This window comes from Rattus norvegicus, chromosome X (assembly GCF_036323735.1).
Source record: "Rattus norvegicus strain BN/NHsdMcwi chromosome X, GRCr8, whole genome shotgun sequence".
In the NCBI taxonomy this organism is placed as follows: Eukaryota; Metazoa; Chordata; class Mammalia; order Rodentia; family Muridae; genus Rattus; species Rattus norvegicus.
The window spans coordinates 30,733,495-30,805,583 of NC_086039.1; the positions used below are offsets into that span (position 1 = coordinate 30,733,495).

At 41.4% G+C, this 72,089-nt stretch overlaps 1 protein-coding gene and 2 long non-coding RNA genes across 7 annotated transcripts; 2 read left to right on the forward strand and 1 right to left on the reverse strand.

Moving 5' to 3' along the window:
- Positions 1-10,972: 10,972 nt before the first annotated feature.
- Positions 10,973-26,919, forward strand: LOC134484016 (uncharacterized). 5 transcript variants are annotated; one of them, XR_010061309.1, is made up of 5 exons: positions 10,973-11,584; positions 12,023-12,113; positions 12,688-12,806; positions 13,636-13,742; positions 21,367-26,919. It is a non-coding gene; the product is annotated as an uncharacterized LOC134484016 (long non-coding RNA). The 5 variants fall into 5 exon arrangements; XR_010061310.1 differs by having other exon boundaries at positions 12,691-12,806; XR_010061311.1 differs by lacking the exon at positions 12,688-12,806.
- Positions 26,920-28,116: 1,197 nt separating this feature from the next.
- Positions 28,117-30,118, forward strand: Tmsb4x (thymosin beta 4, X-linked). The gene is made up of 3 exons (NM_031136.2): positions 28,117-28,174; positions 29,176-29,290; positions 29,687-30,118. Exons 2-3 carry the CDS (start codon positions 29,191-29,193, stop codon positions 29,719-29,721), a joined length of 135 nt encoding a protein of 44 aa, NP_112398.1. The 5' UTR covers positions 28,117-28,174; positions 29,176-29,190; the 3' UTR covers positions 29,722-30,118.
- A 39,455-nt stretch (positions 30,119-69,573) lies between these two features.
- On the reverse strand, positions 69,574-71,940 carry LOC120099363 (uncharacterized). Its single transcript, XR_005498514.2, has 3 exons — positions 71,812-71,940; positions 70,788-70,903; positions 69,574-69,660 (listed from the first exon to the last, which is right to left on the reverse strand). It is a non-coding gene; the product is annotated as an uncharacterized LOC120099363 (long non-coding RNA).
- Positions 71,941-72,089: the final 149 nt, after the last annotated feature.

Here is a 72,089-nt window from a genome sequence, read left to right on the forward strand (position 1 = left end):
CCCCTATAAGTCCAGGTTAGTTGACTCTGAGTTTTCTTATGATGTCCTTGACCCTTCCAGCTCTACATTCCTTCCCCCTTTCTTTTGCAGGACTTAACATTTTCTTTCACCACTGTATTAATTTCTTCTACCCCTGAGAGTCTCTCTTCCATCTCTTGTATTCTGTTGGTGATGCTTGAGTGTGTAATCCTGTTCCCTTACCTAGATCTTTCTATCTCCATGATTCTTTTAGTTTGTGTTTTTTTATTGCCTCTATTTCTACTTTTGGGTATTGACCATTTTCATTCATTTCCTTCACTTGTTTGTGTTTTCCTGGGTTTCTTTTAAGGGATTTGTTCATTTTTCTCTGTAACTATCTCTATCATCTTCATAACATTGGATTTAAGGTATTTTTTTTCTGCTTCAGCTGTGTTAGAATATCCAAAGTTTTCTGAGGTAGGACAGACAGGCAATAGTGGTGCCATATTGCCCTGGGTGGTTTTGATTGTATCCTTACACTGGCCTATAGTCATGTGAGCCTGTGGTTCTTATAGGTTTACTTGGCCAATTTCTGAGTTTTTCTTTGTTGGATGGATGGTTTTTGGATGTCTTCCCCCTTGCTTTATGATTCTTCTCTGATCTTCTGCTCTGGATGCCTGATTTGCAAGTCTCTACGTCCAGTACTGTGTCTCTGTTAGAGTTTTGGTAGCCTGCATGACTTCTGAGGTTCTGGCATTCTGGTAACTGGTGTGACCTCTGGGCTTCTGGCTACAGGTATTGCCTCTGGGTTTCAGGTCCCTGGAGTTCCTGAGGCTGCTAATAGTGACATGGCCTCCAGTAGAGATGGAGTTTTCTTCTGGAGTTGTAGGCTAGCATATGGAACCCAGGTGAGGTAGTGCACTTGGGAACTGCTGGGCAATGTTTAAGAGTATTAGTGAGTGGTGTCTTATCTTAGGTTATTACTGCCTGCTTTGCCTCAGGTAGAAAGAGAGTCTTTTGCTGAGATCGTGCACACAGATATGTAGCTTAGGGCAAGGGGTCCTGTCAGAAAATGGGGTCCCTAGTACCTGTGTGGCCTCTGGTAGACCAGGAGTCTTCTACTTAGATTTCTGTTTGGAAAAAAATCTTCTGGAAAGATAAAAAGAGAAGCAACTTTCATATTAAGATAATTATTAATAAAATAATTTCATCTTGTTTCAGTATCACGCGAACAAAAGCCAAGTGTCTATTGGTATCTTCTATTCATTCTTCCAAACAAACCAAGTTTGACACTTCTCACTACATATACCAGTGTCCCTTTGGTCAATCTATAGCACCCTTTGTCCTGTATCAGTGTGAAGCATCTCATGAAATTTATAGAAGAACAGTGGGAGATTATGCAAATATAAAAACATAAGGCCTAAGAAGATAGCTCTTGTAATCCAGGGACTGGAAATTTAGGAAGAGGGCTTGATGGCTGGCCAGCCTATCACAATTAGGGGAGCCCTAGGGCTCAGTGAGAGACACTACTTCAAAATATCAAAGTTGTTTGCACACACTTTCACATATATGTGAAACTAACACACACACACACACACACACACACACACACACACATCAGAGCAAGGGGGGAGAAAGGAAGAGAAAGAAAGAAAATCCCTTTGAATATAAAGAAGAACCTTTAAAGCAAAGCACCATCTTTCCTTAAGTATAGCTTATATTATCTTGATAAGTACAACTTCAGTGAACCTTGTAGGATGAGATATTTTTAACACATGCATTCCTAAGACCTTTACCAAAATAGTATCTCATAACATTATTTAATATGGACAATCTCACTCAGAAGGGGAAACAAAATAGTCATTCATTGGGGGTAGATGGAAGAAGGGAACTGGATTGGAGAGGGGTTGAAGAGGGGAGCAGGGATTGGGATCAGGTAGGGGGAGAAGGAATGGGGAGAGGGCTGGGATTGAAAAATGGAAATCAAGGGGGGGTACCTCTGGGACTAGCTGGAGACCCAGGATAAGGAGGGTTCTGGGGAATCGATGGGAGTGACCATAGCCAGGACTTCTATTAGCAGGGTATACAGAAACTTAAATGGCTACCTCCTGTAGCCAGGCAGGGTTGAACCTTCAACAGATGAAATTAAGGTGGTACAGCCATCAGTCTGTAACACATCCTTGTTGTCACAACATTAACTTCATGTATGATAAAAGGCTTTTCTTATACTCCCTAATAGTTCTGGCAAAAATAAAAGTAACTGAACATCATTTCAGTAGTGTTACAGTTATAGATTGAATGGGAAATGTCCCCCATGGACCCATATGGTAAAGTTGTTGGTCTCCAGCTGATGGTCATGTTTTGGGAGGGAGTAGAACCTTCAGGACATGAGGCCTATATATTAAACATAGAACCATAGGGGTGGGGCTTATGACTTATAGTCTGACCCAGTTCTCTGCTTCCTGGCTGCTAACACGATATAACTAGATGCCTCATGCTCCAGCTGCCAGCCCATCCCCACTGCCACCACAAACACAACCTTTCCCCCACCAAGATAGACTACCATTCCCCCAAACTAGGAGTCACCACAAATCATTCTTCTCGTAAGTTACTTCTTTTTAGGCTTTTGCTCATAGAGATGAGAAACATAACCAATATGGGAAGTCAGGAAGGATCTCTATGTAGCATATGCTTTTTGGAAGCAGTCTGTTGACAAAGTCAAGAGTTAATGGAAGTTACAAATAGTTTTACTTTCTCCTTAGTAACTGTATTTATAAATAGAAGAGAATGGATGCAATCCATAATATAAATGTTTCTGAATCCTGTTGATTCCTCATTCAAGTTTCTGGTATGAGAAACTCAGACTTGAGATTTGTCGGTGAAGAAGTTGCCATTACTCTGATTTTTATCATTAATTTAAAAGCATACAGAACTTATATGTACTTTAAAGTTTTTCAAAAGTTACACAGGGTTCAACGATGAATTATAAATCTTTACATGGCCTATCTTTTACTTCCTGGGAGATCTCTCTGTATTACAACAAAGTATACAGGTTCAGTTGTTATAACAGAGATCCAATAATACAGTGGTTTACTTCTCTGTACCAACATATTGGTTACTTTTCTCATTGCTGTAACAAAGTACCTGACAAAAACATCTTAAAGAAAGAAGAATTTATTTTGGTTAATAATTTGAGGATATAGTTCATTGTGGCTAGAAAGATATGGTAGAAAGAACTTGGAGTATTTTGTTATATTGTGTCTGCAGGTAGGAAGGAGAGAGCAATGAATGATGACATTCAGCTCATTCTTTTTTAAATCAGTCCAGAATCTCCGGCCAGGATATGATGTCATACAGTTAAGGTGGGCCTTCCCCCCTCAACTAACCTAATCTAACTAATCCCCTATAGGTAAAACCAGAAGCTAACCTAATTCAGAAACTCTTTTATAGGAATTCCTGGAGATCTTACTTCTAGGCAATTTTAAATTCTGTCAAGCAGACAATCAACACTGAACCATCATATCCAACATGATTGACTCAATGAAGGTAGTTGAAGTCAACAGCCATTCTCTGCATGGATGTCCAAGTTTCCTTGTTCCTTGCTCTTGCTATACTGCTGTCTCCTAGGGAATAGCATTGTCTGCATGTGCCATGGTGTCTTACCACTACAATAAGATTCAATTCAAAATATTCTACACATTGTAGGAAGGGATCAAACTTTTAAAAAAAAATACAAAACTAGAGTCATTATGTCCAGACTCACTAGTGGCATGCTGTCTTGTTCTCTTTCATTGGTGAAGACTTAATTGACATCACTTAACTACTATGTCTGCTAGGAAATTTACCAAGTAATGTCATAATAACGGAAGAAAAGAAACACAGATTTAGCACACTGCTAGTAGTGTCTGCTACAACTTCTAGTTTTCAGTGCACATCCAAACCTTAATTGTTTCTTAAACCATAAACGGAAAAATAAAAGCAAGAATGTTGCTCCTTACATTTTGTACTGGTCTTACAATATTTCTCAAAAGTTTCTACAATGTATTTGCTTTCATTTTATGTGCATGAGTGTCTTGCTGGCATGTGTGTATGTGTACCATGTGGGTGCTAGGAATTAAACCCAAAACCTGTACCCTAGTAATACATGCTTAGAACCACCGAGCCATCTCTCTAGCCCCTTAAAGTGTCTACTTTTCAAAAAAATATATAGCATTTTTTTTAAAAGAACTATACCGTGAGGAATTTTTCCATTGTTTTACTGCTAAGCATTTGGATTGTTTCCAATATTTTGCCATTGGAAATAATCTTATACTACCTATCTCTTTGTGTTTATATGCACATATTGATAGAGTAAAATAGGGTTAGAACAATGATTTGTAAAGAATCATCTGAAGCACTGATCTGTGAATTGAGTATGCATGCTCTATCCTTGGGGATGACAGTGGGGTTTCAGCAGCAGATAATTCCCACAGCTCTTCTGGGCTTTACTCTAGCAGGGACTCAGGCTGGTAGCTCCAGCCCTGCATCGGGTTTCCCCATGGTCGCCCAAGCAGTCCACTAGGTCCTCTGTAACCTAAGAAGTGGCTGTCACACTTCCATGGCTCCTGTACTCTGCACAGCTGCAGAATGAGTACCACATGGATATTGCCAAGGCTAATTGCTTGTGCACTCTTGAGTGATGCTCGAATTGCATTTGAACATGCCTGAACCACAGCTGAAAACCAGAGTGCAGAGGCCAAGGTGGCCCTGGACAGTGAGCCTATTCTGCCCTTCAAGGCTTGCCCTTTAATATTACTGGGATGGGAGGGGCAACCTTAAGATCCTCTGAAATGCCTTTGTTTGGATGTATAACACCAGGCCCTAGTCATGATGATGCCCATAACTAGCCAGTTCCTTGACAATACTCTAATAGAACATTTAATTCTTTTACATGTATAGGCTCCAAATTTCCCATTTTCTACTCTACTTATCTTTAATTATAATTTTATTTACATACTAGGTCAGTCGTTTACCCACTCACCTTATAAATGATTGTATTTGTTACTTTTCTCTTTGCACTGACTAAATCACTAACAAGAAACAGCTTAGAGGAGGGAGGATTTACACTGGACTCTAAAACCATCCAAAGGTATAAAATTAAAGTAGCTGTATTGTAAGCCATGACTTAGGTAAGTTTTAGGCATTACCTTGAACCAGTCCTAAGAAAGTAGGTAAATACTCTTTAAATCATTCATTCTCAGGGTGCATTCATTCTCAGGGTGCTGAAGAGATGGCTCAGTGGTTAAGAGCACTGACTGCTCTTCCAGAGGTCCTGAGTTCAATTCCCATCAACCAAATGGTGGCTCATAACCATCTTTAATAGGATCCGATGCCCGCTTCTGGTGTGTCTGAAAGTTGACAACAGTGTACTCATACATAAAATAAATAAATAAATAAATAAATAAATAAATAAATAAATAAATAAATAAATATTTTAAAAAAGAAATCAAGGTTTTAAGACACACACTTAGGTTGCTCTGAGAACTCCTGGTTCAGCAATATGTTTAGATCTTCATTGTCAGCACCCTTGAACTTAAAGTTATAACCTCATCCACTATTTCCATGAAAACCAAAAGAAGCCACAAAAACACTCTCTTTATCTCAGGCCTTGAGATAAAGGAAGAGGGATTGGGAAACCCTCAAAACGTACTTAGCAATCCACTGTCTCCCTTCTTATTCTCAGGGGCTAGTAGGTTGTGTGTCTAGGCACCATAGAATGTCAACAGTCTTGGATGCTATAATGTTGATTCCACAAGACTCAGCATCTGGGCAAGAAGCACTTATATTTTTATCTGACTAGTGGGCAAATACTAGAAGTAAAAAACCTTGTAAAAGATCATAACCTTTCAGGTGTTCAGAATTATAGTTAAAGCCATGTTGAGAACTGATGCAGTTAATTATTAAGCTTTATTTAGGTTCTGCTTTGAGATGCTTAAAATGATAGACAGACACTCCCAAATCCTAGGAGTGGCACCCTCAAGGTCTCAAAGAAGATACAGACACAAGAAGAAAGGGCTCCACATGGATTGTGGTATGATAACCACTGAGAAACCACTGAAAAAGAGTCACCCGCTGCTGAGGCCTGGCCTGAACTATGGACAAACAGGAATACCGGACATGCCTTGAGTTAAGACAAAGCAAGGTCAGTTTCCCAAGTTCTCCTCTACAGGAAGTCTCTCAGATTTCCCAAGCATGGCATCAGAAGTTTCATCCTACCCTGGGACCTGTGTCCTCAATGAAGCCATCAGCATCACAGTAACCTAGTGAGGTGACTGGGTAATGGGTAAGCCTGTCATTTTAATTGACACATGGGCCGTTTAGATTACAATATATCCTCGGCTGTCTGAGGGGTTTGAAGCCAGTGATCAACAACCTGTGTCTCATGGTAGTGATTGGATAGGAAAAGCTTTGTAAAGTCTGAAGAATGTATTTAAAGGTCAGGAAGACATTCTGATGTGGGTAAATGCAAGTTATTAAGGATCTATCTTTTTGTAAACTTAAAAAGATTTTATATAAGCTTCAGTGAATCCACCTCCCACAGCCAAATGGAGTCAAGGTAAGTACTGTCAACTAGAAGTCTATTTCCACCCCCACCTGCCCATTCCTGAGGGTGGGATCTATTTCCCTTTCCTTGGCCCTGGAATCCCCACCCCTCCTACTACCACCAAGACCATGGGCCTAAGAGTTTCAAATATACACCCAAGAAAGTTTTTCTCCCTAAATTTATCTTCTGGCCCTAACACCCAGGTGTTCTCTCAGAACGTGCATCCAGGAAGCTCCAACACATTTACTCACAGGTGCTCTGCTCCAGCTTCACAGACAACTTCAACTGGGCCTACACACTCCTACCCAGAGATGGTCCTACAACCTGGACAGCAGTGAGCAAACAGCTCTTCCAGGACTTGACTAACAGTCCAGCTTTTTGTCCATACCCCATAACAATGACACCCCAAAGTCAGCAGGAAGTAGTCATGAATGATTCCATCACCCATTATTCATTTATAATTTAAAAAGGCTGGGATGTTTGATTTCAGACCCTGGTACATGGGACTGAGGTTCATATTTTACATATCAAAGCACACCTGACCTCCAGGTCTCCCAGTATCCCTCAGTCACTACTGGGCATGACCCTAACCCTGAACTTTCCAACGCAGGAGCTGGGATACCCTTCCCCCAGAGGTTCTTCCCTATATAATCCAGACATTTGGGTCTCTCTTGCTCCTTCTCTCTGTGCATGCATCCTTTCTCTCTTTCTCTACCCCCAGTCCCCTCTCTGAGGCAACTTCCCTGGCCTCCTTCCACAGGGCACTGAACTCACCCACCCTAGAGCAGCTTTGCAATAAACCTGTCTTGAATATACTCTAATCTGGCTTGAACTGGAACATTTCACAGCAAAGAAATCACCTATCCCTACACAATGCACATATACCATTTCAGGTTATATGCTCAAAGGAATCTAAGTGAGCATATGGCAAAGATACTCAAATATATATGTTTATTGCTGCACTGTCCACAATATCCAAAATGTGGCATCAGTCTGAAGTCCATCAACAGAGGCATGAAGAGGAAAAGGAGGTACATGTGCACAATAGATTTATCCTCTCATAAACAAAAGGAAACAATTTTATTTATGAGAAAGTGAATGGACATCATCATGTTAAGGGATATAAGCCAAATTCAGAAAGACAAATATACTATATTTTCTCTTACTAATGGAATGCATGCATATTTATTGAGGGGAAAGGTATGGAGAAAGGCAGGGACTTGAAGGAGAGAGGGGAAAGCAATACAGAATAATAGGTCAGAATGACAAATATTCCATATTCTTGTTCATATAGAGAATGTGTGTGTAATAAAGAAAACTCTTCTTCAGGGCAGCAGGCTTGGAAAACATTTGGTTGTCATATAGCTCTAATATGCACGGTGACACACTCCTCCTGTCCAAGAGAGCTAGATAATACACTTTCCTAAATATTTATCTGTGGATTAAAAATTGTTTTTGCTTGTAACGTATGTACTGAAACCAAGGGTTCCTCTTCCAAAATGCTGATTTAAAAACATAATGGAGACCCCCCCTTTAACCTGATAAGCCCTTGAAAGTGTTCCCAAGTGTATGGTGACAGTCACTATTCTGCCACGGATGCAGAATAAAATAGGGGAGAAAACCCTCAGGCCATATTCCTTGAGCCGTTTATATTTAGCTGAGCTGCATCTTGCTCAGCAAGTACTAGTTTTCTAGAGGGGACATTATTCCAATGATACAGGTGACAACAAGATGGAGCATACGTCAGAAGTCAAGACAAAGAAAAGGTAACCATGATAGATTCTTCTTTGATACAGGATGAAGAACATACCATTCATTTCAGTAACATCATCAGCCATAGACAAGCCTAGCACTTGACACAACTGAAAATAGACCTAACACTCGCTTCCATGGACTAGGTTATCTTTTTCTGGGACCGAGGAAGATATCTGGTGACTTACCAGGGAATATTGTACTTTCAATGGCATTAAATCCCTTGGGAATAACTAAAGCAACTACTTTCTGACCTTGAAAGAATTCCCACCTTCAAAACAGCAAAGCTGAGCCAATGGAAGTTGGCTAGCCTGGAGATAGTTTATACATTGAAGAACAACATGAGATATGTATATGCATATACCAGTATCATATGTACAAGCATCCGCCTGGAGATGGAGATGGCCAGCATTAACTGTCTAGTAAGTACAAATAAAAGGAGCTGGAGAGATGGCTCAGTGGTTAAGAGTACTTGCTGCTATTGAAGAGGACCAGGGTTCCATTCCTAGCATGCATATGCTACCTTGCAGTCATTTGTGACTCCACTGCAGTGGATTCGATGCCCTTTGAAGGCCCTAAGCACACACAAGTGGTGCATAGACATACATGCAGACAGAACACCTATACACATTAAACCAAATAACAAATGTGAAGAAGTACACGGGGTAGCAATAGTTTCTATTTCTACACAAATGTACTGTGCAGTGGCACGTATGTGTGTACACGTGTGCACATGAATGCAGAGGACAGAGGAAAGCCTCAGTTGTAGAAGTAGACAAGTTCAGGGTCATAAGCATTGGCATGTTGACTTTGGGGTGTTGAAAAGATATTATAAAGTGAGACTTTGTCCCAGTGGTACTGCGAAGACCTTGGATGGCATTATTCTTTATTGGAGATTAGAAGGAACTGTCCTCTGCATTTGGGGATTTTACACAGCATTTGAGTCTTGCTGCTGCATGCCTGTGGGGCCGTACCTTTTGCAGCTTATATATAATACATAGAAGGAAAACAGAGACTAACTTCTTAATGTGCAAGCATGAATCCGACAGCTATGTTTTGAGAGTTGCTGCCTTTTGCATTAAAACTTGTAAAAGCATGAGGCTATATGTCTCCACATAAGTGACTGCTTTAACTAGGGAAGAGAAAGTTGCTAGTGGTAGTGTGTGGATGCTTCTGCAGATGCAATTTCTATTATTCTGGATTGACCTTAGTGGATGTTGTATTCACATCCAGTCACGGGATTCCATTTGCGCTCACAGAAACCGTCACCCCGCAAAAACTGAGAATCTTATAAGCAGCGAATGACTTTGTAAAGGCCAAATCTACAGTGAAAAGTGTGGAGTGATAAAGCTCCCAGACTCAGGACTCAGTCAAGGGCATCCTCACATTCACCACATACCTGTATTTTCCCATGGATGACAGGGCTTTATAAAAATAAAAGGTCCTAGCTGAGTCAGAAGAGGCCTGTCTAGAATACACAAAGACCTACCTTCCATCTGCTACACAAAAACTAGATGTGGCACAGACTAATCATCCTAGAGCATAGCATCGAGAGAGAGCAGGGGTTAGAAGCAGGAGGGTCAAGAGCTCAAGGTCATCTTCAGAGTAAGTTAAAGGCCATCCAAACAAAAAGATTCAGATGGCCATGGACCAGAGACAAGGTACACTGCCATCAGATCAGAGTGTCTCCCTCTCTGGCTACCCCATTTGATATATTGGGAGGAGCTCAATTTGCCTACAGCGACTAAGGGAAAATGTGGAGCAACAGCCTAAGGTATTCAGGCTTTGTTTATCAAAGGGACCTTGCACTCTTACAAATCGATACCAAGCACTGCCAGCAGATGGCAGTAAAGGTTCGTCTAGTGCTCTAGCTTTGGGCTAGTCAGGCACTCAGGGTGTGGTATCTTCATTGTTGATTCTGAAACCTGGCCCCTCACCTGCCTGAAATCTGCCAGAAAATCTGGTTAAAGGCCAAATTCCCACTGAATCAGAGAGCACTTCTAAACAGGGCAGTGTTTGGGAACCTCGCCCTACACAGTCAGATAAGCAGTCTACAGGGATTCAATTCAGACTTTAAGGAGTAAATTCAAGTGCAAATTTTCTATTGGCTCCTGGTGATGTCATTTGCTGTGGCTGCGAAGCTGGGAGAACGGGTTTTCTAAGTGTGGGGAATCTTTGTTCTCTGCAACACCCACCTGGAACCCCGGAGCTTCACTGTGCAGCCAGGGCCCCCAAAGTAACTGGATATAGTACACTGCTCTGCTCCAGCACACCCAGAATGCCTAAGAAACGATGGAAGTGCATTGCAGCGTTTAGATAAATTCACTGTGCAGTAATGGCTCTCATCTTGGCTCCACGGAACTCAATCTCTAAGCCAAGTCAGGCTTTGTGGAGCTTTAAGTCACTCACTCGATACCAGTTCTGCCCCCAAGTTCTCAGTTCTAGTGGCCAGGTTCTGGGATGGAAGGAGTTCTTAAAAGGCCCAGAGTAGTTCCAGGCCTTCTCTATTGGCTCCTGAGTTCCTAACCGTCTCACCACTTTAGATTGTTTCCATCTCGGGCACATTTAAAATAATATGCAAACTTTAACAAGGAATAGAAGCCCCATTGCTATACAATATCAAGCAAAGTCCATTTCTGCTCCCTCCTGAACTGCCACGATTAACATTGTTCCCAAAAGGTCAACTTGATATTTGCTTTGTCCCTTTCTGAAAGAAGCACTTGTATCTGCTTGTCTTCAAATACCTGCAGGTCATCTAAGAGGAAGTCCGCGGTGTTTTTCCTTTTGGAGGACCTGGTCATTTGTTTACATACAATCTCTTTAAACCTTCACGGCTGCCGGTGGAGGGTGGAGAATTCATGATTGTTCATGCACTTCCTGGGCTTCACGCTCCATTTAGGACAGGTCAGCAGTGACCCAGGTGAGCCTGGTCAAGTGCCAGTTCCACTGGTCACAGTGAGAGTGCCATTTCGCCTCCACCACTCTAATGTGGTAGCGGCAGTTGAACTTGCTGTTAAGTCCTACAGTCCTCTTGGGTAGTTAGACTAACTATAGCCTTCAGAGGTAGCCAGTGGTGGAAGAGTGGGTAATGGCTGTAAGGGTGTGGCAGAGGGAGCCTAAAGCTAGTTGACCATACACGGAGCTGACAACACTGCCAGGCCACCCACTCAAAAGCTGGGTGAGTTTATTTACAGAGCTTGTCACTGCCTCGAAGCTTCACTTTGGTCACCTCTACTATCAAGGGAGAAAAACCATTCCTCGGGCTTTTCTTAAAGGAGGGTTAAACCTGAGGTGCGTTGAGAAATGATCAGTGACTGACTTGTGGGGTGGGGAGAGGCCCTTGGGTAGTGCTTGCCAATTTCCTCAGCTCACGTGCCCCTGCCTGAAGGAATAGTCTTTTCTTGTCCTATCTAGGCTTTTGCTGCCTTCTTTGGCTCCCAAACCTGGCTTTCAGCACTCTTCCTGTGATTGCGACTCTCTGAACACTTTTCAGTCTTTCCCCTAATCCCGGAGGATAAAATGAATACCTTTTAGGTCCTTTTTTCCCCCATCTCTCTCCACCCTCGCACTTCCTTCTTCTCAAGCTCACAGCAAAATTACTAGATTTGGAATGTATGCTTATGGGATAAATGAAGGGGTGACTGGAAGCTGACATTAGCAACAGTAAGGCGGGGCCTCGGGTGCCGACCTCTTAAAGCCGCAGAGCAATAAAGCATCGTGTTTTGATAGTGCCTGCAGCAGCCCCTCCTGCAATGCATCCTGGGATCTGCAGGGAAAAGCAAGACATTCTGGCAGAATCAGCCCTCCCCTCAGAGACCGGGTATGCCTCTGTTTTTTTAGCATTTTCCTGGGGGAATGAAGAAGTTGATGTAGGAATCCGAGGAGCCACAGACTCGGCTGCAGGCATCTTGGTTTCTGGAAAGCTCCTACCTGCATTTGGCCCTTTAGACTAGTTGCTTACCTACTTTTCTCATTTAGCCATTGTGAAAGAACCTGTGCTCAGCTTCCTTCTAAGACATATGGAAAAGAAACAATAGATGTTTAAGTAAGCTTTTTAGTCCTGCCACATAATACAGGCCAGCAGTTGTGCCCACGTGCTAAGAAGGGGCAGGGCCACTGGGAAAGTTCACATTCTCATGGGAAGTGAAAGTGAGTCACATTGCTGTTTCTGTCATGTGACAGCTGTGGGACAGAATCAACTCACTGAGCCTCTGCTTCCTGCTGATAGGGTGACAAGCCTGGTAGCTTATACCTGTAAACTCTACCATCTGGGAGGCTGAAGCTTGTCGGAATTATAAACCGAGAACCCTGTCAAATAAATCGAAACAGTCAAACAGGGGTGATAAGAGATTTTTCTTTACTAACCACTTCCAATGTGACTGGTCCTGTTCTAGCAGCGCCCCTCAGCCAGAAACCCCAGAATTTCAAAATGGCAGCTGCAGCTTTGTCCGTGTCAAATGGTACCGGAGCTTCTTTGCATCTTTGCTGTGGGTCATAAATGCAGCCTTTGGAGGTTGGTTTGTAAATTATCTTCGCATTTTTTTTATTTGTTTTGCTTACTTGACCTCCATTAGTTTTCTGGAGAGAATCTCTTTATGTTGCCCAAGCTGTCCTTGGACACATAATACTCCTAACTGTCACAAGTGCTAAAAATACAGGTTGGCGTGCAGCGCATGTCCAGTGAGGGTTGGATATTTCATTCTTGAACACATTCTAAATAAGTTCTCTGATACACATTTGGAAATATTCTCTATTCCTTAACTTTTCATTTTCTTACCAATGCTTTTGTTAGGAGCAAAGGCAATTGATTTTGAAATTGAACTTGTCAATGCTTTCTTTTTGGGGGTATGACTTCAGTGACACATGTATGAAATACTCGCTAGCAGGATGGGGTGTTATATGCCTGTTATCCCAGTATTTACAAGGCTGAGTCAGGGAGATCACCAGTTCCAGGCTAATCTAGGCTTAATAGAGCAACTCTGTGTCCAAAAGAAATAAATTGTTCTAACCCCTCCCACCAGAGACAGAATTATTTTCTCTTCTGTTCACTTCTACAAATTTTGTGGTTTTTTGTTTGTGTCTGCAATGAAGTTTTAATATTTTTATTCTTAAAAATGTTATACATGTATAAAATGAAATATCACATTTAGGCCCATTCCCCCACTCCAAATTTCCCCCCATCCTCCTCAATTGCTCTCCCTACCAACATCATATATTTTTAAATAACTTTCCAAGTCCAGATAGTGTTGCCTACACGTATGGGTCTGGGGCATCCACTAGTGTATGGGAAACAAACCTCCTTGTGACCACACCCTAAAAATGAATGAATCTCCCTCCCACAGCAACTGTCCACTGCAATAGCTCCTCGGGAAGAAATAGGACCTCGAGATCATCTACCCCATCTATGACAGAATTTTGTCTAGCCTCGTGTTGTACAGATCTTGTGCAGGTAAGCACAGCTGCTCTGAGCTCATGAATGCACTTACCCTGTCACTCCCAGAGGGAAATATTTCACGGCACCCCTCCATGTCTTCTGACTCTTACATTCTTTCTGCCCCCTCTTCCTTGATGTTTGATGTTGGAGCTTATTTCTTATGTGATATGAGATATGGATTTAAGTTATGAATATTTATATACCTTGAATTTCCTGAAAAATATTAAACTAATACATAGCATCAGTTTTTTTTTTAAAGAATATCAAGATAGTGTGAACTTAATGGTATACCAAACCTAGAACCCTCCTAAGCATGAGCCCTAAGCCACTGTTATGGCACAGTTAGGAAGCCATTCCTGAGCAGAAAGAGCACATGTACCCTAGAAGTCTGGCTCCAGATTGCTACGTTAATATTTGTGACATATGGCTGCTTGGGGAAACATTTGGGAAGTTGAAAGTAGGGTTATGCATCCCTGGACTGAAGAAAAATGCAGAAATGGAAATATGTAGAGGAATTAGCAGGGGGGAACTCTGACCCTCCTGGCTGAAGTATTGCTTACTTAGAGGAAGTAGAAGCGCTGCAGATAGAACTGGCTTCAACCAGCAGCACCAGAACTTCTTCTTTGTCCTTCTCCTGGGGGCAAGAAGTGCTGGCAAGTTCAGAAGCAGGGAGTGGCCTAGGCACGAGTCATGGATGTAGCGCTAGGGGGCAGTGTGGAGCAGATCTAGTTAGAGCAAAGGCTCCTTGGAGTCAGTTGTTAAAAAGCCTCCCAGGGGCCGATATAGAAAGCAAGCACAGTAGAGGCAGGACAATGACACGAAAATGACTTTGTTCTCTTTCTGGATAGAGCCGATTGGGGAGGGAAGAACATTTATCATGCATACTACTGGCTTGCATTTTTGTTTGGTAGGACATTAAGCCTTTCTGGGGGTACCACCCACGACATACAGGTTATGCCTTTGAGATAGCAATGTCAGTCCCAATCTCCAGGAAGTAAAAAGTCTTTGGGAAGAAAACAATAAATAAATAAATAAATAAATAAATAAATAAATAAATAAATAACATACAAACAAACCAAAATAAAGCAACCTCCCCTCCAAAACATACCAAAACAAAGCAAACAATACATGCACACACATATCACATACAACACCAATTAAAGTTCCTTAGAGGAACAGATGTTAGTGGTCATAAACTCAGCCATTTCTCAATTTGGTTTCCCCCTACACAAATAATCCCCTTTTGATTTTTAGAGGCATAGTCAGCTCTCTGCTTCTGTTCCTTGCATATAATTATGTCACATAATAACAGTAACAATGGAAAATGCTGATGCAAACAAACAGTGCGATTAAGAAAAACAAAATCAGAGAGAAAATAAACTTTGCAGATAGCTCCAAGATATCTCTCTCAAGCTAGCTAGCTAGAGCAGAAACACAGCTGCCAGGGTTCAAGTCCCAGTCCCCATTTACCAGTGTATGATTTGGGGCACGTCGGCAGCAAGCTTCCTTCATAAAGCATGGGTAATCTCAATCATCATGCCATCTGCTTCTGAAGGTAAGACAAGAGATTTTTTGATTAGCCTCTAGCATACAGTAAGCAGAATATAAATATCAGTACATTGACCTTGAATGACAGTTACATTCAACAGTATCTCATTTAAAAATATCACATGACTATCGTGTGTGTGTGTGTGTGTGTGTGTGTGTGTGTGTGTGTTCCAAGATGGATGAAATATACAGTGAACACCAGGTTGGGGGAAACCTTATGACTGCCTTAGAAGCCTAGAAAGAAGAGCCCCGTGCTGCTGCCACTGGGACTAACAAACAGGATCTCTGGCACAATATGGGGAACCTGAGGCCAAAGGGAGCAGGAGCTCCATGCCTAGACCTGTTTTTGGAAGAAATTCTCTAAATTAATGAGTTGGCTCTTCATAATTCAGGGGTCCTGCAAGCCCAGTTCAGTTAGATGCTTTGTTTTCAAAAAGCATCATTGATGTGAGCTGATGTTGCTATTCCAAAAGACACAAACCTGTGTTAAGACTTGACCTACCACTGAGGAGACACAGTCCACTACGAGGGACAAAACAAATGGACACAAATGGCAACAACTAGAACAGCTATCACCACAGAAGACTTGTGTTGGCGAGTGAGGACATCATCATGGTTCTTCATGTTCATTGAGAACACACAAAATGGATGTGTTTTGTTTTATGTTATTAAATCTCAATCAAATTGACTATAAGAGATAAGACAGAAAGGAAGTGAATTGCCCTGTTAGCACATTGCCTGCCACATAGTGGGCTCTTGGGAATACTTTGATACATGAACCATTCAGTCAGACAGCAAGGCTAAGGCTGTGCACGGTGCTTGGAACTCATAGGCTTCCTTTCATCCTCCATGTTGTCCAACAGCACAAGGCAGGGAAGCAGAAGGAACCCGGAAGTATGGGTCAGAGGTTGGGAGATGAGATCGTACCTCTGCCCTGGGGTCTCACTTTTTTTCCAGTCTCCCCCTTCCTCCACCACCACAGGTATCCTTCCTTACATCACCCTTCTTCAGCACCCCATTGGAACTCACTGGGGGAGACCTAGAAGAAGTCTGTGGAAACTACCTTCTACAGACACGGCTAGCTGAGCAGGCTGGCTAAGAGATGAGGAAACCAAGAAAACCGCAGCCCCTTGTCTGCAGGGGCACCAGCACAGAAGCCTTTTGCTGAGCCTAGGACCTATTTCTGGCCTCACTGTTTGTCCTCTTACAAATCACGTACCATGTGCCTTACCTCCTTGCTCAAAGGTGAGATGCTGGCTGCCTAGTGACATCCTTCCATGGCTTTCTGGGGCATGGGACAAGAATGAGTTCACAGAAACAAATGAACGCAAAAGGAACAAAATCGGGCACTTGGATGAATGAGCTCTTGTGTAATGATGCTGCAGCCTGGCCACCTGTGCTTCTAAGTCAAGAAAACCCTCACAGAGTATTCAGACACATACATACACACCTTCCCCACCTCAATGAAAACAGAAAGCAGTCCACCAAAATGTAATGTTCTGCACCATATTACAGGAAGTAATCTAAGGAGTAGCTGGTGAAATGAGGATGGTCTTAATGGGGTCTAGATGGGTAACAGTAAGTGTGAAAGGTACATTCTAGAACAGAGTCTGATGCATGGTGGCCCAAGGGTTCATTTACTTTAGGATTGTTCAGAGCCACAGGTATCACAAGAACTGTCTGCCTGCCCTTTAAGAGCACAAGTTCCTTTACTTGCAAATAAGCAGGAAGTCCCCCTCCTTGGGTTGGGCCTCTGGGCGGTGCCTTTCACTTCCTTCCAAAGGTGTTTTCCTCCTAAACCCCAAGCACCAGGGTCACATTCTGTTACTTTCACAGGCCTACCCAACTGCCCTTGGCTGGACTTCGTGGAAAGTTTCTCGATCAAGAAAAATAAATACTATTTTTTTAAATGCATGAAAGGTGAAGATAAAACATAAAAATAATATTTTACACCAATATAAAAGTAATACTAAGTGTTTCTGGTACAAGTGCTAAGTTTTATAAGTGAAATCTCCACTCCTTTTTCCCAGGATCATATTGTTGGTCATTCTTGAAATTCTCTTGTGGAGAGCTGGTGAGCAGTATTCAGTGAGCAAAGGTGCTTGGTGACAAGCCTGGCGGCCTGACTTTGGAACCCCAAGACCTGTCAACATGGTGGAAGTGAGGAACTGACTCCTGGAAGTACTTGTCCTCTGGCCTCCATATGTAGTACATATGCTCAATATACTCACATGCTCACACTTAAACACACACACACACACACACACACACACACACACACACACACTCACACACCTATATCCAAGTGAGCCTTCTGTGTCAGTGTTTATGTGAGCACTGTGTGTGTGTGTGTATGTATGTGTGTAACATAGTAGTAGTTAGTAGTAGTAGTAGTAGTTGTTAGTAGCAGTAGTAGTAGTAGTAGTAGTAGTAGTAGCAGTAGTAGTAGTAGTTAGTAGTAGTAGTAGTAGTTGTTAGTGGCAGTAGTAGTAGTAGTAGTAGTAGTAGTAGCAGCAGTAGTAGTAGTAGCAGTAGTAGTAGTAGTAGTTGTTAGTGGCAGTAGTAGTAGTAGTAGTAGTAGTAGTAGTAGCAGCAGTAGTAGTAGTAGCAGTAGTAGTAGTAGTAGTAGTTGTTAGTGGCAGTAGTAGTAGTAGTAGTAGTAGTAGTAGCAGTAGTAGTAGTAGCAGTAGTAGTAGTAGTAGTTGTTAGTGGCAGCAGTAGTAGTAGTAGTAGTAGTAGTAGTAGTAGTAGTAGTAGTAGTAGCAGTAGTAGTAGTAGTTAGTAGTAGTAGCAGTAGTTGTTAGTGGCAGTAGTAGCAGTAGTAGTAGTAGCAGTAGCAGTAGTAGTAGTAGTAGTAGTCATAGGAACTCCTACATATATGGAAGCTAGAGGTTTATGGTTGGGTCACTTCCTCTCTACTTGATTCCTACAGGCAGAGTCTCTCTGAACCTGGAGCTTTCTTACTAGCTAGACTGGTTGTCCAGCAAACTTCCTGTCTCTACCCACCACCCACCCCCAGTAGTAATCAGGATAGTCCAAAGGCCCTGGCTCCCACCAGTTTTCCAAATTGGTTCTAATTCTTCTTAGCTATGATTTCCCAAAATACTAAGCTAGCAGAGTAGAGGGGAAATTTCAAGCTGAGTCTCTCCAGCTAAAACTAATGTTGCCGGATATGAGTTCGATGCCAGGTTACTGGAAGACCCCTTGAATGTGTAAACACTGCAGGTGGGAACAAAAGGAAAACAAAGGAAGAGCATCTCCAACCTCCTCCCTTTGCTCTTTTGTATGGCTACAGTAAATGGAATGAACCTATGGCTTTGTGACTTGCTATGCTGGGAAGCATTCTCCCACCAAGTAGAGGGAGTATATCTGCAGGCCCCGTGGTCTACTTTTAAGATAAACAAGACCATTTTGTGCCCAGCAAACAGGTTAATTCCAGCTGTTGCGTTCAGTCTCTTCTAAAGAAGTCCTCAACAGCCCAATTACTTTAGAATTTCTTTAGGGGGAAAAACCTTATTAGAGTAGTTATCATGGGTGTACTTCGTAAATAAATATTTTCGGAGTGCTTTTTGACATTTCACCTTTGAAAGTTTTCCCTTTTGGAGAATCCTGGGATGTCAGATTATAGCAGGGTTCCTTATAAGGTGTTATCCAGGGGTTTGGGGTGGGTGGGGTGCCTTCACTCCCATGCACAATCTCATTGGTATTGGTGCATGGTGGGAGAATATTTCACCACCATGGAGATTATAACAAAAACTCCCATAATTCCCAAACACCATGTAGGAAATAGGGAAATTAAAAGTCTTGGGGCTGGAGAGATGTATCAGTTGTGTTAAGAGCATTTTTTTGCTTTTGCAGAGGATCCAGGCTCAGTTCTCAGCATACATGGTGGCTCACATTTATCCTTAACTCCAATCCTAGATGGTCTGACACCCTTTTCTGACCTCTTCCAGCACCAGGCACCAGGCACCCATGGAATACACTACATACATGCAGGCAAAACACCCGTATTCATAAAACAAAAAAGAGATAAATCTTTATAAAAGATTAAAAAGCACGTCTCAAGCTATTGTAGCTTTCTGTGAAGAAATTCAACAATAACACCTTCATACAGTGATCAATGTTATTTTTTAATATTTCCAGTAACAAAATAAACGAGTCACTCTACTTCTGGTTGTAGACAACAAGAAGGTCAAAGCATCCTTCATGCCTGCGTTATTTTTGCCCTCAAAGAAAACACACAAATTTAATCACGAGGAAACATCTATTAAACATAAATCAAAAGAAATTCCATACAACAGCTGTCCTATTGTCAAAAATATTAATGTCATGGAACACCAAGAGAGCCCAAGGAAGTTCTATATTAAAACATATCAACAGGATATAGCAATTAAATGTTTGCATGATCCTGAATTGGAATCTGGATGAGACAGAAACTGTTAGAAGGACATTATCAGACAAAACTTGAATATGTCTGTAGATTAGATCACAGTATTGTAGCACAAATAATTTCCTGGCGCACATAATTTTACCAGTGTCCATGCTGTGGAATGCCTTTATTGTTAGTCAATGTGCATCTAGGGATGTGAGGTGGGGTGGTAAATGATTTCATATTCACAGCTTCTTTGGAAATGGTTTTAAAAATAATACATAGGTAAGTAGGTAAATAAAATGGCTGGCAAAGGAAAGCAGTAAAATATTAAAACTTGGATGTCTGTCCGAGGCAAAGAACATGCAGTCATTAATTATCATTGAAGTTTTTCTATACGTTTGAAATTATTCCAAATGATTTTTTTTACATAGTCTGGTAATTCCAAACATGGTTTGTGCTACAAACAAATAACAAACTAGGCCTAATTACCAAAGGAAGACAAACCAGTAAAACTGCAGAAACCAGAGGCAAAGAAGCCAAGCAACAGAGATGGCTCAGTGGGTAAAGGCACTGCCACCAAGCTTGAGGACCTGATTCTGATCCCTGGGGTTCAAGTGGTGGAAGGAGAGAATTAACCTTGCAGGTTTCCCTCTGACTTCCACACATACACTGGTGTGTGTGCATACAGACATACCCTAAATATATGTAAAACAATAAAAATGCATAAGTTCTATCTTAACAAAAAGTACTTCTCACCTATTTTCATGACCTAACCCCTTTCCTGGTGGTTTTAACACTCTTGTGCACAAGAGTGATAATTCAGTGTGTATTTTTTTTCAATTCTCTCTCACTACAAAATTTAAATTTCTTTCATCCAACTGATTTACATCCACTACCCAGTAGGCAGGTAATGATCTTTACCCAGCTCAATCCCCAATGGTTGTTTCTCTCTCTGGAAGTCAAAGCCAGAGAAACCTATACCCGGAAGGTCCTCTCTGGGTTGCCTCCCTTTTAATACTCTTGTTGTGGTGGTGGTGGTGGTGGTTGCTTTGGAAAATTGGATATAGCATTTTTTTGTGTATAACCTTTTTTATATATACATTATATAACAATGAACCATTTTGAAGTAGATGGCTCTCATTAAGTATACTTGTGTTGGACAAAAATTACTTCTACCTAGTTTTAAACCATTTTTATTGCTCCCACAGTAAGCCTTGAATCCATTACAAGGTCATTTTCCATTCTTCTCAACTCTTAGATCCTGTTAACTACTGATACACTTATTGCTTCTGGGTTTTTAGAGACTGGATGATTAATATAAACAGAATCATACAATATGTGGTCTTTGTAACTAACTTTTTTCCACATTGCATAATATTTTCAGGTTTGGCTATGTTATAGTAGGCTTCAATACTGTATATCCTTTTGGGTAATGCTGGAAATTGAACTCTAGGCCTTGCTACTAGAATGAGCTATATCGCTAGCCCTTCATTTATTTATTTGAGACAGTCTCACTCACTATACAGCCCATAGTGGCCCCTTGAAATCAGTATGTAATCAAGACCGATCTGTCTTTACCTGGGATTATACTTGGAATATATGGTAATTCAGTGCTTAATCTGAAGACTAAGGTTAATCTTAAATCTTTAGTTGAATCTGAGGTGGAATTCAGGAATTAATGTGTCTGTTGATTTCAATTGTCCCTATCATCCTTCCCAGTTCAGATCATGTGGACCTGGCTGTAGATTGCACATTCTGGTAAGTAACTCAAGTAGCCTCTTTTTGTACTTTCCTTTACAATGAGTAGGGCTCCGATGTATAATTTCTACTTTAGATGCAAAGACAAATGCCACAATAGAGTATGATACCTCCCCTAGGAACAGGTATCAGAGAGACTCAGTGATCGGAGTACAGAGGCTAGGAAAGGCTTGCTTTCTCACTGACCATACATGTCTGTCAATGTCTGCACACACGTAAGCTGAGAGCTGCGGGTCACCCTTAGACAGGAAAAAGAAAACAGCCAAAAGGAAGAGAACTTGTGTCTACGCACTAAAAAACCCTAGGGACAGGTAATGGCTGGTCTAGGTCATCAGCTTCAAGCGTCATGAGGCTAAATTGAATCTTTAAATAGAGGGGAGAGGCTAAGACATTCTGTGCACACAGGTTAGCTGTTACAATAGCACAGAATGGGTGGAAGGTGAGGAGCCCAAAAACCTTCCAAAAAAGGCAATCTGAACTGCAAAGCAGGACGAGACAACCCAAGAACCTCCCTTGAAACCACTGGAGGTCCTGTAAGGAAGTTCCTTTCTCATAGGCATTAAAAGACCAGGATTTTCTGGAGTGGGGGTAGGGTGTGTGTGTGTGTGTGTGTGTGTGTGTGTGTGTGTGTGTGTGTCTGTGTGTGTCTGTGTCTGTGTCTGTGTCTGTGTCTGTGTCTGTGTCTGTGTGTCTGCATACATGTTGGCATGTGAGATGTGAGGGTACATGTTCATGCACACATGTTCTATGCTATGCACAAATGTGACTCAGCCCCAGGTAACCAAGGCTGAACCTCAACTGAAGAGGAAAATAAAAAGGTGACAAGAATGATGAAGTAAGGACACAAACACAGAGTAACTTCTAAAGTTCTGACCGCCAAGTCAATGTGTGCTTGGACTTCACATTGTGTTTAATTTAAGAAGCCCATTTTTGTGCTTGTGCTTTCAAACATGTTTTCTACTTTCCTAAATAATCTTTTCCCATATCGCCACCACTCGTGGCTGTGAACCAACAAGAACAGGATGTTTCTGCAGCTGGGCAGCATGGGTGGCTGTGGCCAGGTCACTGTAGGCAAAAAGAAAGAGGAGATGAACACCGGGCTCATCCTAGATATAGGAGAACAAGGTCGTGAGTGGCACTGGAGACACACAGGAATCTACAAGCTGAAAGATTGGCTTCATAACACAGGGAACTCTGTAAAGAAGGAACTTGTGGAGCCTCTACATGAGATCATGAAGCATTTCAAGATGGCAGCAGTATACTACTGTTCGTCAGGGTTTGCTGAGTGCAGGGTCCAATCTAACACAGGCCACAAACCCAGAAACCCAGCCCCAAACAAGCTAATGCTTTGGACAGCATTCTTCTGAAATATGAAGCAGCTATCTGCTGCTTGAACTTGCTTTCCTCGTCATAAAGCCAGAGTGCTACCTTTTGCTAGGAATATGGAAATTATATCCCCCCCACCAGTGTGAGTGAGTGTGTGTGTGTGTGTGTGTGTGTGTGTGTGTGTAAGTATGTGCTGTCATTCTTTAGACATTATCTACCTCGTTTTACATTTTGGTTGTTGTTATTGATTTTTGTTTTTTGAGCAGGGTCTGTCACTGGCCTGGAAATTGTAACATAGGGTAACCTGGTTGGCTAGCGCATACCAGGGATCTGCCTGCCTCTACCTCTCCTATGTTGGGATTTTATTCGTAAGCACCACCACACCTATCTTTTTATGTGGGCTTTGGGAATTGAACTCAGGTCCTCATGCTTGCAAGGAAAGCACATGGCTGAATGCATCAGCCCTGGGAATATGAATATATATATATATAATACATACATGTGTGTGTGTGTGTGTGTGTGTGTGTGTACATATATACATATTTCACAGAAAAGGTTTAACAGGACTGAGGATAAAGTTTAGTGGTAGAGTTGCTGCCTAGGACTTTTTAAGGCACAGGGTTGGAATCATAGCAGGAAAAAAATAAAACAACCACAACATCAACAAGTTGAAACCAAGTTTTCACACCCATAGCTGAGCATGGCCTATAATGCCTCCAATCCCAATGGCTAGAATCACAAGCGTATGATACCACTGGTAGCTTATAGTAACTATAATTTAATAACTTAATTATTTAAACTTCAAGTATGACTGTGAACCAGACATGTGTCTGTGATCCAGGGAATCCAGAAGTCAGAAGAGGGGGTCAGATCCCTGGGGACAGCAGTTATAATTGAGTCACCATGTGGGCACTAGGAATCAAACCCAGGCCTTCTGGAAAAGCAGCCAGTGCTCTTAGCTACTGAGCTATCTCTCCAACCCAGATATCTATATTCCGAAGTGTTGTTTTTTATTTGTTTTGAGGTACTGAGGACTAAACCCAGGACTTTGTACATGCTAAGTATATGTCCTACGGATGGGCTCCTCCTGAGCCCTATACAAAAGCCTTAAGCACAGTAAGTTGGAGGATTTATAGACCTAAGATACAACTATATATCTTTATTTCTAGCCTGTCTACAAAGCCAGTCTGAAGACCTTAGCATGCTAGAGAAACCTAGCATTTAAATGAGGCCATTTCTAAGGCAACTGCTCTAAGTCCCGACCACATTACTGGGGTTGCTGTATGATCTTAGCTTAGTGGGTTAGTTAATTTCTCTATACCTCCTCCATCTACAAAGTGAGGGAAATAACAGGCTTCCTTAGCAGGTCTTCTGGGATACAGCAGGGAGAACTCCCAGTATACAGCAGACAGTCAGAAAATGCAGGCTCTTAACACTGCTGTTATTATGGCCATGCTCACAAGCAGTCTCATTCTCCAGCCTGTTACCTACCTTCCTTTCAACAACATTTCCTGCCACTCTCTTTCCTCCCATGCAAGTCCCTTGCCAAACCAAAATTACTACTCACTGCCCTCTGCAAGACTCAAAAGATTCTACATTTTTCAACCGGCTGCCCTGGCTATTTGGAGACTGAGTAACCACTTGGAGGGGATGTTGTAGAGGCAAACTCAAGCTGCAGAAATTCCTTCGGATCAATGAAGGGGACAGGGCAATTAGCAATGCTGCACATGCCTGGGGTGGAGGGGGTGGGGTGTGGGGAGCTCTTGGTTTCCTCTGTGCACACCGGTTTTCTTCTACTCATTTTTTTCTCACACTGGCCGAGGGAGCCCTTTGTTCCATCGTACTGGAGCCACAATGTGGAGCTGCCATGGGTGAGAATGCTAGACAATGCTAGAGAAAGATCTCTTTCAGCGAACCTAGTGGCGGGAGTCGAAGGAAGGACATAGACTTATAACAGAGGAATGTTTACTTTAGCTTAAATTTTCTGAGCCTCAGTTTCTTTTGGAGTAAAATGAGGAAGTCAGAAACCAGTGCTTAGGATGAGAATTGAATCCTATTTTATATGCAAAGGCTTCAGTGAGGTACAAAAGCTAGCAAGGACTTGATTTTGAAGATCCCTTCCCTCCTTTGTCCTTTCATCTTCTGTTACCAAGGGACTCTAGGCTGTTCACGGGGATTAAGCTTCTCCCTGTACAAGGGGGGAGGGGTAACTGTAAAGGAGGGTTTGAAGGGAAGGTGGCAATTGGAGGAACCCCAGGGGAGTGTGGGCTGCATGCAGGTGGAGCAGATGGTCCTGAACTCGGATAAAAAAGAGTGGGATTTGAACAAGCAAAGAGCTGAGAGCCCTCTACCTTCCCTGTCCCCAGGCTCCTCCTCTTTTTCCTTCTTATTACTGCTCTGGCCAAAACTAAAAAGTTAAAGATCATAGGACCATTTTCATGAGCTCAGACTTCTATGGGCTGTCACTCCATCATTGGAAATGGACACGACTTTGGCCCAGGCCCACACTGGAAAGCAAAAGAAAACAAAGCGCCTGCTCATGCCACTTCCTGGTTCTGTGGGGCATGAGCTTCGACAGGGAGGGGCCACTTTGTTGGGTTTCTCCCAGGGTGCCATGGCCTGTGAGCTGAGAGAGGCAAGGCGGTTGTGAGGTGGGCTCTTCGCTTGCCTTTCACTGAAAGGCCCCAAGAACAGAATCCACCATGCAGCTGAAGGGACCAGGGCCTCTGAAAGCAACCTTTTTTTTTTTTTTTTTTTTTTTTTGCCTCTTCACATCCTTGTCTTTGTCACTTAATTGGAATTGAAAACTCCCACCTCAGTGGTTTTTGTGCCCAGTATATGCTAATCTACTTATAAATGCTTCCTTCCCTGAAGCAGCAATTATCCCTGACATCTGGAATATTAATGCTAAGTAGATTCAACTGTCTGAGATGTAAACCGGTTATTGGAGTCATCTGTTAAGGAACTGATTTCAAGTACTGAGACTCAACTGAAGCAGTGTGATCGTGGTTAATTGAGCAAATACTATCTTCTAGGTGTCAAGAAATATACTGGTTTATTACCCAGGCTGGCCACAAACTCCACTCTGGATGACCTTGAATTCCTAATCCTCTTGTCTCTGCATCCTGAGTGCTTGCATTGCAAGCATGTCGTACTATTTTATGTCACACTAGAGATGGAACGTAGGCCTTGGTGTAGTCTAGGCACGTGCTCTGCCAAGTGCCACAAAATACCTAATTTTTGCTAATAATTCATTAGAGAAATAATATATTCACATATTAATTATGTAGAAATATACAAAGAAATATATACATTTCCCTTTATAGAGACACAATGACAAATTACTTGAGGTTTTTGCTAATGGCAAATGCGAAAACATTTATTCTTTTCTTCTCAACTTTCTATTTTAAATAAGAACAGGGCAAAATGCTCGCTTTTGGAAGTTTGGTCCCAAGAACTTGATCTTTCCACAATTCCTACCACTACTTAACACCAATTGTCCACTTTCCAGAGAGGAGTTAAACGAATAATGGACAAGAGAAGCCCAACACTTTGACAGTCCCTTTTATTTGCATTTCATTCTATCTCTATCACCCTCAGTTCCCCGGGCAAGTTGCTTCCTCTCTTACAGCCTGCCTGTTCTTTTTCAGTCAGCAGCTAAAATAATCTGCCTGCTACATTGTTATGAAAGTAGAAAACTCTAGATGTTTACAGAGTCCACTCTTCAATCTCCTCTGGCCGCATAACTTCTGTAAAGGCTCATCTTTCCTAAGGCAAACAGGCAACCAGGGTCAAGGCTATGGCATTCCTTTGACGTAGGAAGACACAGAGGCAGGGACAGCTGAGTGAAGGGACATGGAATCCAATGACCCACCAAAATGGTGTCAGTGTAACTGCAGAGGCCAAGCAGAAGAGGTCAGGAATGCATCCCGCAAGATCCGTTCTGTGTTTCAACAATGCAGTAAACTCCCTTCTAGTGAACACGGGGAGAGAGGGGATGTGTTACCCGAGAGGTGACATCTAATGCACGCTCAAACAGGTCCAGGGCCCATGCAAAGGGCAGAAAGGCGGTCTCCCAAGTAGAGCATTAACTGGGAAACCACATGGGTCACCTGCTCCTGCCTACCCCCATCTCCTTCCTCCTAAGTAAAAAGAGAAGTAGATGAAGAAATGGGGAAGTCCAAGCTGCCCCAGCAGTACCAGTTTAGGGTCCTTATAACACTTGACTCACTGCCAGAGAGGCAAAGCCTCTGTCATAAAAAATGCTTAGCAAAGGCTTTCTGGAAACATCCCTCCAGAGCACAGAAAAGGAGAAGAAATGTTTTATAGTTCTCGATGTCTCCGAAATAATCCCAAGGATGCTTTTTAATATCCTACGTAGCTTCTTCCTATCACCTACCACTTGCAGGCACAAGCTTGGTACCTGCAATTACTTTTTAGTAGCAAGTAGGTCCCTGGTACTCGCCGACTCAGGTGCCATTTTGAAACCAGCACCTCTCTACCTGAATCGTCCACATGTGTTGCTGAAAACCTTTCCCTCAAAACCTAGCTCGCACTTCTGTTTCAATCCTGATAGTAAAGCTAAAGGATCTTGTGATCTTCGGGAATCCGTGGCTTTCATTAGAAATCACTTTTAATTGATGAAAATAAAACAGAAATGAACTTCCTTATTGTCAGTCAACAGCAAAAGTTGAATTTGATTTAATTTTTAAGGGGCAGGCTGTGCTCTCCATAAAGCTCCCAATTAGCTTACACCTAGCAAATGTTAGTTAACTCGATTGCTCACAGAAATTACAGCAAACAATATAGATGCTGCAATGCTAAAACTTTTCTTTTAAAAATCCACCCAGGGTTCCTTTATCACCCTCTCATATTAAGGGGGAAGACAAGCGAGGGAGACAAAGAGGGCCGGGTGGGGCGGGCGAATGCGGTCCACTGGTCTGAAAGCTGAGTCATAGGAATCAGACCCCACCAGCCCTTGTACGCGGGACACCGCACCCTATGATGCGGGCGTTGGCTGCAGACAAAGCCGGTTTCTAAGTAAAAAAATGTCTGTCCCCTTAGGTGCCACTCGGGACCTTAGTTATCACGCATTAATCCTTAAGAACAGGTTTGGGCGGCTATTGCAAAAGTTCAGGATAATAAAATAGACGTCAAATGGGGGAAGGGGCATTTTGAAGGCGTTTGTTCCGTTTCTAGTTCCGCCATCGATGTGGTTCAAGGGCCCTGGTGGATGGGGATGTGGGGGTTGGGGAGGGGGGGGGTCCGACAGGCCTCTGAACGCCCTTCCGGAGACGCGGCGTGAAGGAGTTAAGCGGGACAGCGGGTGACATCACCTCATTTGCATATGAGCGCGCATAAAACGGCGCTCGCCGCGCCCCTCCCGACAGTCGGCAGCGGCCTCTGAGCAGATCGTCTCTCCTTGTTCGCCCAGCTCGCTCAGGTGAGCCCCAGGGCCCCTTCCTTCTATCCTTCCCTGCCTCTCCGGCGGAGGCGCTTGCCTCATCCTTAAAGCGAAGTCCAAGGGGTACTTCCAGGCAAGGTTGTTTCGGGGGACCGGGGCAGGGGGTATCTGAGTAACGGGAAGGGAAATCGATGATAAGAAAAAGCCCCCCCCCAAAAAAAATCGGGCATTCTGCTGCGCAGCTTAGAGGGGAATTGGTTTTTTCTCCTCGACCCTCTCTCCGAAGTGTTTTCCTTTACTTAACTGGCTGTAATTAATCAGAAATAGAAAGATCCTTTGTTCAAACGCTCTGCATTCCCCTTAAACGCCTGATGGCTTCGAGGGCTGTTATCTGTGGCAGGTTTAACCTACCCGGCCGGCCTTTAGCGTGAAAATTGGGAAGCCCTTGCAGAGGAATGTATGCAAAGGCGGTCAAATGGCCCCTGCATGCAGATCAAGATGCGTTTGCGAGAAGTGGGGAGGCAGCTTTGTGTGCCGAGGCTGCATTGTTGGGCAGGAGGAGGAGAGGAAGCGAGTAGGGCGGTGGTCGGCAGCTGGCGGCGTCAGCTCCCTCGCCTTTGTGAGGAGGAGAAAGCTGGACCGCCTGGTATCTTTTGGGGAGCCAGCCCCGTTTTGCGACCTTGGCTCTATTTTAAGAGATTTTACTAGACTTTTTCCTCTTAAACTGGAAGTGGCTTCGTTCTATCCCAATTTTAATTTTTCAACACTACAATGTTAAGATTCCGCAATGATGAATTTTATTCTACGGAAATACCTTTGAGTATTTCCACCTTCACTCTTTGATTCTTCACTTTGAGAATATTAAGGGGGAAGATTTTTTTTTCCTATAGAAAGACTAAGGTCTTTAGCGAGGAGTCAACAAGGCAATAGGATTTTAGGCTTTGGGGTTTCGGGCGCGCGCGTTTGGGGTGCTTTCAGAACTGGGAGAGGCGAGGGTGGGTTCCTCTTTCTTAGCTTTGGTCTTCGTTTTGTACCTGCAGCTCCTTCCAGCAACCATGTCTGACAAACCCGATATGGCTGAGATCGAGAAATTCGATAAGTCGAAGTTGAAGAAGACAGAAACACAAGAGAAAAATCCTCTGCCTTCAAAAGAAAGTAAGCTGTTCGCCCTCGCCCATTTTCAGAGCCGGCTGGGCGGGAGCAGAGCGGGAGCTGCAGTCGGGAGGAGGAAGGGAGGGGCCGCGGGGAGGATGGGGGGTTCGGGGGAGGAGCCGACAGTTGATGATGATGAATATGGCCTGCAAAGGTTAATTAAAAACTGTTTTGCAGCCAACAAGCGCCGGGCTTCAGTGATTTAATAATGGAATATTTATTATTCTGTTATGCAAATACATTTATTGGGTAACTGCTTTGGTTGAGTATGTCTTGCTCAGCGTGGCTACTATGTATCCTTCTAGAAATTTTATAAGATGAAAAGAGATTTTTTTTAAATGAACATCGTGTCATTTTAGACGGTGCTCTAAGCCTCCATCTTTTTTTTTTCTTCCACAGCAATTGAACAAGAGAAGCAAGCTGGCGAATCGTAATGAGGCGAGCGCCGCCAATATGCACTGTACATTCCACGAGCATTGCCTTCTTATTTTACTTCTTTTAGCTGTTTAACTTCGTAAGATGCAAAGAGGTTGGATCAAGTTTAAATGACTGTGCTGCCCCTTTCACATCAAAGAATCAGAACTACTGACCAGGAAGGCCTCCCCCCGCCTCTCCCGCCCACCTGCTGGCCTGGCTGGCAGAGAGGGAAAAGAACTTGCATGTTGGTGAAGGAAAAAGCTGGGTGGGAGATGGTGGAATTGAGAGTAAAATAAAGATGTCTTGCAGGATATAAAATGCAGTTTAATCAGAGTGCCATTTTTTTTTGTTCAAACGATTTTAATTATTGGAATGCACAATTTTTTTAATATGCAAATAAAGTTTTAAAACCTGGCTGGCATGTCTGTTTGGTGTCTGGAAAGGGGTAGTTACATGGGTGATAAACCTTTGCAAAGCTGCCTGCCTCTTGGTCACTGGGACATAGAAGTGACAAACTACTTTGGCATCACAGCGCTGGGTTAGTCAAGGTATATGAAATACCTTGTCTATAGCAAAAGATTGGGAGGTCTCATGCAGATGGTGAATTCCTAATGGATTACATGAAAGATTTAATGAAAATATCTGAAGTTGGTATAGCTGCCACTGTTGGAAGAAGGGGACTGTGGAATGAAAGGGCGGGGGCAGGGCATGAAGGGCCAGCCTGAGGAACTTAAATGTAGTTAAAACCTTTTATGAGTTTTGGTAAGCCAACATTGAATGTATTGCATATCACTCAAAACAAAAGTTGGTGGTGCTTCGGAACATTAGCATTAGGTATCAAAATGAACTTGGCTAACCAACTATCTGGTATTGAATGAGCGGAATTTAGGGCAACCCTGAAAGGTAAAAATAAAGATCACATTTTAGTATTTGCTTTAGAAAGGAATTTAGAGTTTGTCCTCGTCTAGTGGCCAGTTTGCAAATCAAGCTCAATATTTAAACTCAGCTTTATAAAAGTCAAGTTTACCCTTAAATGATGATTTGAAGTTGCTGAAATCCTAATAAGGAACGCTTGGGCTTAAAGGACAAATGCAGGACAGGTGAAACCTGGGCCAGAAAACCATCGGCTGACCCAAAAGGCTTGAGTCCTCCCTAATCTTCAGTCATCAGAACTATGTATTTAATTGGTGGGTACAAGCAAAGCCCTTGTTCTGGCCAGGCCACAGTGTGTAGAATTAGAAGGAAAACAAGCTATCAATTTTAAACAATAAAATGAAGGTACTTGAAGCTCCTTGATGGATGGCCCTGTTCTGCACGAAGCTTGCCGATCTATTAAGCCAAATACAACAATATTTCAAGGTCACTAGCTCACTTACTGTCTCAGCACGGCTAAAACACACAAAGCAATGTCCCCAGGAGGAACTTTTCTTCTAAAAACGAGCTTGTGAAAATACCGGTTCGTAGGGTGGGTTGGGCATTACTAAACCCAGTTGATTTCCTTTGCTCAACACTTCCTTTGAGAAATGCACATGAAACCACGGACCTGTGGTTTAGACAATCAAGGAGACCATCAGTGAACGGGTCTTTATTTGCCTATCAGGGGTAGGATGCATGGACGTGTCGGCCACAGCTCATTCATCCTGTGGAGAGGAGACTGAGACAAAGGTTCTGGAGGTAGCAGTCCTCTAGCCTTAACATTTCTTTGCTCACCTACAAGGCCATTTAATGAAACTGTTCAAACCACAAAGAGAAAACAGACACATGCAAATTCTCGCTGTGTGCATTTCCTAAAGGATGAAAGATGGAAAAAAATTAGAAACGAAATCCACAAAATTCCAGGGTTCCTCAATTTAAAAAAGGATAGGGAAAGGGATGGTTCGGAAAGGTCCATGATGGAAAATATGGCCTTTCTGTCCCAGGGAGACCAAGACAAAATGTAGTGAGGACAAAAAGGCAGAGTTAGAAATCTAGGCCTGGGCTTATAGCTCTATTGGCTGAGTGCTTACCTAACAGGCATGAAGCCTGAGGTTTGATTCCTAGCATTGCATTAAACCTGGCATGGTGGTGGAGGCAGGAGGATCTTTCAAGGCCACTGTCAGCTGCACAGGGGATTTGAGGCCCAACTAGGGTACAAAGAACCCTTTCTCAAAGTAACAAAAATGAAAGGAACTTAAAAATGACTGAATGCTGCTGGCTCCTTAGTGTGAGAAATGGGTGCAAAGTCAAAAACAATTGCCCACATCATGAGATACTGGAATTTGGGTAAAATGCTACTTGAATAGAAGAGAGTCCTTTGCCGCTGTTTTGTTGTCGTTGTTGTGATCATGGTGGGCTATTCTTACTGTTATGATTTTTTAACTCTTTATTTGATGAAGCTTTCTGTATTCAGGAGAGACTCTTTCAGACAGGCTGAAGGTATTTAAGAATCAGCTTGGGAGTTTATGTTTCTGCTATCCGAGCAGAGCACTTACGGTTGCAGGTGTTTGCAGAGATGTTGAAGGAGAAAAGAAATGTATCATTAGTACTAGAGAAAGGATGTTTCAATTAGAGACTCTTGTTACCACAACTTTGACTAGTCTCCTCCCAGCAGGAATCAGGCCAAAGGACCTTGCGTACTCTCCAGGCAAACTGAACCTGGTGGTGCATGCATGCAATCCAGGACTTGGTAGGCTAAGACATGGGGATCAACCTAAGTTCCAGGGCATTTTGGGTGACATAAAAAAAAACTGTCTCTAAAACAAAATGGAGTAAAAACAGGCCACGGAGTTTTGCAGTTCTGTAAACTTTAAACCCAATCAAAATGAATAAAACAGAACTAGAAAAGAAGAAGCTCACTGAAAGACCCATGGATAGGAGCTGTTTTCAAATCTCACCAAAATTTCAACTATTTTAACTGTGCATGTTCCAGTCCTTCTAGTAGATGGACGTTTAAAATTACTTTTCGGGAGAACAACACACTTGTTGGTGGTGTGTGCAAAAGGACTGAGCAAGTGTAGAAGTAGAAGGCACGTGGGCAGACGGTCTGACACGCACACAGCCTCTCAGCGTTGTTACCAGGCTTCTTTCAGCCCTTCTAGGAGCCTCTAGGTTTTGTTGCCTATGCACGCATTGAAGAATCTGTTTATTTCTCCCAGAGAAGCATAATTCCTCAAGACACAAAAAGGAGTTTGTTTCTTTTTTTTTCTATTTCTAAAAATATGAGTGCTATTCATGCTTACTAGAAAGAATACTGCATTTTGGAAACTGTGTTACAGCCAAAAAAATAAATTAAAAAAAAATCGTGAGTCTTCCTTAGCTCAAAATGTACGTTTAAACATTTTCAATAATATAGAGAGCACCAAATGTTTCATTTTCCACAGCAGCCCTCACGGGCCTAGTGTGAAAATAAGAAAAGCAGAGTAAGTACTTTCTTTGCCCTCACCCCACTATGTTCAGTTTTATACTGTGTTATTTGTAAAATTTTAAGAGTTATTTGTAAATTATCTCTTCATGACCAGCTTACATTGTAGTCTAACAGAAATAAACACACCATTTAGGGACTTATCTATATTTTATTGGTGTATAAAGAAAAAGGACACAATTTCAAGCTTAAAATACACATGTAGAAAGAACTGAAACTTGAACTCATCGGTTTATAGTTCCTTGGGCATTTGCAGTCTTCTCTAGACACATTGACGTGTGGGTCCTGCTCTCCTCAATTGTGTGCACTGGGCTGAGCATGCTACTTTCATTGGTTGTGTATTGTGTATTCTTTCCTGTTTAAATGTCTCATGTAGTAAGGGAAACATTAGGTAGAGCTTTGCTCCTTAATTGATGGAGACTTCATGCAACGTGCTTGCTTACGAGTACTTTTGAACATGTGATTAATAGTCTAGATAGCACTATTATATGTGTGCTTTTTTTTTAGAAAAAATCATCGTTTAATTTAAAGAACACCATCAGAATATATCTGCAAGACTGCATTGTCAGTTCCTCCAGAAGAAGAGGAGGAGGAGGAGGGGAAGGAGGAGGGGGAGGAGGAAGAGGAAGAGGAGGAGGAGGGAGAGGAGGAGGAGGGGGAGGAGGAGGAGGAGGGGGAGGAGGAGGGGGAGGAGGAGGAGGAGGAGGGGGAGGAGGAGGAGGAGGAGAAAGAATAAAAAAAGAAAAGCACCATGGAAATCATGTTTATTAGAAGGCCAGAGAAAAATAATGATGAGATTTAGCTTAAAAAATTCTAAGATTCTTGAAGGGCAACTTACTTCAGAGTGGAAGAAACCTAAGGTCATTTTAAATATCGTATATGTAGGCTTCTTTCATTGAATATCATGTACATTTAAAGGGACTGTTATACAAAATTTCTTTCTTTTCCTTTTCTACTTTTTTCCTTCTTTTCTTTCTTTTATATTTTTTGATAAGGTCAATTATTTGTTTCTGCCAACTCTAACTCCTTCAAGTTGCCAGACAAAAAGTATTGGAATATTTTATTTAGTTTATTTACATGTCTCTTCTCGGATTTCTCTAATGCACACAGTTTCTTCTATACTTTCCAACACTATTTAAATATTAGCCGTAAACATTTCATCTCCTGTGAAACTCTGTCATTTCTTTTTTTTACTTACATTTTCTGATCCAGGCTGTGCTGGTAAGTTCCATGATCTCCTCGGTGGCATTTTATTTTGTTTTGTTTTGAGACCAATGTCTCACTATTTAGTTTAGGTTAGCCAAGATCTCTCTGCTTCAGCCTCCCCAGAACTGAGATTTGAAACATCACCATGCCTGACCCTTTAAAATATCTCCCAAAAGGACATATTTAGAAAGCTTTGAATACTAACTTGCCAATGACTTTGGTTAAGCTGATTTGAGTCTGTAACTACAGCCAGCAACATCTTCCCCACACTAAGCCAGAGTGATGCATCATTACTTTATTCTAACAATATTTACTGATATCATGTCGAGTAGTTTATTTGCCTCAGACTCATAGGTAAAAAGCCGTAGTCCCTGTCCTTGTGTATCCTCCATTAATTAGAAGATACTGTTTTCATTTAAGTTTGAGTGGAGAAAGCAAAGCCATTGCTCCCTTGAATTTCCATGTTTCAGGGGTTGAGGCAGAAATATTAGGGGTTCTAGGCCATCCTGAGCTATATAATGAGTTTAAAACCAGCCTGAGATAACACGAGACGCTGTCCTAAATAAGTAAATAAATAACAGACTGGTAAGATGGCTCAATAAGAGAATGTGGACAAGGGTAAAGAAAAGGAGCCTGTCATCAAGTCTGACCACATGTGATCCATTCCCCAAGCCACATATGGTAGAAGAAAAGAACTGACTCTTGCAAGTTGTCCTCTGATCTTCATTTTTGTGCTACAAACAAACAATCAAACAAACAAAGATTAACCCTGAAGTCCAGTCAGGCTAGCCAAAACAGCAAAACAGGAAGGTCAGTGGGAGACCCTGTCTTTAAAGATAATGTGGTGGGGAAGCCATTGAAGAAAGATATATGGATATCAGTCTATGTTGTCTGCACAGGCTAGCTTGAGTAAAGACACCTTCTCCACACCCATACACCACACACACACACACATACACACACACACACACACACACACACACACACACACACACACACACTATGGTGAGTTTTCCAGAAAAGTACTTCTTATTGCTAAGTCCTTCCTCTGTTTATGTCTTCTTTTAAACTTAACTGTAAAATAGTTGGAGGCAGAAAACATCACCGAGAAGCAGGGAAGATGATACAAGCCTACAGTCTCAGTGCTCTGCAGGTAGAGACAGAAAGATCAGCACAAATTTTAGGTCAGCCTGATCTATATATATCAAGTTGCAGACCAACCAAGGCTATATAGCAAGACATTCTGGCTATATAGCAAGACATTCTGAAAGAGAGAGAGAGAGAGAGAGAGAGAGAGAGAGAGAGAGAGAGAGAGAAAGAGAGAGAGAAAGAGAGAGAGAAAGAGAGAGAGAGAGAGAGAGAGAGAGAGAGAGAGAGAGAGAGAGAGCGCAATGTTTGAAAAACCCTCAGGGAATTTAGCAAGATCATGAGTGCTCAAAGCTATCCATAAGTACAATACCTGATTGGCTGAGGAATAGGTCATATTTATTTAGTAGGATTCCACTGCTTCAAGTATCAATGGAGAGGGTCAAGTTATGTTCATAATCTATTCAAAGCAGCAGGAACCATTCCTGTCACATTATTGTCAAACCACAGGAAATGATGCTTTTCCTCATTACCACATTCAGCTCTGTAAGTGGCTGATAGCCTTGCCTGCACAGTCTTTCTGATAGTGTTTTCTCAATTTAGAAACAAAAATATTTCACAAGATTAATGTTTGTGTGTGTGTGTGTGTGTGTGTGTGTGTGTGTGTGTGTGTAATGCCAGATACCATGGGATTGTTTCTATTTAAAAGAGCAGCTTGCTTGGAGGTCAGAAAGAGTTCTTTTTTTCTTTACAAACATTCATTGAGCACCTACTGTGGACTCAACTCTTTCCTGATTGCTGGGAACACAATAATGCCCAATCTGGGCTGCTCCAGGCAGACTCCAGGTGAATGGGCAGTCCCTGAACACCATAAGTCAAGTGTGTTCATTCAACAACTATTCCCTCTGCTCCTATTTTTGTTCAGTAAAATCCTGGACTGGGAGATGAATTGGAACTGGATTGGGAACAGCTACAACACCTGATGAAGGAGTTTGAAAATCACTCTTAGGCAAACGGGAGATGGCAGAGTTGAATTCAGAGTCCTCATGAAGCAGCTTGTAGCACTCTGTTCTGCTACGTAGGCATAAAGGAAGGTTGGGCAAGAAGAAACAGTCCATACTTGTCATCCCAAAAGCCGATTAAGATCCCCTTGTTACAGTAAGCTGGCACCAGGAGGTAATAAATCTTACTACGATTGGGATTTCTTCGAGGCTGTGTGAGCTTGTACTATGTCTAAATTCTAAACACTTTTCTGTGTTCATTTGCTACTGATTTTAGACTGATGTGAACAGAAAAGCAATAGCTTTGAATATTTAAGATTAGATCATTGTGGGGGGGGGCATTTCTAAGAATTGCAGTCTATCAGACCAGCCAAGAGCTGGTCTTCAATCACACATTAAGCTCCTGAATCTGCTACAACAATAATCACATTCTTCAGAGCCCAAAACAATAGAAATGAGGTTGGAAGGAGACTATTCATCTACCTTGCACAAAGCTCTGGCTTAGATCCCCCAGCATGGCATAGATCAGGTATGGTGGTCCTCACATAAGAATTCCAGCACTTTGATGGTAAGGACAGGAGGTTCCAAAGTTCAAAGCTATCCCCAGGTATACAGCAAGTTCAAGGCCAGCCTGGGCTACAGGAGACCTATCTCAAAAACATGAAAACAAAACAAAAAGCAAAATACAAAAAAAAAAAAAAACCCAAAACAAAATAAAAAGCAACAGCAAACAAATGACAATAATAGAAATGAATGGTGCTCCCAGGCCTGGAGACAAAAAGCTTAACATCAAGGGCTTGGCTGTGCCACACTCCTTTCAAAGGTTTTCAGGGAATAGGATTTATTGTGTCTTAGTTCCACATGGATCTAGATTTTCCTTAGTTCTGGCTGCACATTTCCAATCCTTGTATCTATTTATATAGCTTTCTCTGCCACCTCCCATTTCTTATAAGGGTACTGCGTTGGATTTGGGGCTCACCTTGGTCATGCAGTATGATCTTATCTCCAAACCCTAAATGTATTTGTAAAACCCTTGCTCCAAGTAATTAAACATGCTCACCTTTCAAGGATTTGGTATGCTTTTGGGGGGGATAGAGGGCTGTTCAACTCACTCTGATTCATGACGAGTAAGTCAAGTCATCACAGTGTGATTGAACTGTTTAGCGATATTATGGGCAGGGTCATTTTACTAAATACATGGGTCTATGGAAGGACAGACAGAAATTGAAGGGTTGTTAAACTGCATTACTTACTTTCCTCTTTATGTGACAAAATAGCCAATTAAAAACAACTTGAAGAAGGAGAGTTTTATTTTGGTTCATGGCTGAAAGAGAGACAGTCCATCATGGTGGGTGAGGAATGGCAGTGAAGGTCTTTGGTGGTGGGAGTGTGAAGCTACTGGTCATTATATCGTGGCAGAACCAGGAAGCAAAGGGATCAGACTATATCCAGACCCCAACTACAACTTTCAAAGCTGGCCCCTGGTGAACCACTTCCTCCAGTTCAACTCTATTTCCTAAAGGCACTATAACTTCTTAAAATAGAGTTGTCAACTGGAAATCAGTATTTTAAGAAAAACTTGTGTGGACCATTTTACATGCAAACCGTTACACATTTTAAATGACAAACCACTCTATCATTCAAGGGCTAATATAGAAAACTGGTAGGAACTGTCATGGAATGAATACTGTTTCATAAATAAACATTTCCTAGTAGGATTTTCTTAAAAGTGAAGGTATGTTACAGGGTTTCTGTTGCACGATCTGCTGACAGATGATGGTGGAGACCCTAGGCTCATCAAATTAAGATCAATCTAAACTATAAGAAGTAGAGGAAAAATGAGAGCTCTAGTTTGTGAAAGAACAGTTATAATAACTAACCTGAACTTGTGATTTCAACAAATGTTGGTAGCTTAAATTCAAATGTGAAAGAACTCTGTGAGTTCATGTATGTGAAACATACACACTTTAAGCTGTGTGTGTGTGTGTGTGTGTGTGTGTGTGTGTTGTACATTTTTGTAATGTTTCATTGGCTGTCTATAGGTTCTGTGCTAAATGTGTATGTAAGAATACATGCATATGTCAAGAATGGACACAGCTTTGGTATGAGGAGGCAAGACGCCTTTCAACTCAAAGTTCAAATGTGCTGTAAAGAGACCCAGTATAAAAAAGATAAAACAAACAAGATGAACTCAATAGAATCAACATATTGGCACCTACTGCTTTGCTCCTTCATCCTCTAAGGAGTTGTTCTCTGAAGCAGACCATGAAGTTTCCCAGTACAGAGATGGCTATCCAAAAGGAAGTCAGTTTAAGTCTGAATCCCAGGTTTCAGTGAATGAATTCTTCAGGTTGGAAGGATGCAAAGGTGAAAAGGATCTAACATAGATATTAGGAGTCATGTGCCCCACAGAAGAATGGAGAGTTCCTGGACCTCATAATGAGACCCTGACTCAAAAAAATGTACATAAGGGACTGGAGAAGGAGCTCAATGAAGAGCACTTGCTGTTCTTTCAGTGGACTGGAGTTTCGTTCCCGGTATCCATATAAGAAGACACATAACTACCTGCAACTCCAGCTCCAGGGGATTCAGTGCATCCTTCTGGCCCCTGCGAGGACCTCCTCCACCCCCAGTACACACACAAATGGATTCTGGACAGCTGGAAGTCTCCTTCTCCTACATCTGGAAGCTCACAACCAAGTACTGCACCATCACTGTACATGAGAATTTCTGAGACATTTTCCTTGGCATGGCCAGTTCCCACTTGCTGCCATGACTTCCATCCCAGGTGTGTCCGGGGAAGATCCACTAGGGTGAGAATGCATTAGTGCTTTAAGTCATAAGACCAGGTGAAGCAGAAGTGTGAGGGGCCCACGCTTAGCTAAGAGAAGCTGCTGAATAGCCCGCTGGCTGCCATTTTAACCTCTACTCCATGGTTTATCAGGCCACACTCTAAAGTGTGATTTTCAAATTTCAGGCCTGGTCATAGGAAATCAAATCAAGTTAATTGAGTTGATTCTTACCAGCATCAAAAATATGATATAAAACAAAACAAAACCAGCAAACAAACAACAATAACAGGAAAAACAAGACAAATAAATCACTACAAAGTAATAGAACAAGGGTTAGCAGATTCTGCTCTGAGGAGCTGTAAATTTCTGTGAATTATTTATGTGTGAGAGAGTAAGGATATATATGCCTATGCAGGTTGACATGCGATGTAAAATGTTTCTCAGTGTGAGTTACAGCCACATTTGTCTCGACTCCCATTTCTCAGCCTTTACCTTGATCAAAACCTCATTTTCTTTTTTTCTCTCTGTCTGACTTAGATTCCTAATCAATTACTTTACACTGACTTTGAACCCATTCTGCCCACACACACTCTGGTAAAGCTTCACACCCTAGTTCTGAATCTACTCCACTAGCCTATTTTCCCACCTTCAGCTACACTTTCAACCACTGGCAGATAAAATGGGACACTTTCCTAAACAACTGCCTCTAAACTTGTTGCTTATTCCTTGTCTTTTGGGGATAGGGTAAGGTATGTGTATCATTAGTTCCATGGGATTTCCGTTTTTCATTTACTAAGGAGAGGAAAGGGGGCCACAAAGCAGGGGCTTTCTGTGTGAACTGAAGGAAATAAGTACATCACAGATGCTCAATATATGGTCTTTGATCGCAACCCTCTTAGTTCTCAAATAAACACAATGTGATTTCTCCCCTCACTTGAGCTCTTGCGGGCTTTTGACCACACTGACTGCACCTTCCGTTCTGAATCCCTCATCTCTCTTCCCACCTGTTAGCCTCAATTCCTCTGTTCTGCTTCCATCAATTTCTGTGACTGCCTTTTCTGTCTCACAGCCCTGACTCCAAGGTTAATGCTCTGGTGCTAGACTTGACACTACAAAGTGGAAGACAGTCTTTTCATTTCAGAATATATATACCAGAAAGCCTTCGAGTTACTGGTTTTATTAAGTTTCACAAATAATTGGAGGGGCTGGAGAGATGTCTGAATGGTTAAGAGTACTTGCTCCTCTTGCAGAGGATAGGAATTTAGTTCCCAGTACCCACCTGATTAGTCACAACCACCTGTAACCCCCATTCCAAAGGACTCAATCCTCTCTTCTGACCTCTAAGGGTACTGCTTATATCCAGTGCACACACATATATGCCAATAATACATTCATACACATATAATAAAATTAAATTTAAAAACAAATAATTGAAAATTTCCAAGATTAGTCAAAAGAATGCACTATATCCTTCAACCCCAATTACTGGTTACAAACATTTTCGTGCATTTCATCACATTTTCTCTCTCCCCTTTTCTCCCTTGAATTCTATTAAACCATTGCCATCTGTGTGCCAATAAAGACATTCTCTTCTGTACTGTGGTGCAATGGTCAAAGGCAAGGATTTGTAGCACCAGTACAATGACACGAGCATCTTGATACAAAGTCCAGTGTTCAGCTTTGCCACTTCTCTTTTCCTGCATAGCTCTTTTCCTCTTCCTCATCTAGGATCTAGTGTGGGATCATGCACTGCATTTGCTTATAATGTCTTCTTCATTTGGAATCATCCCTTAGCTATTGTTTGTTTTTCAAGACACGTGGGTTTTTGTTGTTGTTGTTGTTGTTGTTGTTGTTGTTGTTGTTGTTGTTGTTGTTGTTGATTTAGTTTTTAAAGATGTGGACCGAATAGCTGAGAAAAGTCCTCTTGGTTTAGATTTGCCAGTGTTTTCTGATAACCAAGTTAGGGAATTGTGGATAGGAAGCACAGTAAAGGAGATGTGTCCTTTGTAGACTCACACCAGAAGGCATGGGGTGTCAGTTTGTTCTATGTGCTGGTAATACATTAAGTTCACTTGTTTAAGTGGTTGCCACAAGATCTCTTCACTTATAAGCCTGTCTTTTGGTGCTTCGTAACCCTGTGAGAAGATTTGAGATTCACATTTGTTCCTCTTTCATAACTTACCAAATAGCCTTGTATTTACTGAAGAATCTTGTGAGAATCTAGTGGTGTGGCATCAGCTGAATGCCTAACTATCTTTTGCACAATGAGACTTTCTTCTGGGGGAGATGTTACAAATGTTATCTACTCACCCCCAGATAGACCAAAAGTACAGATACCACCAAAATCCAACTTGGTGAACCAATGAGTTTGGTTGTCACTAAGGATGTCTCAGCAAGGATGACAGCCCACAAATGCTGGAAACCAAAGCACATTGCATGAAGTTAGCAGCTTAATAGGCCTGAGAGTGTCCTTTCCAAGGGACTCATTTGGTACCTCTGTCAGGCAGCGGGTCTGCTCTCGGTCTTCTGTGCATCTTGGCTTTTCTGAGAGTCAGTTTTGTTGTTTGGCTTGTCTGAGAGTGACTCTCAGCAGTCTTTATTGCTTACTCTTAAAAACGAGGGGGGGGTCTAATGAATCCGATCTCTTTCAAAGACTTCCTGAACCTGGTTTGAACTGTTTGCCTTCTGCTTTAAGAAGCTTCCCAGCAGGATTGGCTATTTCAATCTAGGAGGAGATTAAAAACATGCTTTTGTTTGAAGCATAGTACAAACTGGTAATCCCAGCTCTTGGGTGGCAGGAGGGTAACTGACAAGTTTATGGTCTGCTTGAGCTAAAATAGTGAGTTCAAGACTAGCTTTGCCTAGTTAGCTCTATCTTGTCTCAAGGTAAAATGAAACAGAAAACAATGAAAACCGAAATGCAGATGAGTATGTGTAAATCACGTTCACATTCAGCTCATGGTAGACCCTTAACATTTATTTCCATAACCACAAATACTAGTCAGCTTCCATTATCTGGCAGAGAATTTGCATGTCATGACTACTGCAAGGGCCCAAAGCGATATGGGTAGGCAGAAACAGAGCCTTTCAGGTTCCTGCTAGACCAGGGATTTTGCATTGTGAAGAAAATGTAAGCAGCACCAGAAGAGCTGGAGGCCGGTTCTGCTGCTGAAACACAGGAAGAAGATGCTTATTTCAGAGACTCAAGAAGTTCCTTTGGAATTGCAATCTTGGCTTCTAACAAGTCAAATATTTCAGTAAGCCTTAAGCAAACACCACCTGTTCTCCTGGTCAAGCGCACTTTCGCGGCTGGAGGGCAGGAGGGCGAATACAAAGGTAGAGAGCTTCAAGGATGCCTGGCCCTGTTCCATTTTCTCCCTGGAAAAAATGTCTTCACCCAAGCACTGCTGTTTGCTTATAACAATTGTGCCTTATATTATCTACATCCTGGGGCTAGTGCTAACACAGCGCTATGTAACTTGACAATGAGTCAACCCCAGCTCAGTTTAAAGACATTTTCATTAGGGATTTATTATAGAAACCAGGAAAAAGCCAACTATTTCAATCAGACTTGTTCTCCAAGCCTCCATATGTAAGAATAAATAATGGCAAAAATATAAGACACATTGATTTCCTGAGACAGAGTTTAAGCCCTCTTCTCTCTTCCCTATTTCAGAAATAACCACTTAATTTCAAAAGACATGTTGACCCATAGTACATGTGGATGCCTCCTACAGGGAAGTCCAGTGAATGCTTCGGCCTCAGTCAACTTGAGGTACATACTTCCTTTTACCCAGTTTATGGGTCAAGTAGTTAAGCCGTATACACACACTCATTAGATTTGCTTCGGCTAATGCTAACCTCTGATGTGTGGTCACTAAAGTATGACATTATTTTTCAGGAACTTGGAGGTTATTTTTCAAGTATCTGAAACTAGTTAAACACCAACATTTCATTTCTCAGGGCAAGTGTCTGACCAGTGACCTTTGGAGGGCAGGGAGCTAAAAAGTACACCCTCAGGTCATACCACCAGCTCCATTTTCTGCACATGTGGCTTCTTACTACACACGGGCAGACCACCAATGACTTCACTTTCCCCAGCCTCACGTCCATGCCCTACAACTCAGAACACTCTATTTCTTTATCCCATAATCACCTGCAAACCCTACCATCAGGATAAACTCTAATAAATCAACTCTTCATGGATCAATTCTTTCTTTTGTGTGAAACTTAACTGTCCCAGTGATTGACACATTGCAAGCTGAGCAGATTTCCCTTTGCTTGGTAATGTCTTGAAAAGCAAAGTGCTATGAACTTCTCATTTTATTGGCATTCTTTGATTTCCCTGGGGAACACATTTTTTACTCTCTTGTTTAGCCTTTAATAAATGCAGAAACATATATACATGTATACATATATATTCCTCATGCCATTGACAGTTTGTAATTTTTAAACTTTAAAATTTTCATTTTAAGAATAATTCATGTTTGTTTATTTACAATAAACCCACCACTATAGAATAAGCTATAGGAAAAGGGAAAAGTGTTAACCTTCAAAACATTTCCCAGTCGCAGCTACTGCAAATTGTTTTCTGTGAATCAAGATGCTTTCTAATAAGCATGTTAGTAGCAAGAACCACTGAGAACTTTTTTTTTTTTAGAAATGTAAGCACTAGTTAATAAAGGTGAGTCATTGCTAAAAACTTAAGTTCTATATGCTTATAATGAAACGTATTGTATGGTTTCTGGGAGGGAAGCTCAGTTGGTAGAATGCTTGCTTAGCATAAACAAAGCCTTGGGTTCAGTCTCTAGCACCACATAAAATGGGCACTGTGGTGCATGTCTCTTCTCCCAGCACTGAAGTGGAGAAATCAGAAATTCAAGGTCATTCTCAGTTCCAAGACAGGGTTGGGGCCAGTCTGGGCTGTGAGACCTTATCTTAAAAAAAAAGAAAGAAAAAAATACAGAATACATTATATGGAAAATGAAGGTAATAGATACACCAAACACACCAGTGTCTAAATCATTTCATTGCTTTTTACCTCTTTTTATGCTCTTGCCATTGCTTTCACAACTATTTGCTTTATATGATGAAAATGCTATAAAATGGTGACTGCTGATCACCACTTCCAAATTCTTTCTGAGAACTTCACATTTCTATTGAAACAAAAATATAAACTTCCATCCCCCACCCCAAATTATGTCTTGATGATGTTTAAAAAACACAACAAAATAGTAACACATTTTTTCCAATTTATTGAAAATTATCATTCTAATGAATAGCATTGCCTAGGTAAAAATTAGCCATTGCTCATGAATATGAAATTATTTTTCTTTTCTTATAGAAATGCTCCAGTAGGCAAGACTTGTCTTTCTCACCCTGAAAAAATGTCCTCTCTGAGGCAGACAAATAATGTATATCAACATTCTCTACTGAGGATGGAAGGACTCATTCCTTGGCATATACTCCAGTGGACTGCATTTGGTATCTCACTTCCAGAGAATGAGCTATGGAAACTGAATGGGAAAATAATAAACTTATGGTAGAGAAACTTAGGATATACCTCCTTAACTAAATGATTAAAGGCACCAATACTAGGGATATGGAGATGTTAGGTAGCCTTTGATGAGTTTTGACAAGAAGGCCTATTCATTTTTTCCAATGCCTATCTCTTCAGTTCGATGAAAACCAGGAAATGGCTCAGCTGGTAAAGTGCATGGAATGAAAGCATAAGCCCGCAAGTTCGGATCTCTAAGATGAAGGTTAAAAAAGACAAAAATACAAACAAACAAACAAACAAACAAACAAAACAGGCACACTGGCACACACCCGAAATCCCAGTGGTGGAGTGGTAGAGATTCCTGGGACTTGCTGGCCAGCCAGTTCTGCCAAATTGATCATCTGCAGATTACTTGAATGCTTACATAACAAGGAGGAGGAAGAAGAAGACTCGGAGGAGGAGGAAGAGAAAACCATTTACACAGGCTAAATTGACAGGCTGTTTATAAAAAATACTGACCACTATTCCGATAATTCACCTGGTCACGAAAAAGACAGAAAGACAAACAACAACAACAACAACAACAACAATAACAACAACAACAAAGTAAAATAGAACTGTCACAGACCAGAGGAGACTAAGCCGAAGGATGACTGTGTGCGATGTGGCATCCTAGCAATTCTGGAATGGGAGTTTTTGATGGGTTGTATATGCTCTGCCCTGGGAGTGGCACGATTAGAAGGTGTGACCCTGTTGAAGTAGGTGTGTCACTGTGGGTATGGGTTTTAAAACCCTCATCCTAGCTTCCTGGAAGCCAGTATTCTTCTAGCAGCTTTCACATGAAGATGTAAAACTCAGCTCCCACTGCACCATGCTTATCTGGATGCTGCCCTGCTCCCACATTGATGATAATGGACTGAACCTCTGAACCTGTAAGCCAGCCCCAATGAAATGTCGTCTTTATAAGAGTTGCCTTTGTTCACAGCAGTAAAACCCTAACCAAGCCAGAAGTAATCTTGCAGAAACAGTGATAAAATTTGCATAAATCCTTGAGGCTTGTTAATAATCATATACTACTGTTGTTTATCAGTTGTGGAGCGCACACCACCTTGATATAAGAGTGGGGAAGGTTGGGTAGGAGATGAATGAATGAATGAATGAAGTACCAACCATTCTTTACAACCATTCTGTAAATATTCATTTAAGAAAACTAAACGACAACAAAAGACACTATCTTTAGTTAGATGCCAAGTATATACAGCATAGATTTGGTTTCCAAATTCAATACTCCTCATATCCTTTTATGGTACAGACATACTTTTCATACTGTGTTCTACAGGGAATGTAACGTGACAGGCTGCTCTTCAGGGCTTAATGCAGCTAAAAGCAAGGTTATGTTTTTGATGTCAGTTTGTGAATTCTGTTTCATTCTGTAGTGATAATCTCAATTCCACCTTTGTCTAGAGAAACTTCGCATTCATATATAATGGATGTCTGAATGTTTGAATCAGTGTGAATAAACACTCACCGTGTCCTGGAAAATGATTGAAAGCACTTGTTCTGTTGAATGTTAGCCAGCGGTACCGTCCTTTGGTATGAAGAGCAACTTGACTATAATTAAAACTTTCATTTGACTAGCAAAAGTAAAGAATGGCTGTAATTAAACTACTGATGTCAGATGCTCTGGGGAGTAAGTCTGAAATTGCTCGCAATAATTAGACAGGTACAAAACTTAATGGGCATGAACTCTTTTCACTGTCGAAGTCTCATTTGCAAGGAAGCCAATGTTCTGAAAGTGGCTGTCAATAACAAATATTTCTTGATCATGGTTGTGATCTGTGTATATCTTTGCATATGTTTGTTCACCAAGTGCATGTCTGGTATCCATGGAGTCCAAAAGAAGGTATTAACATCCCCTGGGACTGGAGTTACAGGCAGTTGAGAACTGCCATTTGGGTGCTAGGACAAAACATATACTATGTTTTATGAGTCGGAAGTCTGATTTCTAATACTGATTGCAAATGTGAGATTGTAGGTAATCTAGGATCTTCCAAGACCTTTCTAGACTAGAATTTCTAAATCTTGCCCCTTAGATAATTGAGTTATTAAACTTATTTGAGTATCTCAATAGAAAATGTAGGAGTGTTTATTGTAATAATGAAAATAATACTCCTTAACAAGACTTCTTTAAAACAGAAGTCATTGGTTACCACAAACAGTGGATTTGTATTTCAATTATTTAATCTTGTGTGTGTGTGTGTGTGTGTGTGTGTGAGAGAGAGAGAGAGAGAGAGAGAGAGAGAGAGAGAGAGAGAGAATTTATGTGTATACAAGTACATATGGAGTCCAGGCTGGTTAGCTATCAACTCCCAGGGATCTTCCCACCTCTCCAGAACTAGAATTGTAGTCACCCATTTTGCCTAGCTTTTTAAAAATGCAGATGTTACAGATCAAATTCATGTCCTTATATTTGTACATCAAACGGTTTACCAGCAGAGTGATTCCCCAGCCCCTTTTTACATATTTTAACACTTTCACTTCCAAGTGTGTGTACATATGATCCATATACACATATCATATACACATATAGAAATCCTTTATGCCCACATGCAGAGATAGCACTTTAATATAAAGAAGAATAAAAAAGCGACAAATGGAAAAATGTGTTTTTCTATTCTATCTAATAAGGATATATACTAATTGATTTCTTGCAGAGTCTTGGTTAAACTTAGATGTTATGGTTAGGTGAGAATTCATCCATTTAAATGACATTTTTGCCAAGACACCTTGAAGGCTGAGTCTCTGTCTTTCTTCTTCCATTTGCCTGTCTTAATATTTGTACTTTCTCCTTCCAGTCCCTACTCCTCAGTTTTTATCTCCCCTTCATTAAATTAAATAAACAGTAAGCTTTAAAAAGAACATTCCTCACAGCAGATATCTTGAGAGAGCTCATATTTATTTTAAACTGAATCTTGCCAGACCGCCCAAGTGGACACCCTTAATTCTTCATTAGTCATCAACATATTTCACCTTGATAGCTACAGTGGCGAAAAAAATGGTGGCTGCAAGCACCAGTTAATCCTCTGACAGCTCCTTAGGACAATGAACAATAATGAAAACATTTTTTGGTCTAGTTCGAGAACAATCATGAACCTTTTGATGTTTTTCTTTTACAAATGGCAAAATCCTACATTGCTATTTGCGTGATGATTATACTAAATTACTATGTTTAGTGACTGCTTGCTGGGTTGCAAAAAATGAGGTTGCCACTTACGTTTCCATTAGTCAAAGAGATTTTTTTGTTGATGTTGTTTAAGAATAAGCAAGCATTATTGTCGTTAATGTCATTTAGATTTGATTGCTTTTTTAACACAGTAATACAATGGCCAGCTACATTAAAGAATGATCCATGTTCAAATCAATGTTTGAATACAGGAAAATCAGCCATTTGAGTTTTTCCACTACTAACTTAAGTTGACAGAGATCTGAGTGTGCCTAAGTCACCTCTGATTCAATATTCTTGGCTAATTGGTGCTCACCAAAACTAAGGGTTCTAATATTTTTAATAACTAATTGGTAAGTCAAATAATGAAAGGACTCTGTAGTAACATTAAGGTATCATTTAGGTCTTCTTTGGTAAAAACAATAAAGCACATTGTAGATTGGATGTATTGTATTAAAAAGAAAAATGCACACAGAACCAGTTTCACAGGAAAGCTTCAGATTGATCTTCTCTTTGAAAATATGGCCTGGGTTTTTGATCGGATTGCTGTAAGTACACCCTTTGTTAATTTAATGTATGGCTACATTCCTACTTGTATTCTTTTATCCACCAAAATTTTTGTTCCAAAGCAAAAAAAAAAAAGTTTATGACTCAGATAACATCTTTTGTAAGAATACTATTTACATTTTTAAAAAATGTATTTATTGGTCTGGGGTGGTACTTGCCTTTAATTCCAGAACCTGGGAGGCAGACGGAGGTGAAGTTCAAGGCCAGTCTGGTTTATATTGCAAATTCCAGATCAGCCAGAGGTACAAAGTGAGAGGCTCTCTCAAAAAATAGCAAAAAAGGAAACATTATTTTATGTGTATGGATATTTTGAATTTGTGCATATCTGATTACCTTGTACATACATGAAGGCCAGGAAGAAGCCATAGATCCCAGGACAGGAGTTACAGGTGGTTGGGAACTGCCATTTAGATACTATGAATTGAACCTGTGTCCTCTGAACAAGTTGCCAGTGCTCTTAACCATTGAGCCATCTCTCCTGCCCCAGTATTTGCATTTTAAACTAATTAGACAACAAATTTTAAAGATAGTGCTTTTTCTTGGCAGGTTGAAATTTCCTGAAGTTCTAATTTTTCATCTATAAGTCATGTTTTATCAGCACACAGAAGCAATCACTTTAAGGTTTCTTATGTCATCTTTCACGTTAGACTAGCAGAATGGAGCAGCTATAGCAGAGACCAAATGATCCACAAAGCATTAGATATTCACTGTCATGAATCCCAGCACTTGGGAGACAGAGGCAGGCAGATCTCTGAGTTCCAGGCCAGCCTGGTCTACAGAGTGAGTTCCAGGATAGCCAGTGGCTACACAGAGAAACCCCATCCACAACAAACTAACAAATAAAGCAAAGAAAAAAAAAACAACAAAAAACAAAAAACAAAAAAAAGGAAAAGATATTCACTTTTTCATTCCAGAAAAATGATTGCTGCCTTCTAATTACACAAAGGTATTTCCAGGAGAACAGATGTGTAACAAGAAACATGTATGTATGTGGAAATAGCAACAGTGAACTAACACAGAACCAGCTAAATTCAGTTTGTTGTATGATGCAATTTCTAACAGAGCATTTTGCTTACATGGGATAAAGAAAAATCTGGGGAGAAACTTAAAACAAAATCAACCAACCAAAGAATAAAAACCCCAATGATCAAAGCCTAAACTCTGCATGACAGGGAAGTTTTGAAGAACTGAACATAAAGTTCGAAAACATGTTTTCTGAACTGTCGGAGTGTGCTCTTTACAGATTAGCTTGATTCTCTTTGTGAAAGCAGAGTGGGTGGCCAGTAGGTGATCATTGAACCCTTGCAGACTGACCAGTATGAAACAGACATCTAGCTTTGATTCTAGACAGAGTAAGAAACAATAAGGTTAATTTTTGGATATCTACTCTATCAAAATAAGCAGATTTTTGTAGTCCCATAAAAAGGCTTAAGGCAGCAGTTCTCAATGTTTACATTATGATTCATAACAGTAGCAAAATTACAGTTATAAAGTAGCAACAAAAATAATTTTATGCTTGGGCGATCACCACAACTAAAGGGTCGCCCAGTGATAGAATGAGAAACACTGGTTTAAGGTCCCTTTTTGCCCACAGGCATAGAATGGTTTGGTGGCAAGTGCCTTCACTCACTACCTCTCACCAATCTGCATCTTTCTCATTTTAAATGTAAAAATATTTGTTTTATTTTATATGTATGTGTCTTGTCTGTAGATGAACTATAATATGTGTACCTGGTGCTCACCCAGGTAAGAGGGCATTGGATCCCCTGAGTCTGGAATTACAGATGGCTCTGAACTACCATGTGAGTTCTGAGAGCCAAAATGCAGGTCCTCTGCAAGAGCAGCAAGTGTTCTTAATCGCTGAGCCATCTTTCCAGCCCTGAATCATTCAATTAATGACCCCTTAGAAATGTGATGATAAAAGCTTATAACTATAATCCTAGCATTTTAGAGGGCAAGGCAGATGGATCCCAGGGCATTTTAGGCCAGCCTGGGCTACAGAGTTAGACCCTGTCTCAAACAAACAAATAAACAAACAAGAAAATAACAAGTATTTTATTTCTTTTCCTCTTGAATAAATTTCTAGAATTGTCATTGGTGTATGACAGGATGGCTGAATGTGTAAGTTCTAAAGAAACTGCCTGTTTGCTCTATATCCTCCCCAGTACTTCATATTGTCAGGCCTTTTTATTTCAGTTCTTCTGGCAGACAAGTCCGGGAGCAGAATAGTGTTGTGTCCTAGCTTGCTTTTCCCTGGTAGCTATTGGTGTCAACCAGGTTTGTTCCCTCCCCCACTTTCATTTCTAGATATTCCTTTATAAACTATTGGTTGAGGTCCTTTTTTGTCTCAGTTATATAAAATTATATATTATTTAATCACCATGACCACAGATGAATGAATCGAAATAGCATACACATGATCTCAAAGTTTTTATTCAATATGGTTTAGAAATGTCTTAGCAGGATCCTTGTGTCAGGGTCGCATATGAGTGCAGCTAAGAAGTCATCCGAGACTACATTCTAATTAGTAAGACTGAAGTCAGTCCTCTTCTAAGGACTAGCCCATGCTGACCTTAAACTCATGATATTTCTGCCTCAGCCTTCCCAGCACTGAAATATTAAGCATTATGTCATGATTAGGTAATGATTTCATATGCCACCATGCCTATATAGCAAACCTAAGCCCTCTTTTAAAGGATATCCACATATGATTACTTGAAGTGAACTAATTTTGGACTTCAGTTGCGTCCACAGAATTTTTTTTTATCCTTGGTATAAGATGTATCATTATGAAAGCATTACCTAGTCATGACCAGGATATTTAGATTGTAGGCCTAATTTTAGTTACTTTTCTCAGTGCTGTGATGAAATTTCTGATAAGAAGCAACTTGAAGCTAAAAGGATTGGTTTTGTATTCTCTCTGTGACTGGCTGCATTGTACCCATAGACAAGGTGCAGAGAGATGAGTACTCGTGTTTAGGTTAGTTTTCTCTTATTCAGCCCAGAGCCCTAGTACAAGGAAAGGTATTTCCCTTCCCCCTTCAATTAACTCTTTCTTAACACACCCTCCCAGGCACACCCAGAGGTGCGTCTTCTAGGTGATTCCAATTCCACTAAAGTTACAGAGGGAGGGTTAGCTACCACAGGTACCATTTTGGGATTTGGGCTACTATGCCATGTACAAATAAAGAATCAATTGGTGATTAAGGTTGGTCTTAGCTCTCACATTTTCTGTCTGACAATATAAGTAACTTCACTTTTGCAGTGCCTCCAGACTGCGAATTATCAAGTCATTCTGTCATTATTCTAGAAATCTATCTCTGGCACCTTAAACAAGGCTATGTTTGTGAAATGTACGGCATTGCTAAGTAGCAAATGGCAAATAGATACCAGTTATGGTTATTGAATTGCCATCTGTATGTATATAGGCATTTTTTACACAATAGAAAAATAATATAAAACATCTTCAGAGGTTTCAAAAAAGTGGCTAGCACAGAGTGAGAAATTAGAATGTAAATAACTCTAGGGTTTTTCTTTTACACACTCTGTTGATGTTTAAGAACAAGTTAATGCACTAAACAGTGCTTTAACACAAGATCAGGTCCTATCTGGAAAAAGCACCTTTACCTTCAGTAAGCATTAGTTGAATTCATCTGAACAGGAGTCTTTGAGTAATTGAGTTACTCAATTACTTGATTATCTTTCTCTTAAAGACAAAACAGTTCTTTAGCCAAATGATCCTTCCTTTAATGTTACCCACAAATTGTTTTACCATGACAAACATTCTGTTTACTCATGTGGCCCGTCCCTTGTTCCCCACTGTCAGATAAGGTCTGTTAATATGAAACTCATAGAGAAAGTCAACGTGTAAGAACACCTGGCAAAGATCTGGATGAGATGTTAAGTGGAGAAATACAAATATAAAATCCAGGACCTGTAGTTGCTGCACTGAAATATTGGTCCTCTCCACTTAGATTTGAGGTGAAAGTTTGCCGTAGCTCTTCTAAAAAGGGGAGAAGAAACAAGAACAAACCCAAACAAGAAACCTCCCTCCTCACCAAAGGAAAAAAAAATCACTCTAAACTTGTTCATGTCCTTGTAAAATGAAAGAAAGAAACAATTCCAGAACTCTGGCTGCAGACTTCCTGATATGCAGAGAATGCGTAGCTCCAAGTTGGCCTTGTTCTCAAAACAATGGGGCTGACAGAAATGCTGGTACAGAGCAGGATTTGTCTTCTGTCTATTGTTATCATATTCCCCTAGAAGGGCTTCTTGCCCGGTGTTGGGTAGAGCGCCTGACTGCTGAGAGAGCCTGTTTTGAGTGACTGGTGTGGTTGTGACTGTGGGTGGTGTCTGGGGAGGGTGGGAAAGGAAAATTCCTGGGAACAGGGGCTGCACTCGAGCTCTGGTGACTAAGTCTCCCTAGAATTCCTGAAAAGGGATTTTGGGGAAGTTTCTGTCATAGTGATTCCAAAAGATTCTAAGACTGTGGGATGACAGAGACTTTGGAGGGGAGGAGGCAGAGAGGGAGGGAGAGAGAAGAGAGATCAATGAAGCAAGCTAATGGCATGAACAGATAACAACATTCTCAGTTTCTCTATCACATACAGCATTATCAAACTGATCAAAATGACATCCAGATCTTGCTAAATTTTATTTGAAATTTTCAGAGTTCTTAGATGTCAGTGAGAAGCAAGAGACTCTAAGGTAGTGGATCGTGTCTTACCTTAGCTTGCAATCCCTGTAAATAAGTTTTCCTTATTTCCAGTCCTACACTAAAGAGAGAGAGAGGGGGGGGAGGGGAGAGGGGAGAGAGGGGAGAGGGGAGGGGGGAGGGGAGAGGGGAGAGAGGGGAGAGGGGAGAGGGGAGAGAGGGGAGAGGGGAGAGGGGAGAGATGGGTAGGTTTTACATGGGTTCATTGTGTATCTTTATTTTTAATTGTTTAACCATTCCTTTATATGTATTTATTTTCTTTCTTACTCAAGGAAACATGGACAGGCCATAGGTTGCCCTCATTCATTCAAAACACACTGATGAAGCATGGACTAGGACAGTATGAAAGACATCCAAGTGAATCAGAGATTGGCCCTGGCCTTATTGAGACGTTATTAGCTCTATCTCTTGGAGCATATGTTGCTCAGAGCTGTACTGATAGCCATACTCGTCTTTCATGTTTCAGAAAAACTAGTTCAAAATACTGGGTAGGTTGACTAATTCTGGAACAAGATACAATTCCTCTGTTCGGTCCATCCACAAATGTAGTTAGATCACTTTCTAGTTCATCAAGAGTCAAAGCAAGGGCTTCTCTGAAGAACAGGTGAGCTCACTGCATGACGCATTTCTGTGTCTGTTGGTGGTGAGAACAAACAGCCTAACTGTTCTCAGGAAGGCAACATTGAGAGCAGCTAGCTAGATGCAGTTTGCATCTCTGAACCCAAGTTTTAGTTTCACCTACATACTTCCGGCATGGTGCTCTGCTTGGCCAGTGTTAGGCTGCTGGCTTCTCGCCCTCCATTTGATTCCTTTGTTTCTAACCATCAGTGACAAAATAGAATTTAAAAAATGCCTTACTCTCTAATGCTCAGCATTACAGCCAAGGTATACCTTAAAAAATTGAGGAGGTCAGTAGATTTATCAGAAATAGAGAGGCAGTGGACAGACACAAATAGGGTTTCACTTTATATACTGCAAATTATGCTCAGAAGATCTGGGAACTGATAACTTGTCTTATCAACTTTTCTCACATTTGATGACTATTACTTTATTTTAAAGAACACATTTTCTCCTTCCATCTCTTAAATATTTGTTGCAGTGTGTGTGTGTGTCTGTGTGTGTGTGTGTGTGTGTGTGTGTGTGTGCATATGCTCGTGCGAGTGTGTGAGTGCGAGTGTGAGTCAAGAAACAATGTTATATATTAACCATCAGGCACTATCTGCCTTCTAAGAAACATTTATTTCTGTCTGTCTGTCTGTCTGCTTGCTTGTTTATGGGAGTATACACGTGCATGCCACACTCTGTGTCAGGAGGTCAGAGGACAACATTCCGGAAGCAGGTTCTGGGGCTCCAACTCAGGATGCCAGCCAACGGTGGCGGATTCCTTTACCATCCAAGTTATCTTAACAGCCTCTGCTCCTTTTATTTGGTAAGATATTACCTCTCAGTTTCCTGGAACTTGCCGGGTATTTCTATGGTGGCTGGCCAGTGAGTATAACAGATTTGTTTCTACCTCTCCAGGACTGGGATTACAACCACGAACCTCTACACATAGTCTTTTCTTTCCTATTTATTTGTAGTGGCATTGAATGTGTCCTTGTCTTTGTAAGGAGAGTACTTCTATCAATTGACCTGTCTCCTCAAGTCCATCTGTAGCATTTATCTTTTTATTTTATGTGAACAAAAAAGAATTATGCCATCAGATGCACTCCAAATAAACTTTTTATTAAAACAACTATATAAAGTGCTATTTGGAGAAAAATGAAAGTCACTTCCCATGAAGGCACAGGAGAAACGAATGGAGAAATTTAGAAAGACTAATTTCTTTTCAGCGCTAGTAGTAGAAGCTAGGGTCACCTTATAATATTACGGAGAATTCCAGTGTCTTCAAGAAGATGTGAGGGGTTTCCTGCCAGAAGACACAGGGTTTCACGAATTCCTGAAGTGGTTTTATGCTCTTAACTCATTTCCCACGATGTTCTTTGTGCCTCGGTGCCAGGTTCAAGAGAACACATTCATAGATTTTGTAGAGACACTCTATCCAAAACTGGTGATTTTTTTTTCATTTTTTTTTATTAACTTGAGTATTTCTTATATACATTTCGAGTGTTATTCCCTTTCCCGGTTTCCGGGCAAACATCCCCCTCCCCCCTCCCCTTCCTTATGGGTGTTCCCCTCCCAACCCTCCCCCCATTGCCGCCCTCCCCCCATAGACTAAAACTGGTGATTTTGTTGAAGTTCCTGAAGTCTATTGTGTCTGCTCTCAACAAGGACTGGCTCATTTCCTCCATTTCTTACATTAGGGTTCCAACTGAACCAAAGATTATATCTGCTGACCAAACCTTCAGGCAGAACACCAAAGAGTTTTTCAGTTCTTATCAGGAAAACTACTAGGAAGTGAATCTTTAACTGCAGAAGTGGCATGCTAAGCAGCCTCTCCAGGGAGGAAGCCTACATATGCTTGTCTTTCCTAGTCTAGGACATTATGGCAGCCCAAATAACTCACTACAGCGATGTGTCCAACTTGCCGTTGAAGGGAAAACCAATGTAAAACATCTGTACCAGCTGTGATACATTCCACACCCAAGAGAGCAATGAAAATTTAGTTTTCTATTTCTTTGTTTTTGCTGTTGTTTTGAGACATGGGCTCGGGTTAGCACAAGCTGGCCTCAAATTCACTATGTAACCAAGGACGGCCTTGAACTCCTGATCTTCTTGATTCAGTCTCCCAAGTGCTGGGATAGCAGGTATGTACCATGGTTTTCTGCCTGGTTTTTGATTTCTGAATGCTAGGGCCACTTAAGCAGTTTGCTCATGAGTAGAGTCCTTAAAACCTCTCTGAATACCTTGCAAAGAGGTCTATTTTAGCCAAGGCTACATCATTTTGGCTACTAGAGTCCCTGAAATGTTGGGGAAATGATTTTAAATAAAATCCTACATTATTTAAATGTTGCCATGAAAGGTGGAATAAACTGCACTTCTTGATTCTATTTGAAGACATGTCAGACAGCAGGGGCTCTCTTGACAAAAGCAGCCAGGAAGTGACTCTACTCCCCCAGAGACAGCATGTTTTTAAATTGTACTTTTCTGCTCTGTAAAGGTTAGAAAGGAAGTGAAACCTTCCCTGCACTTATATGATGTTCTGGTGGATTTAGTTGTTATTTTATCCCAGACAAAGCAAAAGTACCTGCCCATACATTCCCTAAAGATTTGCTAAGAAAGGCCTAAGCAGGCAAGAAATGTACCTGTTTGAGTTCTTTGCGTAGGAAATGAAAACAGAAGAGCAGCACTGAACTTGGCAATCAATAGCAGCCCCATGGTTGCTGTGATCACAGGCTTGGCCAGCCCACTCTATTCTAGAAGCATGAACTGGTCCTCAGAGCCGACTCAGCCATTTCTCAACTACAGAGGGAAGGAGGGAGAGAGAGAGGGCTCTGGGGCCATGCGGTTGATTCTTCTTCCTGACTCAACCAGCAGTAGCAGAGGTGGTGACAAGCTAGACAGAAATACATGCAAATGAAAACCAAAAACTCCAGAGAGCAAGACAACCATGTCAAAGTTCTGGACTTCAGTTCAAATGCCACCAATTTAAGTCAATTTAGTTTAATTCTTTAAAGGAATGCACACACTACTAATTACAGGGATTTTTGTACTCATACTGCAAGTGATTTTTTTTAAAGATAAACTAGAGTGATTGACAATATGTCACCTATGGACTGGGGATATAACTCAATTGATAGAGTTATGGCCAGGAATGTATAAAGCTCTGGGTCCCATGTCATTATGGCACATGCCTATCATTTCATCACTGCAGTGGTAGGAGCAAGAGGACTAGAAGTTCAAGGCCATCCTTGACCTCATACTGAATTTGAGGACAGCCTGGGATACATGAGACCACTTCCTTAAAACAAAAAGTATAAACCAGGCATGGCGGCTAGCACTTGTAATCCTAGCACTCAGGCAGAGGCACGTGACTCTCTGTGAGTTTGAGTCCAACCCAGTTTATATAGCAAGTTACAGGACAGCCAGGCCTACATAGTGGGATCCTGTCCCCGAAAATAAAATACATGTGGTTTGGGGCTTCTTTTTATTCTAACTTTTAAGAGCTCACATTCCTTCATTCCTTCACTACTTTAAAGATTTTTAGATTTAAGCCAAGTCTAAGTTCTGTGGGAGATTTTTATTCCCCTTTGTGTCCAGATGAGTGCAGGTGACAATGCTAATTCTGAATCCATGCATCATTTGTTTAGGATAAAGTTAGATTTGGTTCCATGCTCCCACTGACACCACAAAGATGAAGGTAGAATCAATAACAATTGTCTAGTTTGAGGGTCTGTCTTCTCTTCTCTGCCTTATGAATCTAGCAATGTATTGAGAAAAATCTCCCTTTTATCTGTGGTGGACAAGCAGCCATAGCTCTCTTCCTTCCTGTTAATCATTTGCATGTCTATGGTCTTTCACAACTAAACATGTCAAAGAGCCTCCCAAAATGTGAGAATTAATTCAAATAAGTTGTCCTTCTGCTGCCTGGGATGAAAGCGGTATAATTTTCTTCATTTTAATACTTGAAAAATGAAGGCCCTCCAAAAACTGTAACAATATTTTTTCTATCTGAACTATTTGTATACTACAATAGAGAATATTAGAGCTTCTTCTCCCTTGTGTTTCGCAAGCAGTCTGTGCATAGATATTAATGTTTCTCACTTCAGACCTCAGCTTTATTACCTTGCTCTCCTAATTAAACCTCCATTGTTTAACTGACCTAATTTAGGGGGTCAAGGAGCTAGATGGCTCATTGGATAAGGTGTTTGCTGTGTCAGAAGGAGAAGTCACATAAGCTAGATGTGGTAGTATATGTCTGATATTCCCGAGCAACTAGGCAAAATGGGCACTGAAGACAGGAAAGTGACTGAAAGCTCTGGAGTCATCATGCCCAGGGAAGAGCAGGGAGACTTCTTTCACACAAAGGAGATGGGAGGACCAGCACCCAAGGTCGTCTACAAGCTTGCCATACCCCTCATGCAAACAAGGTCAGGAACAAGGGCTTAGAGAACAATAGAAGCTGTATTCGAAAGGGAAACATTTTGCACTGATGTACCACATCCTTGTGACCAGAGAAATACATTTTGATACTCTGTCAGCCTACAGGACTCTGAGATACGCAGAAGAAAGGCTCTTCTTAGGAGGCTCAGATCACCCAGAGATTTGAATGTTTTCTTGCATTGTCTTCTGATTGCAGGTCCTCCTTTAGATGGTGGGTATTAGGCCACCCTTTCTCATTGCTTAGTGCTTATTTCTTTTGATTGACTTTTTTTTTCCTTGCCTGGGAAGTGATCTTGCACTGTCTAAAACCAGCCAGCTAACAGCAGCAAACAAACAATCCCTACATTTATTTATTTATTTGTTCATTTATGTATGTATTTATGTATGTATGTATGTATGTATGTATGTATGTATGTATTTATTTATTTATTTATTTATTTATTTATTTATTTATGTGTTTGTGTGTGTAGGCAGGTATCCATGTATGGAGGTAAGAGGACAACTTGAAGGGGTTGTTTCTTCTCCCCTTTCCACCATGTAGGTTTCAGGGATAGACCTCTGATCAAGAGTCCTTCACTCACTGACACATTTTTAATGGCCCTGTACTGACCTTACAAGCAACGATGGTAGGGAGTACAACTTGTCGTATATTTTAGTGAAATCTTGCCTCCATCCCCTACAAATCTGATCAAACACATGAAGATATCCTTTGAGAACTCATTCTGCTTGCTTGCTTGGTTTTCCAGGGTCCTTAAGTTAGTTCTCTCTCTCTCTCTCTCTCTCTCTCTCTCTCTCTCTCTCTCTCTCTCTCGTTTTATTTTGTTTTTGAGTTTGAGACATAGTCCCATGTAGCCCAAGCTGACCTCAAACTTGTTATGTTACCAAGAATTTCTTTGAATTCCAAGTATTTGGATTACAGGCCCATGCCATTATAACCAGCTTCACTTCTCCAGTCCCTGTGACATGTCCATTCTCTTCGAAAGGGAACATCAAGTCCAGTTGGCTGGATGGATAAGGCATTAGGCCTGATCACTGGCTATTGGGAGAGTTACAGTAGCCTTCCTTGAGAGGCACTCTGTGGAGGCCCATTAGAGAAAGCTATTTATCTGGCTTCGGTAGAGGCTTAGTATGCCAAGGTAGCAAAAACATAAAATAGTTAATCCAGTTAAACATACCAATAATGTACCTCAAGAAGGTGAAGTTACTTCTAGTAAGATATAAGCCATGCTAAAGAGATAGGAGAAATAATTATTTATTTAAGGAGATAATATACTTTTGCTTCCTTGAATCCCCCCTCCCATATAGCTATCACAAGACACTCTAAGGTTCTATTGGGTCTGTTCCAGTTTCCCCTCCTTCTTTTCTTCTATTTCTATTAGGTGCTGGACAAAGCCTATATATACTTTTTTCTGGTACTATGGTCTTTCTTACTCTTTCTCTGAAGCCCCACCTCTTTTTTTGCCATGCAGTTGTTTATTCACGAAAAATGGCCAACCCCCATGACTAACTCAAATGGCATGTTTCTCTCTCTCCCTCTTAAGCTCCCACATATGAGTAAAGAATAAACTTCTCCTTAAAATTCACCCTCTGTGGTCAATGAATTTCATTTTTTGAATTCTTAAGATAAAACCTGAAAGCCACTGGCTTAGCATGGCTTCAAGATTGCTCATGTTTCTAGGACAGTTGCTTTCTGAGAGAAACTCTGTTATTCTCCAAGACACCCAATAGTTCAGTATCAGAAGGAGGTATATTAGGAGGGAAGACGGCCTTGTTAACCCCCTTTAATGCCTCTATTTCCATATTGTTTGCCAATAGTTTTTTTCCCCCTAATGTTTTTTCATCCTCGTTCTTACAATCACCTTGTCAACAAGTTATTCTTAACCTTATTGAAAAGGATCTATTAGTTCTTGGCACCTGGATTGTTTTTTGGGGCTCACATGTGGAGAGTGCAAACTTGCCTTGACTATCACAGCACCTTCATCGAATGACATCATTCAATTCCTCCCTACCTTTTTAGAAGTGACTTTGTTTAAATGATGACAGCCTTAGAACCTTCCCTCTAGAGTAAAAAATTCTCAAGGAATTCACCTCCAAAATAGAATGACTGCTTCAATTCATTAGGCTGGCAGATACTGAGTGCAAGTCCCCTTCAGTGTCCTTAGTAAACTCATTTGGGAAATTGCAACTAATTTTGTCTTTTGTTTTGTTGTATTTTTGTTTTGAGTTTTGTTTTTGTTTTTTGTTTTTTGTTTTTTTTCATGAGAGGACTATCAAGAATTCTATCTTGGGACTAAAACTTGCTCTTTTCAAAAAACAGTGCAGTTATGCTATGGGTGCAGCTCAGTTGGTAGAATGCTTGATAAGCATGTCCAAACTACCAGGTTCAATAGCAAGGATTGTACAATCCAGGCATGGTGGTGTGCTTGTACTTGAGAGGAGAGACGGAGGCAGGAAGATCAGAAGTTCAAGGCCACCACTGACTACACACAAACTACAAGGCCAGGCTGAGCTACAGGAGACTGAGCCTCAGAGCAAAGTCAGTGATGATATGGGGGATTCCCACCCACCAGTTCCTGGCACTTTTATTTCATGGATCTCTGACTTTGGGGGGAAGTTCTAGGTACAAGTTTAGGAACGCAGTTGGAACTGTGCCCAAATATAACCAAGATCATAGAAATCCTTGGCTTCTAGCAACCCTTGTTAATTTTGCTCCGGTCACTCTGTCTGGCTTCCATTTTGTCATTTGTAAAATGACATAATTGTGTTAGGTTCTTTCCAGGCCTCTCCTGATCTTTTCTCTTTCCAAAGGTCTCTAATGAAATGGCCAGCTCTGTCATCGTGGCTTCCAGCCCAGCACCCTAGAGACGTTCTCCCCGTGTTTGTCATGCACACATAGCTGCAAATCTGACTCCCTGCCTCATTTTTAAAGAAGAACAAATGGATAGGGAGAAGTGAAACACACGTTGTTTCAGTTCTGACTTCGTGAGGTTTGAATTTAAACGTCTTTTCATATGAAACAGTGAGTGGGTAGAAGAAGCCTACAAAAAGAAAGCCCCAGGTTGGATGAGCAATGGGCACCCCCTTTTTGTTGGCAACTCTCTTTCTGAGCAAAGCGGAATGCTGTTCAAAGTCCAGCTGCCAAAAAAAAAAAAAAAAAAAAAAAAAAAAAAAAAAAAAAAAACTAAGGGAAAGGAGGAAAGAGAGGGGGACTTAGAGAGGGAGGCTTAGGTTGTAGCTCAGCTGATAGAATGCTTGCCAGGCATGTACAAGGCCTGGTGGTTCTTGCCTGTAATCTCAACACAGGCAGGAACATCAGAAGTCATGAAGAACAATATGTGACTCTATGTGAAAGAGAGAAGTGGTGCAGTGGACAGACAGAGACAGAAAGAGAAAGGAAGGTGGTAGCATATGAGTGTATGTAGGCCGTTGGCCAACTCTTCTAGCTCTAACATTGCTACATCTACATATTTCAGTTTAACGAATAGGATATATGTGTTTACTGAGTCCCTGGAAGCAGAGATTGGCTCCTAATCTTAAAGACTTTCCAAAACAGGGCTGGAAAGTGGGGGAGGGGGTGTAGCTCAGTGGTAGGGTGCATGCTTAGCATGTGCATGATCCAGCTTTGATCCCCAGCTCTCAAAGACTTTCAGAGGCAGCTAGTTGTATTAGTAAAACGGCATTTAGGACACAGTCCAATGGACTGGTGAACTGGAGTGCATGACAGCATGAGGCTAGGAGTGAACATGGAAGCCCCACTGTTGCTTCATATGGCCTCCTCCAAGGCTGAGGGAGTCTGAGCATGTTGCCTACATATCCCGTGTTTGCAATTGTCACTTCCGTGTGAGCCATGACTAGCAGAGACCATTCCAGGCAAGTGATCATCTGGATGATTTTTTTCTAGAAGGTTTTATTTCTTTAAATGAAAGACAAAGCTCCGTCAGGGAATCAGGGACATCAAAAATGTAGCTCGGGGGTATAAAGAGAAGATCCAGAGATGTGCCAAGGACTTAGACAGGAGGAGGGACTGACGAGGGAAACATATGACTATAGTACAGTGGAATTTTCCCTTTTTTGGCAATTCCTGAATTTCCACAGTTGTAATCATTTGACTCAAACTATTCTGGTTTTTTTTTACATTATATAAAAGTGAAGAATCTTTAAGAGTCAACAGCCTGTAGGCCCATAGCTTTTGTATCCGTTTCTTTCTTCTTTCTTTTCTTTTTTTCCTTTCTTTTATTTTTGAAAGAAATCCTCACTTATCTGCGGTGAATATTTTATCATACTTTCCTTGGATTTCTGGGAAATAGAAGAAAAATACTCCATTTATATATTGGACCCATGCTGAAGAGTATTTCTTTCTCAGAGAATGATAAATAAGGAAAGAGACTCTTCTGCCCCTAGAATCTGAAGTCATCATGAAAGGAGCTAAAGAAAATGCAGCGTATAAACTTTTGTGAAAGCACTTAGGGGAAGAGAGACCTCAGAAAGAAAGTGTTGGAGATGAGGAGAGGAGTGGGATACAGCTAGAGAATCAGAAAAGAAATCGAAATCGAAAGTAACATGGGCTTTTCTTTTGCTTTTAGAAATTCTGGAAACCATTTCAAAAAACATTCAATGGTTCTCAGGTGAAATTTTAGACACGGAGAAAGATTAGTCCTCTGCCACGGACAGAGGTATTCCAAGTCTTAGAGATACACAGTGACCTTGATTAAAATACAGAGTCTTTGTCCTCTTGGAACTTGTATTCCACTGAGGGTGTGTGTGTGTGTGTGTGTGTGTGTGTGTGTGTGTGTGTGTGTGTGTGAGAAACACCTTGGAGAAAATAAAAATAGTACAGAATCAGAGAAAACATGTGTGAGTGGCATGTTATGAAAGTTTATGAAGGTCATGATTTTTGTTTTAGAGATAATGGTCTCACTAAGTAGCCTAGGCATTGCTCTTTCTGCCTCAGCTTCCTGAGTGACCGGCCATGCCTGGCTTGTAGGTTATGGTTCTAAACATCACTGTGTCTAGTCTTCTTCCTTTTCACTGATGGAGTATCCAGGAGTGTAAGGAATGCACTGAGTAGCCTCAACTCCTTCAGCTAGCTAGTGATCCACCAGAAATAAAGACCAACTCTCATGACTAAAGATCGGAATGTTTTCTCTGCGCATGCCCACACTGGGGAAAGAAGTGCAGCAGCTGGATCTTGAAGCCTATCATTTCTTCCCTTTGTGGTAGAGTTCTTATGACTCTTTGATAAATGAAAAATGAATCGTCTATCAGCATTTCTTCCCGGCCTCTGCAGGCAGTCATGGTAACTAAGTTTTAGAAAGGGTTTAGCTGGTGATGTAAAGAGTTGTGCAGAGTTGACTCAGTCAACTGCGCAGTCAGTAAGCATCCTCACTGCTCCTCGGTGCTGACTAATTCAGGAAGAAAGGCATCCATTTTCAACACAAACATATAATACGAGGCACCGGGGGGGGGAGTTCTGTTAAAACACAGGTTTTCATGTTTGAGTGGGGATGGGAATTCTGCTTTTTTTTTTTTTTTTTTTTTTTAGTTTCCTGGTTCATAGACAACCCTTGGACTATATAGAGTGCTTCTGCTCAGCTCTTTCTGGTACAACCAAGAAAGAAACCCCAGTGTCAAAGCTTGCCTTTTCTTTCTTCATTTCCATGGAATTGCCTACTTTCCCTCCTGTGGAAGAATTCAACGTTAAAAAAAAAAAGAAAATGTTATGAAACCAAATCTGAATTACAATATTAGGCACATAATTATCTGGGCCAATGCAGATGTCTCAGACAGGGGTTACTTTAGCCAGGCCCTGAGCTGGAAAGATCAGTTTCCTAGATTGAAGACCACGTGGAGTATGCTGGAGTGAAGACCGGTACTGGTGTCTGAAACCTGAGGAGGTGAGAAGTGAAGTGGACAAGGATTATTTACTACTCCACAAATAATTTTGAAAGCTTTTCTCCCCCCAACAGATTGCAGACTGAGACTCTTGCTTGCTAATCTTAGCTGCAAGGGTGACTCAGCCCATGTCTGCAAATGAAAGGCCCTTGGCTGTGAAATAAAAATAGGAAACAGTGTGTGCCATATCAAGACTTCTCTAGGGTAAGAGACAGCCACTGCCCCCTTAACCATCTCCTAAGAGCAGGAGTTGCTGTGAATGCGAGGGATAGGTTAGAGAATGCCGTTTGCAGAAAGCAGACCCATGTAGCTACTCTTTGTAAGCATTCCTTCTCATGCTTTTTGCATTCTGCACACTGGGTAGCTTGACACAACTCAGCTGGTAACAGCTTTGTTCGTCATGGGGCTTTGTGGATGTATGTTCTGGGGATTCAGCTCAGGAGGGAAGACAATCCTCCTATGGTGCTCTGACTGACCTTGGGGGTCACTGGGTTCTCCACACCATTTAGGAAACTGTTTCTTCTTAGAAGAAAGCTTACAGTTCTCCTATCTCTTGTGGAGGTCAAACCACTGCTGTCAGGACCAAGGACTGGAGCTAATGGAACTTTGTTGCAATTTGAGCCTTTGTAGGATGGGTGGGGATTCAGTCTGACCACTTGGGAGATAGACTTGAGGAACTCTTAGACTTTCAAGGTACTCTTTCTACAGTAAAGACCTTTCACTAAATACCAGTTCACCTTGGCACAGTTGTATTCTCCTTGCTATTCTCAGGGAGACATATGGAATGTCCTAAACCACCCATCAATGACCCAGAAGGTTGTTTTATTTTCACCTGGAAACTTCTGCTGCTTTCTTTTGTTCAAAGCTGAGCCAGAGAAATGGCAAACAGAGGTGGGAGGAACTCTTTAATCAGTTACTAGAAACATTTCCCACAAGGCAAAGAAGCCATGAGAGACAAACAAAGATTAGTTCCCTGGGCTATTATCAGCTCAGGTCTGATAACAGCTCGGCAGCCTTGGGGAAGGGGAAGGAGAAGGGGGAGGCAAGTCTTCCTGTCTATGCCAAATCCCAGCCTTCTGCTGTAGTGTATGAAGGAGAAGCTTCCCATGAATCTAGTGCTTCTGGTAACATGGGTATGACTTCAGTAGAGATGAGGGCTAGGTAGTGCCAGGGGAACTGGCCCAAGACTCTTTTGATCATTGCATGACAAACAGCACTGAATATAAAGTCAGGACAAACAACATTTAAAACAAAATTAGGGGGTTTTCATTTTTCATTCCAATGATCCCTCGCCTTGCCACTTTAGATGTAGCTAAAACATCTAAGAGTTTTAAATCGCCATTTTGGTTTTTTTCCCCATTGTATGTGTTTATGTGAGTTTGTGTAGTATATGGGTACATCTAAGAATGCCTGTTCAGAAGTCAAAGGAGGATGCCTGTCAGTTTTTACCTTATGAGACAGGGCCCCTCACCAAACCTGGTGTCAGAAAGACAACTATTGAGCCCCATTCTCCTGCTACCACTGTGCTGGGTGGCCACACCTAGCTTTATTTATTCTTTTTATGTAGGTGCTAGAGATTTAAATTCAGATCCTCACGCTTGCAGAGCAACGGATCAAACTGAGTCATTTCCCAAGCCTCCCAACATTGGCACCTGTAAAAGTCCATGCTTCCAGATGTGTTACAAGTGGGATCATTTGTGGTTCTCTGGAACAAACTAATCCCCGAATGGAGGAGTAGCAGAACAGAGAATGGCAGAGAAGAAAATCATTTCAACTCTGCAGGAAAGTTGCCAAGACAGTATGGGGAATTCCCATATACTCTCCAAGCTTTTACCAAGGCTATGCCTTTACATTTCCACTGTGTGTTTTTCAAAACTAACGTTGGTGCAGTATTCTGAACTCTAGAATTTATCCTAATTTCACCATTATTTTTTCCCATTAATGTGCTTTTAGGAACCAGTCCAAGGTACTATATTGTATTGAGGAGTATCCTTTATTCTAACTCTCCTGGAACTAAGGTAGCTGATGTCTTAAACAGATTTACTGTGGAGAAGAGGGGATTCCTATGTCCTCCCCCATGCTCCCTGAAGGTATATAGGAGGAAGTTAAAGTGGCCTGGAGAAAAAGACATTTTCTTGAGTGGTATAGCTTCTCAAGTACTTGTAAATTGCACGCTTACCTGTAAATAATTTGTATGTAATCTATCACCTGTGCTGATACTAAGCATACCAGTTCACCAAGCTGAACTTGGCTGAAATGTTCCTTTGTTCTGTTTTTGTGTCAAGTCTGAGGTGAACAGGTATTTGGATATATCCCCAGGAAAACTTCACACAACTAGTAGTTCAGTTGGGAATCATTGTGGGGTTCAATTTGAGATCATGGGGAAGAAACCCAAATCATATTTCTTTTCCTTTGTGGCAGAGAGATGAACTACCCAATTTTATAGCAAACACCTCCAAAACCAAGCGTCAAACCAACCCATGTCCCATGGCAGACCTCAGATAGAAAATCATTAATTTCACTTATTGTTTATTAATTTTTTGCTGGTTTTGAGCATCTTTGTACTTTTTCTACCCTAGCAAGCACTGCAGATATGTAGTGTAGAACACGTTGCAGTTTTGGAATAATAGTCTCTTTCCGAATGAAAACCAAGAAGCTGTGGGGGAAGTTGGGCAGTGTGACTTTACTCAGGCACAGTGCAATCTCAGGAAAAGAACATGGGATACACTAGCAAAGAAAGTCACAGCATTGTGGAAAATAGTGTATACCAACTGTATACAGCAAGAGCAGATGACTATCAATGTGAGAAAAAAAATCGCAACGTTGATTTGTAGGATTCTAGGTAGTGTTCATCAAGAATGTTCGTCGTCAGTTTTGCTTTCCCATTCAATCCTATGCTTCAGTTTTCCAACCAGGGCTGATGCTAACTTTGCCAAAAGTAGGGTGGATTCTCTTCCCTTTAATCTTCTACCAAATTCTTCATGACTATTCACTCACCAACAAACTCAGACTATGAAAACAGAGGTGGTGTGGCACATAGGCACTGGGGACAGGCAAACCTGACTAGAGAAAGGCTCGATGTAACTCCAGATTCTAGTTCAAGAGCTCACTAGATGAGGAGCAAAGAAAAGAGAAGACAGTAAGACTCCTGGAGGCTTCTCTCCATGGCTATGCTTTAGAGGTAAGAGGTACTGTGATGTTCACGGCTGAGGAAAAGCCAATATGGCTTCAATAGCTGAGTGGATCTCAATCCTTTTGAGCTTCTAACTTCTTCCATCTGTAGAAGGCAATATCATCTCCTGCCCCACCTAGCTTGAGGAGCATGAGTTTAAAAAGTAAATAACTCAAAATACATTGCCCGGCATAGCGATAGTTGATGAAGAGTAATCATTGTTCGTATTGCTTTGTGTACTGCAAGTGAATGCTTTTCTGCATTTGAATTTCTTGCAATATTGGGGTAGAGAAGAGAACACACCTCACATTACTGGAAAAAAGTAGAGACATTTTCCTGCTGCAGTAGACAGAATAATGACTTCATGATTTACGACATATTCTCATGCTAAACTCCAGAACATATGAACTTGATTATGTTAGATGCTATATTAGTTATTTTTCTCATCGCTGTGATTTAAAAAAAGATCTTAAAAGTTTGCTTTAGCTCGCAGTTTTAGGAGAGACAGTCTATTGTGGAAGGGAAGACACAGTGGCAGAGATATGAAGCACGTAGTCACACTGGGTCAGGAATCAACGAGATCAGTGAACGTTCAGTTCCCTTTCTCCTTTTCATTCAATCCAGGACCATAGACCATGGGATGGTGCTGCCAACATTCTGAGTTGTTATTGTCTCCAGTGAAATCTGAAAACTGCCCTCACATAGATTCCCAGAGGTATGTTTCCTAGGTGTGTCCAAACCAAGTAGACAGTGAAGACTAGCCATCGCATATGGATACTTGGAACTTAAGTTATTGATGAATGCAGTGTATTAAACCGATAGTCTCAGAATAGGACAGCTATCCAAGTGGATTGGCATGAGTTCAATGACATTGAAAGAGTCCTTGAAAGTCGATACAGAAGATGTGACTACGGAAAGGAGATGCAGAAGGCTGGGAACAATAGAAAGGACCAGCCTTACTTCGCTGGCTGCGGAAGACTCGAAGGTTGAAGCTGGAAGAGGCAAAGCAGGGGATCCTCACCATGAGACTACAGAAGGAATACACTCCTTAGGAGATTTTGCTTTTAGTCCACTCAGATGCTTGCCTGACTTCTTATTCACAGAATTGCAAGATAGAAAGTGTGTGTTATGAACCACACAAGTTGGCTCAGGAGTTAAAGTGTTTGTTGAACAAGCCTGGTGCTCTGAGTTGGATCCCTGGTGCTGTTCATGGAAGGAGAAAATGTACTCCTGAAAGCTGTCCTTGGACACATCTACTTTAGCACAAGCCTGAACACACACTCGAGCACGCACGCGCGCGCGCACAGAAACACACACACACACACACACACACACACACACACACACGAAACAAGCAAATCAAAACTGGGTTGCTTTAAGCCAGTTGATATGTGGTAATTTGTTCATGCAGAAATAGAAAAGTGAATACAATTGCCCATTACAATTCTGAAACAATGACATGTTCTTGGATATAAGATGAAATTTTTCTAAGCTGCAGCTTTTCAGGAGCTCTCTGGGGTCCCCTCTTAGACATGCATAATCATAGAAGGGGGTCCTGTCTCCCTGATTTGTTTCACCTGGTTTGTGTGCGCCCATCTCAGGCAGCTGTTTACAGAGCTCAATTTACACTTTCTTTTATCTTTGGGGAGATTCGTATACAAAACACTAGGCTGGCGGCTTCTGTGTTGGGCAGGTTACACCAGGGACCTGAAAAGGGAAATTCCAACCCAATGGCAAAATCGTGTTGATAGAACTCAATGCAAAATATTTAGAAGAGAAGGAAAGGGCTTTATTTCCCTGGGATTCTGAGGCTTTCCTGGCAATGACAGGGATGTTGTAGCTTTCTTGGAATATAAAACTTAAAGCAAATGGCACTAAGAGAAGGAGTGAAAAAAAATCCCAATTCTTAAGTAAACATCTGTAAAAGGATTTGGAACCTAGGAGAAGGAAGTTCTGAGACCTACTAAAGGGAAGGAAGGCTTTATTTACCAGCCCTGGATTGTGCTTCCTGTTGTGAAGCTCGAGGCTGTTTCATAACAGCTCTGTGGGGGAAGGGGACTGCAGTAATGAGGAAGCCACTCTTGGTTCCTCCATATTGCACAGCTTGCCTGAGTAGTGAAATAGATGTGGGACCTCCACTCTTGCAGCCAATGATAAAACTTGCTCTTTTAATTTTAAGAATGAAGTCGTTGGCTATGAGCATCGCCCTTTATTTGCATGCAGATTCTTTGCCTTTGTGGATCTTAAAACAGCTTATGGGGCTAAGCACTCACCAGACAAGTCCCCTTGGCTATTAGATCTCCACACACTTGCATTAGCCGTGGCTTCACAGCCAGAAGCTCAAAAAGCCAATGTAATTCCTGAACAAAAAAAAATGTATTAGGTTCGTGTCTTTCTCATCAGAGAACTTTGCTACAAATGCCCTGAAAAGTGTTTTGAGACAGATTTCCACAGAAGATCAGCCAAGAAATTGAGTTTTCAGTGTGATGGGGGAGCTTGATAACCCACTTGGATCCTTTTGAGAATGAAAGATGGGATGGCTGGCCTGACAGGTATACTAGAAGACACTTTTAGGCTACATCTTTGGAGCAATGTTCAAAAAGATGCAGATGTCGTTAACAAAGGAATCCTTCAGGTTAATGAACAGAGGTGAAGGAACTCCTGAGCGTAGCAAACATGGCTCTGGCAGGCGTTGCCCCTCTCCCTCATTCTCTCTGCCTTGATAAAAAAAAAAAAAAGCTAAACCCATTAGCTCCCATTCCTAAAGCTAGCCAGCAAGGTCTATTCCCTTATGTGGTCACTTCCTCCTGAGGTTGACTACCAGGGTCCAGCTATCAAGGTGTTGAAGTGCACCAATGAAATGCCCCGTTTGGCTCACTTAATTAACATGGCCAGCTAAAATTAAATGCCTCGTCCGAACATGGAGGTTCCCTTTTTAGCTTTATAATGGCCATTTGTCTATGGGCCATGTCTGTCTCCTCTCTACCCAGAGGCAGTCCTTTGGCCTGTCTTCCTACTATTTTATCTGTGGCCCTCCTCCCTTGTTCCCTTCTCTTATCCCTTTTCCCCTATCTCCTGTCTTTGTCCCTAATCCCTCTCGCCTGTCCCTCTGAAGCAAATAAATCTCCTTTGTACTGAGAACTTGGCCTTGGGGCCCTGAGCTGACACCAATTCTTACAGTCCTCGCTCTCTGGCTGCTCTGTATGACCTTCAATGTATTAATTAATAGCTTTGTGCTTCTGTTTCCTCATTATAAATGGAGAAAGCAGGAATAATTTGTATTATCCTTTGAAGAATTAAGAGAGGCAATAAATGAACCATGTAAATTGCACCTGGCGACATAAAATGTTCCATTAATGTTTGATTAAATAGAACGGATGCCAATTCCTGGCAGCGGAATAAGAACTCAAATCAGCAGCCAAGAATGGAAGGCAAAGCTTGGAAGTCCAGGAACTCCTCTCACCCACATGTATGATATAATTTGCACCTGACATTCAAGGCTCTTCTGTCTCCACCAATTTTTATCTTCTCTATCCTTATGAGATTCTTTTCAGAGACTTCTTTGCCAGCATCCTTGGTCTTCAGGAATTTTCATCTCCTTCCCTAGAATTGGGTTTAATTTTTATTTAAAATTTACTGCAGAAACACAGCAAAGCTTAGCCAACCTACTCAACTTTGAACTTGGAAAATGTAGATTTGAGCCTTTGATGGTGGTACACACACATCTCTAATCATAGCACTCTGGTAGAAAGATCGGGAGTTCAAGATCATCTTTAGGAATACTGCAAGATCAAGGCCAGATAAGACTATAGAAGACCCTTTCTCAAAAGATAGAGAAGAAAAAAAACAGAAAACAACTCTCAGATTTTCACACCTCTGTATCATATAACTAACCATTGTGTCATGTCAAATATTAGGGTACCACTTTTTTTGATGCAAATGCCTGTGTTGTTCTTCTACTCTTTGCCTGGTCATTACCTAATTTCTGATATTTGATTACATTTCTTTCTATCAGATCCTAAGTATTTTGGGGTAGGGATTAGTGTGTGTGTGTGTGTGTGTGTGTGTGTGTGTGTGTGTGTGTGTGTGTTACCAAAATCTCTGTATCAGTTTAGAAGAAATCTAGAGAGACTATTAGGAAGAACTTTTAAACACAAGCTCATTCATTATTTCAGTCATAAAAAAATCTTATTCATATTCTCAAGAATATCTCTCAAGTTCATATTGCAAGACTGTCACTACTGACAACTTATGCAGACTTTTGCATGGATTCAATAGTCAGGCTATAAGGGGGTGTGCTCTGTGGCTATCACAACAATCTGAAGTATGGCCAATCACTGTGAGGACTGCTGCCTGGACTCTTCTCCTACACTTCCGTTTTATCTCAGTGTTGTGTCCTTTGTATCCAGCCCACTGAACACATTGGAAGTGAAAGCACAAGTCTACTATTTTTTTTTCTTGATGGGACACAGTGTACAAGGAAGTGCAAAAAGACAAAAAAGAGAACAGACCTGTTTTGTTCCCTTTCATCGCAGGTTTGCTTGGTTACAAAGTCTGCAGCACTCTTCAGAGGTCAGTAAGTCCCATAATATTTCTTCCTTCATGGTATGCCACGAAGTTCAGCTACCAAATTCCTTTTGCAGGGAAGTGAGGAGAGCCCCAATTTTCTCAAGTTTGAGCATCAAATGTGGAAAGGGTAAAGAAGGCAAGCTCCTCCCCTGTTGAGATGGCTTGCAGGGCCCAGCCAGAGGCTCCATGGTGACAAGTCTCATGGCATCTGTCTACTTGG

Excerpts from the sequence above, each read along its gene's own strand:
- Tmsb4x (NM_031136.2), top strand. The coding sequence starts at position 29,191 with ATGTCTGACAAACCCGATATGGCTGAGATCGAGAAATTCGATAAGTCG. Across the intron at positions 29,291-29,686 it reads TCCTCTGCCTTCAAAAGAAA|CAATTGAACAAGAGAAGCAA; the intron begins GTAAGCTGTTCG and ends TTTCTTCCACAG.